At 44.8% G+C, this 70673-nt stretch overlaps 3 protein-coding genes and 1 long non-coding RNA gene across 6 annotated transcripts; 1 reads left to right on the top strand and 3 right to left on the bottom strand.

The window, feature by feature from the left end:
• Positions 1–1612: 1612 nt before the first annotated feature.
• Positions 1613–7085, top strand: LOC140249348 (rho GTPase-activating protein 32-like). Its single transcript, XM_072330711.1, has 13 exons — positions 1613–1678; positions 1807–1929; positions 2074–2151; positions 2336–2417; positions 2899–3042; positions 3477–3579; positions 3740–3872; positions 4133–4215; positions 4581–4688; positions 4952–5097; positions 5581–5782; positions 6081–6226; positions 6550–7085. Exons 1-13 carry the CDS (start codon positions 1625–1627, stop codon positions 6834–6836), a joined length of 1689 nt encoding a protein of 562 aa, XP_072186812.1. The 5' UTR covers positions 1613–1624; the 3' UTR covers positions 6837–7085.
• Positions 7086–12522: 5437 nt separating this feature from the next.
• LOC140250168 (uncharacterized) lies at positions 12523–21396 on the bottom strand. The gene is made up of 4 exons (XR_011903116.1): positions 20987–21396; positions 17134–17321; positions 16750–16885; positions 12523–14947 (listed from the first exon to the last, which is right to left on the bottom strand). It is a non-coding gene; the product is annotated as an uncharacterized lncRNA (long non-coding RNA).
• Positions 21397–24293: 2897 nt separating this feature from the next.
• PPP4R3B (protein phosphatase 4 regulatory subunit 3B) lies at positions 24294–49288 on the bottom strand. Of its 3 annotated transcripts, none has more exons than XM_072332370.1 (16): positions 49014–49288; positions 48065–48120; positions 41297–41395; positions 39182–39802; positions 36231–36308; positions 35053–35169; positions 33967–34083; positions 33421–33552; positions 32038–32140; positions 31013–31054; positions 30594–30752; positions 29815–29984; positions 28158–28297; positions 27550–27734; positions 26915–27117; positions 24294–26085 (listed from the first exon to the last, which is right to left on the bottom strand). In XM_072332370.1, exons 1-16 carry the CDS (start codon positions 49153–49155, stop codon positions 25990–25992), a joined length of 2460 nt encoding a protein of 819 aa, XP_072188471.1. In that variant the 5' UTR covers positions 49156–49288; the 3' UTR covers positions 24294–25989. The 3 variants fall into 3 exon arrangements, with proteins under 3 accessions (XP_072188471.1, XP_072188472.1, XP_072188473.1); XM_072332371.1 differs by having other exon boundaries at positions 27550–27713; XM_072332372.1 differs by having other exon boundaries at positions 24302–26085; positions 26915–27039.
• A 2609-nt stretch (positions 49289–51897) lies between these two features.
• Positions 51898–70122, bottom strand: PNPT1 (polyribonucleotide nucleotidyltransferase 1). The gene is made up of 29 exons (XM_072333231.1): positions 69920–70122; positions 69660–69720; positions 69299–69373; positions 68639–68744; positions 67611–67660; positions 67084–67147; positions 66952–66999; positions 66537–66650; positions 66089–66275; positions 65541–65592; positions 65201–65258; positions 64956–65052; positions 64739–64841; positions 62521–62591; positions 61823–61859; positions 61036–61102; positions 60854–60943; positions 60000–60053; positions 59794–59900; positions 59164–59235; positions 58991–59054; positions 58210–58293; positions 57641–57724; positions 55760–55866; positions 55618–55673; positions 54990–55068; positions 53666–53713; positions 53151–53309; positions 51898–52801 (listed from the first exon to the last, which is right to left on the bottom strand). The coding sequence occupies exons 1-28, from the start codon at positions 70105–70107 to the stop codon at positions 53154–53156; spliced, it is 2379 nt and encodes a 792-aa protein (XP_072189332.1). The 5' UTR covers positions 70108–70122; the 3' UTR covers positions 51898–52801; positions 53151–53153.
• Positions 70123–70673: the final 551 nt, after the last annotated feature.

Raw genomic sequence — 70673 nt, 5'->3', positions numbered from 1 at the left:
TTAACTCGGTTATTTTAATGAATCTCTTTCATTTCTGCTCATCTTTCATACTCCCTCTCCAAAAACTATCTGTGGATTCTCAAGTAGTACTTCTTGCTAAAGAGAATAGGCGTGCAGCCTGCACTTTCGTTTGCACAAAGGATCTTCTAATCACCTCTGTCTGTTTCTTTTAGACACTTAGGTGGAGCAGAGTGGAACACAGACTTGGGTGCATGTTCAGTCAGGAGCAGGGACACGTAATGCTCATCTTAGGTGTCTGGCTGACAACAAGAGCAGAGAGGTAAGTTTCAAAGGGTCGTGTGCCCACTTTATTTTATTTTCATTCATGATGCACAGAGGCGTTACCCAGACAAAGCGAGCATTTGTCAGCTGGACTTTCTAGAAATGACCTGGGCAGTGAAATGGGTTTGAAGCATCCCAAAGAGCTTTGCAAAAGAATGCTGAGAGTGAATCTGGCACCCTCCTTTGGAAACCTGCGGTGTCTGCCAGCTCTTCAGCTGTGCCCAAACACCTCCCATTGCGCTGCCACACCAGGACGTAATTCCAACCCCACAGTGAGTTCTGCAATGTTGTGGTGCTGTGTTGGAATCAGATGTGACCCCGTGGTCTTGCCTCCCCCCCTTGTGGGGGTCATGGTGGACCAGGCTGGTGGCTGTTGGTGATGTCATAAGCGGCTGGCATGAGGGGAGGAGCGGTGCGTTCTGTGTTCCTTTGTGGGAGAGTAGGAGTTTGGAGTGGTTGGTTTTCTTGTTGTTCTTGTGCCTTTAGTGCCTTTGTTTGAGTACCATCGTGCGCAGCATCCTGTAGGTAAGCTGAGCCAGCGTGGGATGGACGGGTGGGCAGCGAGGTGTTGAGAAGTGCTGGCTGTCAGAGCTCCCAGCACCGTATTGCTTACTCTTGAGCATCAGACGTAATTTTTCCCCATTAGACACGTTCCAAAGGGGGTGTCTGTAAAGGTGGCATCCGTCCCATGCTTCTTCCGTCGTCTTCTGTGCTCAATTGTGGAAGCATCGTCAAGTTGCTGGGCGGACAGGCATCCCGTAGCCTGAGACTCAGCATGTCTTGCAGCAAGTGGATGGGACGGTTGTGCTGTGTGCGTTATGCCATGGCTGTCTTAGCCCTGCTCACTGACCTGCTCTTTCTCTCTCCTCTGCCCACCCTCCGCCCACTGCCTTGGTGCAGCTTTTGCTCTCATAAGATCTGAGCAGGGTGACCAGGAACTGCTGCAGGTAGCCTGAGGTGATCTTGTTGCCAGGTATGTGCCATGTTTGTCCTACCACATTGTTTTGCATGCCGTGGGTTTCTTCACTGCCTTCCAGCTCAGCCCTCAGAAGGGTGCTGTCTAATGCCCTTCTGTCGCACTGTCAGAGCGCTCTGGGTGAATGCATCTGCTGCTCTGTGCCAGAGTCCCCATCTTCTGGCAGAGGGATAGCAACTTGGTACAATGCTGCCTTATATGCTGTCACATTGGAACAGACTGCAGCAAGGGGTAGTTTCTCGAACACTTGCCTATGCCGCAGGGTATGCAAGGGTAGTTCTGAAGAAGTCTCTCCATACTGTGCTGTGTGAATAGAGACAACAGAAGTGTGTTTCTGCTCTGTTCCAGCTTGTCACACCTGGTGTGATGGGCCTTGAGTGCAGCAAGATCAGCTGTGAGCCTGAGGTGGTGGGCACGGAGGTACAGTGTGAAGCTCTGGCTTGTCTTTGTTCCCTGTGTTGAGCCAGCAGAGGGAGCCGCAGATGTGCTCTCCTGCAGGAAAGAGTTTGTCCTCAGCTCCTGACCACAGCCTGTACTCTGTTTTGCAGGCTGATGACATGTGGAAGCCGCAGCTGGTGCGTGCGGAGTCATCTCTTAACGTTCCAGCGATTGCGGCAGCCCATGTTATCAAGCACTACGTCGCCCAGGGGCCGGATGAGCTCTCCCTGGAGGTAAGCAGTTCCAGGCGTTCCTTGCCTTGGGGGCTTCATTGGTGCAATGGCTGTCAAGCTTGAGGCTATTCTGCGGCGCAGAAGCAGGCAGTCGTTTGAGCTGTGCTTTCCTGCCACAGGAATTGACATTTCAATCTCTTGCAGGTAGGAGATTTGGTGAGCATTATTGCTATGCCACCAAAGGAGCTGAGCCCCTGGTGGAGAGGCAAGCGTGGCTTTCAGGTAGGCACACGCTTCCAACACGAGAGCCCAACTTCAGTAGAGTCTGGAATCTCAGCTTGGAGCTGCTCTGCCTGCACAGGATGGCTTCCGGACGCAAACGGTTGCCCTGTGTCAGTGACAGAGGACTTTCCCTTTGGCTCTGGGCTCGGGCTAATGCCCAGCTGTCTTTTTGTTCTTGTTACAGGTTGGGTTTTTCCCTGGTGAGTGCGTGGAACTCATCAGCGGAAAACTTCCCGAGTCCGTCGTCGATTCATTGCCAAAGCCAGGTACACATGTTACATTTGACAATGCGGGTTAGTAAAATGGGGTCGGAGCGTGGCTTTCAGGGGGTTCGTTAATGCCCGGGTTGAGCAAGCTTAGCAAGAGGACTGCATTAAGGTCCATGGGAACACGGAGAGATCTGGCCCAATCCCACTGTGTTTATTGTTGGGCTTGAGGAAGTCACAGAATCCTCCTGGAATGGCTTGGGATTGGAAGGTGCCTAAAGGATCATCCTCAGGCTCCAAGGCCCCTGCCTCAGTCTGGGTGCCCAGCCTGCGCATTTAGCAGGAGTCAAGAGCAGGCTGTCCGGGGCCCCTTCCGACCTGGCCTTGGGCACTTGCAGGGACGGGGAAAATCGGTTCTTGCGTGTCCTTGTTGGGAATGTTCTTCCCGTTGTTCCGTGCTCGGTCGAAGGCGTTACGCTCGGCCTCGTCCAACCGAGCCAAGCCTGAAATGAACTGGTTTCTTTGTTTTGTTTCTTTGCAGTGCCGAGGAAACGGGGCAAGCTCAGCACCTTCCTTCGCTCCTTGGTGAAGGCCCGCCCCAGGAGATCGGAGCAGCCGGAGCCAGCGAAGGAAGGGGTGTTTGGGTGTGACCTGGGGGAGCACCTTCTCCGCTCTGGCCGTGATGGTAAGGAACAGCCCATTGCTGAGATCTCCCTCCACTGGGCATCTAAAGATGAAAGGGAGATCATATCCAGCAATTGTGTAAGCCTGAAAACGCAGGAAGCCTTCTGGCCAAAGAGAGCATCCTGCAGCCTTTTCCGAGCTCTTCTGGACTTGAGATTGGATTCCTCCATTCCCGAGGGAGCTGTGATGGGACTTGCAGTGTCTGTGGCTTTGCCAGAGTTACTTTCTCCAGGCTGTTGCTAGGTGGTGGCATTTCTGGAAAGCCAAGAACACGTCTCTGTGCAGTTTCCTCACAGCTGTCTCTGCCAGCTTTCTCCTTTAAGGAGGAAGCAAGCGGTGGCCCGGCTGGGCTTACTGGGTGGGATGTGAGAAGAGCACGGGCTGAAGCAGGACTTGAGTAAGAAGCTGAGCTAACCGCTGGCTCTTGTTCTGTAGTCCCCCAGGTCCTGCAGAGCTGCGCCAAGTTCATCGAGCAGCATGGCGTGGTGCAGGGGATCTACCGCCTGTCCGGCGTTACGTCCAAGATCCAGCAACTACGGTAAGAGTGCTGCGACTGACACAGCTGTCAGCAGGGGCACGTGCCATGCTGCGGGCGTTCAGAGGAACCCCTTCCTTTTCTTGACTGTATTTGTTGTGGCGTTGGACTTGCTTTCCTCTTTCTCAAAGCCCTCTGCCCAATCCTGTGTTCTTCTCTGCAGCCATGAATTCGAGTCGGAGCAGGTTCCCGAGCTCAGCGTCCGAGACATTCACAGCGTGAGCTCCCTGTGCAAGATGTACTTCAGGGAGCTCCCAAACCCTCTGCTGACCGAGCAGCTGTATGGCAAGTTCTCGGTAAGCTCCGGGCAATGTCTTGGAAATGACACGTACCTCTTCCCTGGGCGTCCTGGCTGATGGTTGCAGCAGTGCCCCAGCTCCGAGGTCTTATCTCTGTTAGCCCCATGAGGCATGTCTTTGCCACCTCCTGCCCTTGGCTGATGCCACTTCTGGTGGTGCCAGGAGGTGCTTATTTAAGCTATTTGCGATGCTTGCGAGAATTCCCTTCCCTTTGCTATTCCCGCCTGGTGTCTGAATCCCTTCCTGCCTTTTTCCAGGACGCTGTTTGCGCAGCTACAGAGGAGGAGCGGCTGCTCAGAATGCAGGACACCATCCAGCAGCTGCCCGCTCCTCACTACAGGTCAGTGCTGCGCTCGGTCTGCTGAGCTCAGCCCTGCTGCCTTTCAGAGGGCCATGATGCGATTCCAGGTGTTGCCTCACGCTGGCAGCATCATGCCTGTGCACGCTGAAGCGGCTGAAGGCTGCGTCGGGTCGGTTGACTGGGTCAGTTCCTTGGCACGGGGGGCACGGTTGGTGCAGCCGATGGCTGCGGCTGTGCTGTGCTGGGGCTTGGTGCTGCAGCGTGGTGGCACTTAGTTAAGTTTTACCAACTTCCTATTCGGGGACGGTAGCAATGACAACAACCAGCATGAAGTGAGGTTTGTTTTGTGCACTGCAGCACGGCTTGCTTTTTGGTGCTGAACATCTGCCCCTCTTGTTTTCCAGGACGCTGGAATACCTTATGAGACACTTGGCGTCTCTGGCCGGGAACTGCTCCGTCACCAACATGCACGCTCAGAACTTGGCGATTGTGTGGGCTCCAAACCTCTTAAGGTAAACTTCTTTTTCTGTTTCAGCACAATGCTTACTTCTGCTCTGGCCCAACCCCAGGGGCACAATTTCCAGATGACAGTTTCTAGTCACTTGTTTAGCTGGGACTGCTGTGTCCCTGATCATCCAGGAGAATTTTGTCAGTGGCATCGCTGATTGCCCACTGTGGAAGTCTCCTGAGCCCAACTTGTCAGTTTTTGCTGCAAATTTCAGACTTGGGGAAACGATCTTGGGGAAATGACTTGTAAGATCTGCCTTTACTTCAGATCCCAGCAGAGCCAGTCTGCCTGCGCCTATGGAGAAGCTGCCTGCATGGAGCTGCAGACGCAGTCGGCTGTGGTGGAGTTCCTCATCAGCCACACAGACGTCCTCTTCCCCTCCACATCCACACCAGCCGTGGGAGAGGGAGCAGGTGAGCGTCTTTCTCCATTAGCTTGATGTTGATCTGACACCTTGATCCAAGCCAGGCCTTCTCCAAGACCTTTGAAAATGCTTTTGCTGTCGAGGAGACAGCAGGCTTCTGGGTTTAGATTAGAATATGGTGCCCCGTTCCTGGATCCTGAGAGTGTCCAAACCCATAACTTACATGGAGAAAACCGTCACAGCTGTTAAGATGTTTTGCAAGCAGGTGAAGCTTGATTGAAGTGTGGCAGCAAAGCTTTCTGAGGTCCCTGCCCCTAGTTTTTCTAGGGTTTTTGTTTGCCTGTTTTGATACAGTGAGCGGCTCTTAATTGTGGCTGTGTCCTTTGCCACGAGCATACCTCTGAGCACACGGTTACTTTGAGCTCCTCTTCTTCCAGTGGCTCTGATAAGCAAGTCTGAGAGAAATGCAGAACTGGGATGGCTGTGCTGCTGCTTTCTGATCCTCCCTCTTACCTGTGGTTTCCCCTTGCAGGGCACAGTTCTCTTGCTGGGCCCAAGTCTGTGTGGGAGTCTCCTCCATCCACAAAGCTGCTCACCGTGCAGGAGGCTCTGGCAGAGAGGAGAGGCCAGAGCAGCTCTCCTGCTGCAACACAGAGCAGCGATGTCGAGGTGGAGGAAGGCCCCACAGCTGATCTGAGGAACTTCCACACAGTCCTTGATTTTCCATCTGAAAGGTAAAGAGGACTTCCCTTTCCAGCCCCTATCATCATTGGTCGGGTGGGTTTTATTGGTTCATTTTTTGTCCATTTTATATATATATGAGCCTGCCAGCTCCTGTCCTGTCCGGCTGTGGAGCCTTTGCTCCCATGCTGCGCATCTTGCTTGCCATGGTTGAGAGGAATGTAGCCAGCAGGACTTGAGGGCTGAGCTGTAGGAATGGAAGCGTCCTCTGCAACTGTCGTCAAGGGCTCGGAGCAGCTCTTCCCTCACCCTGCACCACGACTGACAGCATGCTCTGTTTTCTCTCTCCAGACCAAGTGTGCCCAGCAAGAGGAAGCAGTCACCAGCTGGCAGTTGGCGTTCCTGCTTCTGCCTGGGCAAACCATCCCCTGCAGCCGAACGCCAACTGCCGAGCAGTGCCAGCGATCCCTTAGAAGCAGAAGTGTTGGTCCTGGCAGGTAAGGGTGCAAATGCAGCTTTCAAAACACTGCTTGTCAGCAGCACAGGTAGGATTCATGCTTTCAGTGGGCTTGTACCTCCTTCTGGCGTTCGAGCCCGTGCCTGACATCTTTGGTTCACCCCTGTCTTTCCCAAATGAGTCTCTTGTCAACACAAGAGCTGGACCTGCACGAGGATCACTGTCAAGACAGTGACACTGTTGCTAGAAGCCTATTTGCTTCTGCCCACCACCACTACATAGCCAAATGCCAAGGACCTCTTTAAAGCATGATTCATCTTGTGAACGTTTGACACTAACCGCTGTGCATCTACTCCTTCCTAGGTGACCCGAGCCCTTGTGTTCCCCGAAGACGCCGGGCATGGGACGACAGTGCATCCTGTGCTTCCATCAACACAGAGCTGCTAGGAAGCACAGGGTGCTGCATTTCAATCGACAGCCTTCCATATGGCTACATCAATGCAGAGAAGAATGTCATCCAAGTGCAAGCCCTGATTCATCCCATCCCTCCGGAAGCTGCTGACCTGAGCCTGCCAGACACCACCGGCACCAGCCTGGACTGGGACCCAGTGCAGGGGTCCCAGGACAGCCCAGGCCAAGCACAGCCCTAGTGCCCCGACAGCAGCACCACCATGCAGGTTCAGGTCAGCATCAGTGAGGAGAAGCCGAGCATCTTGGAGGGGGACGTAGAATGAGACCACCAGTCCCAGCCTCCAAGCAACAGCACAAGCTCTGAGCCACCCTCTCCTCAACAGTAGAGGATGAGTCCCATCTTTCCCCGGATCTCTCATGTCCTCCTTTCTTCGATTGAATAAAGGCACCCTCGTGAGTGAATGTGAAACGGAAATGTGAACTTGATGAAAAAAAAAAAAAAAAGAAGAAAAAAAGAAAAAAGAATTTAAAAAAGAAAAAGAAAAAATACACCAAAAAGAACTTAATGATATCCTTGGGCTGCATATAAGCAAGGTACTGCCAGCAGATTGAGAGAGATGTTCCTTCCCCTCAGTTCAGCACTATTGAGACCACACATCGATCGATCATCGTGTCCTGATCTGAGTTCTCTGTTACAAGAATCATACCTAAGGGAATCGAACAGAGGGCTCAGAAGATGATAAAGGGACTGCAACATCTCTCCTATAAGGAAAGGCTGAGAGAGCTAGGACTGTTAATCCTGGAGAAGATTCAGGGGAGATCTTATCCATGTGCAAATATGCTGAATGGAGGATGCAGAGAATGGAGGTGATCTGCTCAGTGGTGCCATTGCCAGGACAAGAGACAGTGGCTACAGCCTCGGAGAGAGAAGGTTCCATGTAAACAATCAATAAGTGTTTGACTGCTGAGGAGATAAAAGCATGTGCTCTTGAAATGAGAAAGGCTCAAACAGCAGACTTGAGGGTGCTTTTCCAGTTTTCTGGTTTGTGAAGACCCATTTATTTTCTTCTTGGAGTTGAAACACAGACTGAAGCCAGCAGAGTGCATGAGATCCAGCAAGAGGAAACACAGATGAAGGCAAATAAAGCTGAATTCCTCAGGTGATCAATTCTGCCTGCCAGAAAGCACAGTCACCAGCCTGGACTGTGGCCCGCTGCCTTTGCAGTGCAGCCCAGCCCAAACACAGCCCGAGTGCCCCAACAGCAGCACCTCCAAGCAGGACCAAGTCAGTGTCACCGAGGAGAAGCCGAGCCCTTGGATGGGAACCTGGAGTCAGGCCTGCAGTCCCAGGCACCAGGCAGCAACACGAGCTCTGAGCCACTCTCTCCTCAACAACAGAGAATGAGTCCCATCTTTCCCCGTACCTCTCCCGTCCTCCTTTCTCCGATTGAATAAAGACACTCTGGTGCTCAGTCAACGCCTTGACTGTGTTCCGAGTCTTCATTCACAGGGACCGGGAGGAATGCAAGAAACAGCAAGGCAGCTCAGCTTGCAATGCTCTGACTGTGGGGTGCGTGTGGAAGAGCTCTGGGTGTGTTCCCATTTTGCCTGGTTCTGTGATGCCTGCATCGAGAGCTCTGCTACCATTTTTTAGGGGAGCAAATAGTCTCTAGCATCCTGGATGCTGCTCATGAAAACCCCAGGCTTCCTGGCTGTGGCTTTGTGATGCTTTTCAGGGCCTTTTGATGCTCTTCGCTGCCTTGGCTGCTCCCTAACACCTCTGTCCTCCTGCCGTGTCCATTCCCAGCTCCCACCTACGAGCTGTCCCTGCAGATCATCTCCAGCCCTGCCATCATGGCTCTGCGGCAGGAGGAGCTCACCCTGACCAACATCAGGCAGTGCTGCCTGCCTCACCCACTCTCTAGACCAAGTGTAACTACGCTGTCGTGCAGACAAATGCTTTCTGTCACATCCTCCGTCCCCGCAGCCATTTACCAGTAGGCGGCTCTTGCAGAAGAAAAATCAAGCAGCAGAACCTTTTGCTCAGCTACCGCACACAAATGCTACAAAAGCAGAAACAACCCTCAAGCTCTGGGTCTGCGAGTCTGCACAGGCATGCACCGACTGCGTTTGATGGTACCCCCATCCTTGATTTCCTTCCCTGCTTCTTGTCTGATGGCACTGCTGAGCCAGGAACAAGCTGCCCAGCGTGGCAGAGCGTGGTGCAGAACTGTGCTGGGACCTCCTCCCCTTCCTCTGCTGCAGCTTGGCGTGCAACCTCACCCACTTCTCTGACAGGCCTGCTGATCCCACGCGTGCCATCGGGATGCTCTGGCACGGGATGTGCCTCCAACCCAAAGCTCCTTCCCACCTCCCATGGAGAAGCAAAGCAACCTGAGCATCGCCAACAAACCTGCCCAGCAGACAGCAGGGAATGCAAACAGCTTCTGGCTGCTCCCCTGCACTCCCGTCCTAAGTAAGAGACCCCACGAGGACTGGCTGGAAATCAGTGCATGACACATGAGTGTGCACAGGATTGTGCAAAGCAGTGGGGTTCCACAAGTTGTGTGTGTGTGTGTGTGTGGATTTGTACACAGGTGCTGTTGCATACATTTGTGTTCATGAGTGTACAAACCAGTGGGGTTGCTCAGGTCTGTGCATGTCAGTGGGTATGTGTGCAAGGATGAGCATGCACATGCATGTGTGTGCACAGGGGTGTGCAGAGGGTTGGAGTTGCGCAAGGACATTGTTGTACTGGTGTGTGCGTGCACTTTGGGAGTGAAAGGAAGGGGTTCCACATGTGTCTGTGTGTGTGCGCACAGGGCTGCACTAAGGGATGTGGTTGTGTCAGTGTGTGAGCACATGGATAGTGCGTGGACGTGGTGGCACAAACGTGCGCTTGCACAGGGGTGTGCTGAGGAGTTGGGTTGCACACAGGTGCACACAAAGGGATGTTCTCTGGTAGGTGTTGGCACGTACGTGTTCCCAGGGATGGTTTGCACACGTCTGTGAATGCAAAGGAGGGCACAAGGTGCGGTGCGTGCACATGGGTGTGCAAAGCAGGCAGAGTGGTGCACGTGTGTGTGTGCACCTGGAAAGGCGGAAGGCTGGGGTGCAGGTTGACCTCTGCTGAGGTGCGTGGGGGCTCACGGTGTTGCTCAGTGGTAGATTTGTTCACGTTGAGTGCTATCAGGAAACTCGCTCAACACTGAAGGCCTTGCAAAGTCTGGCTGAGGGATGTCAGTTGCTTTTCCTTTCCCCACTGATGTTGTCAGTCCACTGTAGAAGGCCACCACAGCGACCAGGCTGCATGTCTCCATTTCCGCTGATTCTCCATTTCCTTCTTGTTGCTCCCTGTGACCAGCAGGTTCAGCCGTGCTGCTTTCCTGCCTCCTCTGCTGGGTTTCGTGTGGTCAGGATGGAGCTCAGAGCTCCAGCCCTGAGAAAGTTTTTCTGAGAAAGTTCCCATCTCTTTTCCATTCCTTTGCCCTTCAGAACAGTTTTCCAGTGGCTCTCGTCCAAGAATTCTTTGAACAGCCTGCAGCTGACTCTCCTGAAGCTCAGGGTTCTGATTTTGCTTTTTGCCAGGCTCGCATTCCTTGAGATGAGGAACTCCAGGAGGGCATGGTCACTACAGCCCTGACCACCTCAGTCTTAAGCCCTGCTGTGCACCATGTCCTGTAATGCTTCCCTTCTGCTTGGTGTGCTTAATGCTTGGGCCACACAGTTCTTCTCAGTGCACTCCAGCAGTCTCTCAGACAGCTGGCAGCCAGCCATGCTGATTTCCCAGCCTGACTGGAATCCCCCATCAAGTTGAGTCAGTGAGCGCGGTGCTGCTGGTAGCTGCAGTAAGCAGGGCCCATCAACAGGCTCCCTTCACCGGGCGGCCTGGAGCAGACCCTCAGCTGCAGAAGCCCATGATTGGTTCAGTCCCCAATTTGACCCGCAAGTTCTCCATGTGATCATGGCTGTTCTTAGTCCTTTGCAGTCAGCTTCTTCATATAGAGGGCAAATCCCTCGCCCTCCTGAATTCCACAGTAACAATCACGCTTGCTTTGTGTCAGGCTTTTGTTTTCTTTTTTTAATTATTACTATTCTTTTCCCATTTACTAGGTAGGAAAGCTACTTTCTGAGCCAGGAGAAGAAGAAGTGCAACAGGCAACAATCTTCCTTGCACTGCGCAGTTTGCATGAGTAGCCAAGTGCTCCTCAGGTCATGTGATCTGCAGAGCTGACCTTGGTGGCAGGGGCCGTGTCTTCATTTTCTACCTGCCCCGTGGGAACATAAGAAGACTATTCAGAGCAGGAGCTGCAGAGCAGGATGAACGGCATGAGAAGGTAAGGCTGGGAACCAAGGACACCTCCAGAAACAGGAGAAAAACTAAGTCAAGTAAGATGCGTGATGGCCACATCATACTGACCATGACTGGAGGGAGAGCGCATGGCTGGGAATGACTGATGGCTCTGGTTGGATGAGTGCCTACATGTGCAGCGAGGGAGTGTTTGTGGGATGTTCTGCAGACATGTAAATGCTGTGGGAAAGTTCAGAGAGAAAACGTGCGAATGTATAGAAGGGATGTTAGAACCTGGATTAAACCATTTGGATCATTCCATTTGAGTCCATGCCAGGTTGCCGCACTGTCAGAACTTGAGGCCTGGGATTTTCCTTTAGGAGCGCCAACTGCCTGTTCTAAATGAGAAAAGATATTACTAAACAGAGCTTCCTTCCTTGTATGTTTGATATTTCTGTCTTTGCATTCCTTTAGCACCCAGGCTGTTGATGCAGCTGCTCAAATCCGCTGTATTTGTCCTCCTGTTTTGTGTAGAAGAATGGTAAAATAGCAATCTCTGGGTGAGAATTTGTTGAAATATTTTACTTTCTGTGCCCCTCGGAAGCAATGGCTTGAAAATGGCAGTGCCACCCAGGAGCCCACACAGCAACCCAATATCTCATTGTCTGGGTCTGTGAAAAAACACCACAATGACAAAAACATGCCTGCACTGTTTCTGTGCTGTCAGTGCAGCTCTGAGGAACAGTGTGGGCATGGCATGGCAGGGAGAACGTGATGGACCTCACCGTGTGAAAGCTCACTTGAAATCACTGAGCACGTGCAAGGAGGTGGGACCCTCTGTTAATGATTTTGGGAGGAACAATGAATATGGAGGTACTGACTGGGAAAACTTTTGCATGTGTAATACCAGTTATGTTTATTAGCTCAAGGTATGCAGAGTTAGGTGGAGATATCTGACATAACAAATAAAAAATGCTCAGTCGTTAACATCACTTTGGAGTTAATGAGCTTATTCCCAAATTTCAGATGACACCCACTGCATACGATGGCACGCTGGAGAACTCCGGTCTGTGTGGCCTAGGGCACTCCAGAGGCTTCCCACTATAAGTGAGAGGACTCCCAAGGACCCTTGGTATATTTAAGGCACCCTTAGAGATTCTTGCACATGTCCAATGAGTTTAGGGGCATCCTAGAAGCTCTGAAGTGTAACCTTTGACATCCTAGAAGAGTGCCTTAAACCCCCTGAGTGCTCCCTACAGACCAAGCAGGGATCCCAGGTTCACCAAGTATATACACTGGGGGACCAGAGAGCACTCCCAGAGCTGCTCATTATTTTCTAGGGCACATAGTGGCTTTCCAGTGTGCCCCAGCATATCTGCTTTTGACAACGCTGACCTTCAGCCTGCAAGTTTGGGTGTTTTGCCCCCTTTGACATGGTGATCTTTTGAACGTGGAGGTTGCACGGAGCAAGGAACAGTAAGCCTAAGGGTTACCAAGTAAAAAACGTCAAGGGACAGCAGAACTGGAGGGAAAACAGGCTTGGCAGCAGGAAGTGCATGCAGATGTAATCATAAAACAAACAAAAAAAACAGCAAGCAGAACAGGGAAACAGAAAGAACAGATTAACAGTTCCTTTATTTACAGCTTAATTTAATTTTAATTTAACTTCAACAGAAACCCAAAGGCTCGCTGTCTCTGTCTGCTGCACTTCACCCATCACCAGGGCTGATGGCCCTGTGCGCAGAGCTGGGTCTTTGTGCTTTCTGGTCTTCTGGACAGCAGCTCCTCTGACTGCTGAGCATGGACGTGATGTAAGGAGAGTGGGAGGCAGCTTCTCCTCTTAGGGAGAAATGAAGCCCAATGGATCACGAGACCCCCCCTGTAAACGAGGGAGGGCCATTGCCCCACACCTACTCCCGTAGCCCCAGCACTTTCTTCCTGCTGACACCCTGGTCAGCACAAATGCATCATTGCTGTGTGTCGCAGCCCTTGGCCTTTGCCGTCCACGAAGCTTGTTTGCATGTGAAGGGCTGCAGCCTCTGTGCAGCTCCTTTGGGTGGATCTGAGGCTCTCCTGTCCTGGCAGTGGGGAGAAGCAGGAGTTGTGCCCCACGCACTTGCTTTGCAGAGCTACCTTTTTCTGCTGAAACATCAGCTTTATCCCTGTCACTGCTCCTGTCCTTGGCCAAGCTGGTGTCAGTGAGCCAGTGAGCGCTGCTGCAGCTTACCTTGGTCTTCTCTGGAGAGGAAGAAGGGCTCTGAGCAGCTGCAGGGGGCTTCTCAGCTCGCAAGAGGAGGGAGAGCACAAAACACCGAGCCCTGCCCTATTTTACAGGCATACTATTATCTTCCCAAGTAGCAAAGCAAGGCTACAGATTGGAGTTGAGCTGCTGGCAAGAAAAAGCATAGCTTGTCATATCAAGACTGCTAAGAGAGGTAAAGAGGGAGCGACTGCCTCCTCCAGCTGCTGAAGCCTGAGACCACTCCTCACCAGCCACCAGGTCACAGCCCAGTGTCTGGGGACCCAGGATCTTTGCTCAGGCTGGAGGACACTGCTGCCGTTCTCCCATTTGCAGATTTAACCAGAAATGAAACTAAGCTCGTATCCTTGATACACACACACGGGATGCTGACAGACAATCACAGGCTGCCACAGACAAGGTGCTGCCTTCACCAGCACCTATACACAGGAATCATGCACAACAAACACAGTCACATCCTTTTCCTCCCCTTTGGCTTGTAGAGACAGAAGGTCACCAGTGCAGGCACACACACAGCACTCAAGCTGCAAAAGCACTTAGTCAAGCACTGATGCACCCTCTCTGTCCAGACAGCATTCCTGCTTGGATCCCTTAAGTAGCAGCACTGTGTCTCTAGCCAATATCCCTAGGCAGATTTCAGGCCCTTAGTCACGCAGTTCCCCCTAGCTGTAAGTCTGTGACGGGCACAGGAGCCGGGAAATTAAAAATAAATAATTAAATAAATAAATAGAGACAAAGGAGCAAAGAAAAAAAAAAAAAGGAAAAAAAAAGGAAGGGGTTTGCCATGACTCGGCCAGCACCAGCCACACACTCTGCAGGAAGGGCAGAGAGCAAGCAGATGTATTTAACAAAGAGAAAACACAACGGCAGCAATCTGAGGAGGAACAGGAACTGACCAAATGTAACCTAATCGAACAAACCGAGAGAGAAAAGAATACCCGAGGTAGGAGTCGAACCATGGCAGTGCAGTGCGACGGCAGCACATCATTTGCTCCACAAACGATATCAGGAATAAATATCCTCACACATGTACATCCCCTCATCAATAACTGTGACTGACCTGGCAGCTTCCCATCATTTGCTGGTCAGGTCTGTATCTGTATATTCCTGCTTACGTCTTCCTCCCTTTCCCATTTTCCCTTGTTACAGTGTAAAATAGCCTTTGACCAGATATCCTTAAAGGAGTAGACACTCTTTCATTCACCCCTACAAAGTCCTTTAGAAACACTCAAGTACGACCAATGACACGTTCTGATTCACATTTAATTACACTTGGCTGCATATTTCCAATGGCTTCTTCAGTCAGTGAATTTACCTTACCTCCAAGTCAGCACTGTGCAAACTTACATCACTTTTGAACACAGCAGTGTTCCTTACTTCACCAATAAGGGCTACAAAGCCAGTTCTGGAAAATACTGTTTGCAACAACACAAAAAAGGACTAATTAAAAAAAAAAAAAAAAAAAGAGACCTTCACTTCTTAATCCCTTCTCCTTATCCCACCTTTACAAATGCATTCAGGATACAGAAACTGTTGTAAGTAACATTTTGTTGTTCTTGGACTTGCAGGTAAACAGATGTCACACCATGATGCACAGCATCACAGTTCTGTCCTGTTTGGTCCCAGTTAGTGGCTGGTCAGGATAGAATGCTGCTGAGGTTCAACGAGATAGGATTTGGATTCAAGTGTGTCCCAAAGGAGAAGCAGTTCCCACCACCACCAATAAGCAACAACTCCTTCTCCTCTGGCAGAAAAACACTGCTGTGATTATGTAGCATTAAAGGCCACTCCAGATGTTCCTGAAAAAGAAGAGGAATTTAAAGTCCTTGGGATGAAACAGAAGCTTGCATAGTCCAGAGGACACCAGCCAGTCCATTATGGAGAGGTACACAAAGGCCAAGATGACGAACCAGACACTGAGGAAAAGGATGCCTGGACAAAGTGCTCAAGACACAGAACTTGTGAGTTGTCCAAATGACTCAAAAGCCAAAATCGTAGTGTTAGACTTTTTTTTTTTCCCCCTCCTTTAGGAAGCAAAGGGAAAAGGATTCACTTCACCAGTTAGGCATCTGGTAAATGCAACTTCAAATACTGCTTCCATCAAAATAAATCTGACTTAGGAAGTAATCCTTGAACATACAGGACTTCAACAGTTATCACCCCATGAAGTGCTGTAGAAGTATTTCATACAGCTACTCTCAGTGGAAAATTAAGAACAGCCACAATGCGTCCATTGGGAACCAGATGGTCAATCAACAGCACCCAGAAGGGTGGACAAAAAGAGAAATGTGACAGCAAGGAGACCACGATGCACTCCTCTAGGATACCCCATTCACTGAACAACTCGCAGCTCAGTGACTGAGAGTGAGAAAATGTCTTTCTATTCTTTGGGCCCTTGGAATTCCTGGAAGAGAAAACCACCAGGATAGTCAGCATGGATTCACCAAGTGGAATTCATGCTTGACCAACCTGATGGCTTTCTACAATGAAATGACTGCAGCGGTAGATGAAGGGGAGACCAGGAGATATTGTTTACCTGGACTTCAGTAAGGCCATCAACACTGTACCCACAAGATCTACATACACAAACTGCTGATGCATGGGCTAGATGAGCAGATAGCGAGGTGGGCTAGAAAATGGCCACATGGCCAAGCCCAGGAAGTATCCATAGCATAAAGCCCACCTGGAGGAGTCAGACCTGGGACCGTCCACTCTGACACCTCTATTACTTATCTGGATGATGGACGGCATATCCTGCAGGTGACACAAAGCTGGGAGGAGTGGCAGATACACCACTGTCATGCTGGCATCCAGAGAGACCTCCCAGAGTTAAGGAGAAATGCAAAGTCCTGAGCAGACCCAGGCACCAGTATGTGCTGGGAGCACCCATCTGGAAAGCAGTATCCAGCTGTGCAGAAAAGGAGCTGGGAGTCCTGGTGGGCATCAAAATAACACTAGCAGTAATACTAACTGCACGGGAAGTCACTGACATTTCCAGTCTTTCAAAACTGGAGACCAATCCACACTGGGGTACTATGTACCTAACTAGGACAATTCATCAGCACAGTACTAGCAGGTACTGCAGCCGAGTTCAAGGGAAAAAAAAATCATAAAGGCAGCTACCAATCAATCTGCATCTACTCAATAACTTCTTTAAAGCTGTATTATCTTAGGGAAAACTTCATTACTCTGCTCACTGCTATCAAACGTAAGTAGCTTATTTGATCTGAAGGATACTAATTCCCTTCTGACTTCTGCTGTAGAGAACAAGAAAGCACTAAACTACATTTAAGCATGCTTTATGCTTTATATTTTCAGGAAAATTCTGAGAAGTCAGCCAGGTGTACACAGACTGCTTATATATTTATATTTTTTAATGTATTTATATGTAATAGTCACAAATTCCAGTTTCAACTGTACACGTGGATCCTACCCTTGCTATCTCAATAAATTTGTTACCTAATGCGAACAGGGAAATGTTCGTTCCACTCCTAAATTTGACTCCTCTGCATTCTCTGTTCCATTTGTGGGAATGACCCTGAAGCTACCACCTTCTTTCACACAATACTGCTCACCCTGAAAGAAAAATTCCAGTACTCACCGCATCAATTGTGTAGTCCAAGCACAGCCCAGTCGTTAAGTCAATGACGGTGATGCCTGGCACACACAGTGAGTGAAACCACACTCCACCAACAAGCATAAGTTTTTCATCATGCACATGTGCAGTATGCGAATACCTGCGAGTTTAAAATTAAATTGTATTCCATTAATCACAGAATCACCAAGGCTGGAAAAGACCCACGGGATCCCCCAGCCCAACCATCCACCCATCAACAATAGCTTCCACTAAACCACATCCCTCAGTACAACGTCCAGACATTCCTTGCACACCCCCAGGGTCAGTGGCTGCCCAGGGAGTCCCCATCAGTACGGACAGAGAGCTAGAGGAAGGCCAAGAATTCACTACTAAATGCCTTCTGCTTACCTTGGGATGAGCGGAGGGTGCGTCTCTATAGTCTGCCACTGAAAGCCGTGTTCAGTCTCCCTCAGAAGGAAAACTGAATTTAAGGGCTGCTCAGCTGCTCCCAAACCTCCAGCAATCAGCGCTCCTCCTTTCCAACTGCAGGCACTGTGAGAGTGGCGGCCTTCTGGTACTGGACCCTCAACAGGAATCTATGACAACATAAGTCCATGCCTGAAGTTTGCCTCTATCCTATTGCACTTCTTCTCGTTATAACATCCCTTTCCTTCCCGTCAGAGGACAGGAACAGCTGGGGAGGAGAACAGACTGAATAAGCCTGACAGGGAGCAATAAAAAAGCCTTCAACCCGCACACCTGCGCGATTCCTCTAAGAATGGCTACACAGAAGTGTTTCCACCTACGGTATTTTCAGTATTTCTCTGGCTCTAAGAATATATAATATAATAATCTTGCTCAGTCTTTACAGGGTTTTAGTTCTGCACATTATTATCAGAGGTAACATTTTCCTTCATGCATGCTCCTCTCTGCTCAAGACACACACGTTGAGAACCACAAGTTTACAGAGACGTGGGTCACAAAGCTGGTGATCAGTGATTCAGAGCATAGAGAAAATACTGAGCTGCAGGACAAACGGACAGAAAGAAAACCCTCAGGGCAAGCACTGCTAAAAGAGAATCATAGAAACTGGGGGGAAAAATTCAGGGACCGTATCGTCCATCCTTCTCTCCTAAGGCAAATGTAATAATGTAATTATACCTAAGGCAAATGTAATAATGTAATTATACCTATTAGCATCTGGCAAGAGTCACCAGCAGTCTGTCAGTGCAGACTTCCAGAAGCATTTCTTGCAGCACTTTACTATCTTCACAATTAAAAGCTTCTCTCAGTGTCTAGTTAAAGTTGTCCCTTCTATAGACTATCCAAAATAAATACAGAGAATAATTTGCCCTCTGCTGCTCTACTTTACATATTCGAAAATTATTGCTATCTTGAATCTTCTACCAACTCAGTAGCTCAAAGTTCTTCAGTCTTCCCTGTAAATTCTGTGCCCTGCTCATTCTTGTTGCATACCTCTACAGAGCTGTATTGCATCCCACAGCCATTTATTTTTTTCATGAATCAGCTCTGGGCCATATGCACGGGTCCTGCTGAGGTTAAAAGCACTGAACAGTACAGAAGGGCCTGTTCACATCCTACAGAAAACATTCCTGGTTTTACATCTGAACACACAGTTTAGGTCTTCCACAACAGCATCACATTACTTACACATTTAGCTCGTGATTTCCTGTTATACGTCAATCTCTCACCCGGTAATTGTGCTACTCACTATTTTTAAACCCAGCTCATCTTTAAAGATCTAGATGAAACACATTAGTTTAATACAGCAAGCCAAAAGTCTCCAGTCACTAATCCGTAGACCATTACAAATCTCCAAGCATGGCTTCATAGAGGGCAAGTGTGGACCTCACAAATTATAAGAGGAAAGAAATCAGGAACATTAGGACTCGGGATACTCAGAGTGAGGTGGCCCAAAGAACTACACAAAACTTATTAAGGAATTTTTAAGGCAAAGGGGATTGCTGAAAACCAAAGATGAAGAATAGACAGAAAGAAGATTAAAAGGGGGCTAATATCATATAAACAGTCACTGTTCAGTGCAATTAACCCTAAGCCTAATCATCACAGTGTATCTTACCTTTGATTAAACACTTTCTTAACTATCTTTGCCAAAATACTCGATACACATTAATAGGAATGATACTGGGACAGCGTGCCTGCAACTACAGAGATGCGTGATAGAAACGTGAGGCCAGCAGAGTCACAACTATGGTGGAGGACTGCAGGTTCTCTGGTGCCAGTGACTGGAACAAGCAACAGTTTCTGGATAAGTAGTTGGAAGTATCACAGAACTAGGGAGCAATTCCATGGCTTTCAAAGTCTTTGTATCCAGAGTGCCAGCTATTACTGGTCTATTGCAGAGAGCAGCAGCAGTCTGGTCCCATAGTGTGAGCCTCACCCAGCAAGTGGAATAAGTAAAGTTTCTAGCTTCCATCACTGGGACAAGACCATTGCTAACAGAAGCTGTGCAGGTCCTAGATGCAACTCCTTGGGCAACTTAGGCAACTGAAGCAAACCAGAGTCCCAGCATCAGCTGTTAGAGTAGAACTATGGGTCACAGGGCTCTTGTGCCCAGGTGCCAGTTGCTGAAAAAGGGACCATTGTGTTTCCTTGAACCTCGTGTGCGTGGGATGTGCATCCCTCATTTGCTAGAAAACTCGGAGCTTGTCCAGTCAGCTGGTCTAACCAGCCTCCTACCTCCAGCACTTGGTGCAGGGTCTTAGACAGACATAGGTATTAGACATGCACTGTGTCATGGTTTTGTGCTGTTGCTGTCAATATTCTACATCATGACATCATGTGCAGTATGAATCATTAACTGAGGGTACAAATAGTGGTAAACTGTTTTGGTGGTATAAGAAAGTGTAGTTGTTAATGGCATACAGAAGTGTAACAGAGGGTATGTGGAAGTGTAACAGAGGGTATGCGGAAGTGTAACAGAGGGTATGTGGAAGTGTGGAAGGTTCATGCTCCAGATCTGTGGAATGGCAGCATCCCGAGTACTCAGCTCTTGGAGGAAACTACATATCCCAGGGGACGACGCGGCCAGAGACGAATCACCAGAGGAGGAGGACACATATATAATCTCACTCCCAGGCTGGAACGTCCTTCTTTTTCGCTCTGTCTATCACTTTGGAGCGCTCCATCCCCGCCGTCTCCCTCTATCAGCAACATTCCAGCCTGTCACCTAGAGATCACAGTAGGCCCCCCGGCTCTCGGGGACTCTTTTTTCTCTCTTTCTCTTTCTCTGCCTTGTTTGATTTAGTAGTTGTAGTTATATTGTATCATATTGTGTCACCTTGTATTCCAATATTATTCGTATTTAGTAAAATAAGTTCTTTCCTTAGATTGCTGCCATAGTTTTTGTTCATTCCCCTCCTTCCAGGGGCAGCAGCCTCTATCACAGGTAAATCTAGATAACCCGATTACAGAAACCAAAACCAACCAACCAACCAAACATCAAAAAGCAGCAGCCAATTGGATCTGCCTGGCTGGCAAGGGGAAGTTTATCAACGGATGAGCTACAATGGTGGAAACAAGGTAACGGAGCACACAAACCTCAAAACTGCATCTTTGTGCAGCATCTGCCTGCGTGGAGCTGCAAGGGCTCAAAACTGCCCATTTTGTGGCAATAAAGAGAACAAAAAGCCAAAAGTGAAACTTGGAGTTAATGAAGGACACTTGGAAACAGATACTTTAAACATGAACGAGACAGAGGCTGAGCAAACATCCATACAGCTCTGTGCTTTTCTGCCAAGGTGCTTTAATGCCAGCACTCAGATCTGCTGGGCAGTTACACTTTGGTACGTGAACATTTAAAAACAACGCAACAGATGCTGGCAAAAAGAAAAGCAGAGCTTTGTTTTCTAACAGACCTTCATAAGCGCTGAGCACAGCTCTCCTGGCTTGGAGGACATTCCCTCTCTTCTATTCGTCTCCCCCCCCCCCCCCCCCTTCATCACAACATCAAACCGGCCCCAGGCGCTGAGCCGCGGCTCCGCCTCGATCCCGTCCGAGCTCTTTGCGCGGTCTCTGCTGCCACCTTGTGGTCAAGGCGTGGAACTGCCGCTGGCTTTTGCTTAGTCCTGCATGCTGCAATACGCATGCGCGTAGAAATGCGGAAGTGGCGTTATAACCGCTCTACGCAGCTAATCCGCCGCTCTCTATTGTGATCAGTCCTCCAGGTAATAGCGCACATGCACCCGACAACTGAAAAACAGCAACTGATTCTACTGACCAACACGGGTGCGGGCAAGCAGGCAGTTCCTGCACCGCCGGCTCTGCGATGCTCCTCCTAAACGAGGATGCCCCTCTTCTATTTCGGCCTTTTTACGCCCGAGCCCACCACGGGAACGGGCCGGTTCGGCTCACAGCCGTCCCTGAGCGCCTCGTGACATCCCATTTGCTCACTGCCGCGGCGGATTCGCAAACGTCCCCTTCCAGCCCCGGCCCCGCACCGTCCCCAGCCGACTGAAGGACTAAAGGCTCCCTCAGCAGCAGCGGGGTTGGAGCAGCGCGGAGACTCGCGGTTCTGCCGTGAAGCGGCACCGCAGCGTCCCCAGCTGCGCCAAGTCGGCGCCGCGCGGCCACGTCACGGCATCGTTTCGCGTACGGGTTTTCGGGGTCTCACCTGCATCACCTGCATCACCTGCATCACCTGCATCACCTGCATCACCTACATGTTTTTTCCGCTCCTCCTTTCGCATGCGACGGGCGCAGGGTTCTCAGGGAGCCCAAACTGTCCGTTGACGGGGCGCAAAACCGCCCGAGGAAATAAAGAAGTGCGGGCTGTGGCACCGCGGGTTGGAAGGGAGAAAAGCACCGCCGAGCCGGCGGTCCCAGAACTGTGTGTTCGGCCGCCCCTCACGGCACCGGGGAAATGGATGCTGGCTATGCGGTCCTGGCTCACGCGCACTATTGCCTGGAGGACTCAGCGTAGGAAAGATCGGCGGGTTTGTTGCAGAAAGAGAACGTCCGATACGAGAACGAGGATAAGAGAACGACAGACAGCAGATGAGTAATACAAATCTCGTTACAGCGGTAGCATACAATGCTATATATGAATAACACGAGAACACTTTGCGAGGAGGCAAGGAACTTTATGACCTCCATCTGGGAAATCCAGCACCGTTCGCCCACGGGCACCTCTTCAGCAGCTGCTCCAGATCCAGCCGTGCACTCTGCTTGGGAGTACAACTCCAAACTACAAAGGAAACCAAGGCAGTTCTACGTAGGCAGGAGAAAGAGGACAGTACGTATCGTTCAGTGTTTGCAATAAGCAAGCAATGACAGAAGCCGTTCCTAGAATCCCGCCGTGGGAAACCCAGAAGCAGAGAAGAAAGTAACTCCATTTTCCTGAACTACTGCTCCGAGAAAAATAGAAGCAAAAAGCAGACAGAAAACTATACAAAGTAAAAAGCAGCCGGGAGGGAAAAGACGTTTCTTTTGCACAGTACTGGTTTGCAGGCGCACACCATCCTCTCACTTGAGAAGCGTTTAAAAAGACAAACGCACAGAGGGCTCTCGGACAATCCGTGTACCTGCTCTGGGCGGCAGGTGGCGCAGCTCCGTATGGCAGAGCTGGAGCCGGAAGCACCGAGCTCCTCGGATCCGGACAAACCAACCGAACGTGCCTACGGACCGACAGGACCCTTCAGCGGGGCAGGAAAAACGTCAAGCAAAGCACCTGATTCTCAGCCGCTTCGTTCCGTTCTGCACACACATAGGCCTCCCTGTTAGCTCCACTGCTGGCACGCAAAGACTGAGCGCGCAGTCTGTTGGAAGCGCTTGTTACTGGACAGCAGAGAAATGGCAACACGTCAGCAACAGCTGCAGTCACTGCCACAGCGGCACAGTCACCGACACAGCTGTACAGTCACCGACACAGCGGCACAGTCACCGACACAGCTGTACAGTCACCGACACAGCTGCACAGTCACCGACACAGCTGCACAGTCACTGACACAGCGGCACAGTCACCGACACAGCGGCACAGTCACCGACACAGCGGCACAGTCACTGACACAGCGGCACAGTCACTGACACAGCGGCACAGTCACCGACACAGCTGCACAGTCACCGACACAGCGGCACAGTCACCGACACAGCTGCACAGTCACCGACACAGCGGCACAGTCACCGACACAGCTGTACAGTCACCGACACAGCTGCACAGTCACCGACACAGCTGCACAGTCACTGACACAGCGGCACAGTCACTGACACAGCGGCACAGTCACCGACACAGCTGCACAGTCACCGACACAGCGGCACAGTCACCGACACAGCGGCACAGTCACCGACACAGCTGCACAGTCACCGACACAGCGGCACAGTCACCGACACAGCGGCACAGTCACCGACACAGCTGTACAGTCACCGACACAGCGGCACAGTCACCGACACAGCGGCACAGTCACCGACACAGCTGTACAGTCACCGACACAGCTGCACAGTCACCGACACAGCTGCACAGTCACCGACACAGCTGTACAGTCACCGACACAGCGGCACAGTCACCGACACAGCTGCACAGTCACCGACACAGCTGCACAGTCACCGACACAGCTGTACAGTCACCGACACAGCGGCACAGTCACCGACACAGCGGCACAGTCACCGACACAGCTGTACAGTCACCGACACAGCTGCACAGTCACTGACACAGCTGCACAGTCACCGACACAGCGGCACAGTCACCGACACAGCGGCACAGTCACCGACACAGCTGTACAGTCACCGACACAGCTGCACAGTCACCGACACAGCGGCACAGTCACCGACACAGCGGCACAGTCACTGACACAGCTGCACAGTCACCGACACAGCGGCACAGTCACCGACACAGCGGCACAGTCACCGACACAGCTGTACAGTCACCGACACAGCTGCACAGTCACCGACACAGCGGCACAGTCACCGACACAGCGGCACAGTCACCGACACAGCTGTACAGTCACTGACACAGCTGTACAGTCATCGACACAGCTGTACAGTCATCGACACAGCGGCACAGTCACCGACACAGCTGCACAGTCACCGACACAGCGGCACAGTCACCGACACAGCTGTACAGTCACCGACACAGCTGCACAGTCACCGACACAGCTGCACAGTCACCGACACAGCGGCACAGTCACCGACACAGCTGCACAGTCACCGACACAGCTGCACAGTCACCGACACAGCTGTACAGTCACCGACACAGCGGCACAGTCACCGACACAGCGGCACAGTCACCGACACAGCTGTACAGTCACTGACACAGCGGCACAGTCACTGACACAGCGGCACAGTCACCGACACAGCGGCACAGTCACCGACACAGCTGCACAGTCACCGACACAGCGGCACAGTCACCGACACAGCTGTACAGTCACTGACACAGCTGCACAGTCACTGACACAGCTGCACAGTCACTGACACAGCTGCACAGTCACTGACACAGCGGCACAGCAGCCGTTCTTATAGAACGCTGGGCAGCGAGCACCTTTACATCCTTAGTTCACTGAGCACGTCCAACAAAGCAAACAAAAGCAGCAGTTATGGAATTACAGGGTCACATTTTAATTCCTGAATTGTACAGTTCAGCATTAATATCACCACGTGTATACAAATGGTGTAAAACAAGTACAGTGGTATTTTTAATACAAAATAAACTTCTGTTTTATGGAAAAACTATACTTCATATCTACACAGACAGCCCATCTTTTTTTTTTTTTTTTTCCAAACAAGAGCTAAAATTAAAATTAACTACAAAATCTCCAAAACAGAGAAACTGCTTCAGTTCAAACTATTCCAGGAGAAATGGACCCATAACACATTACAAGAGTGATCTACGTGGTGGACTGCAGCTGGTTCCGTAGCTCATTCTTTAACATTTCTGACATCACGCGGCGGGAAGTTGCCTCTCCCTTCTTCATGATCTCAGAGCACATATGGGCAAACTAACATTAAAATATTTACAGTTCGCTTCCTGTTCTTGAAATAAAACCCTGGACCGTTTGCCTCTCTCAGCTCACCTGGCTTTGCTGCGGCTCATTTACCTACGTGGAATGTACTTTTATCTTCAAAAAGCAGCTTTCATCTCGCACCCAGACTGAGGCGCTGCTGGACGATTCTGCCTCAGAGACCGCTGTTCCGCTCCTAGGATTCCACCTTGGTCCAAAAAGACTTTGCTCTTAAACGCCACTAAACTCATCACTAAGAAAAACCCGTTAGTGTTTCTTAATGTCACCTCAGCTATGCAATTTAAAGTTGCAAGCAGGGAAATCTGCTCTGAGAAGCTGCAGCTCATTTTAACGAAGCAGAAAATGATTCCAATTCCGTGTCTTCCACAGCGTGAAGCCAACAGCTGTGACACAGCAGTCCCTGCAGATGTTGGGGAAGCAGTCAGTCCTTGGCTTAGTTATTACTGGATATCTAATTGGGGTGGGGAGGAGGGGCGGGGGAACAAAAACAACCAACCAAGCAGAACCATCTATTCTGCATCCAACTTGCGTTTTATCCTCATGGAAAATAGAAACTAAAACTGATCTGTAATTGTTTAAAAAATAAACAAACAAACAAACAAAAAAAACCCCAAGCAACTCAGCATGCACTAAAAACGCAGTGTCCCTCCCTCTGACCACCAGAATTTCCTCTGTAATAAATGGTCCCCGAAATCTAGATTGTTCTTATGCAAATACGGTTCATTTTCCCTTAATTGTTTAAAATTTGTTAAAGTTCTAGAGCGGCATTGCTAAAAGAACAAAGCGTGTCAGCACCATTGCAAAATTAACATCACTGGGTTCAACATTTAAGCCTGATCTTTTTTGTTTTTTTTCCTAGTTCTGTTAAACACTGGGGAAACCCTGCAATAGTTTTTTGTAGAAATGGTTCCCTGCCCCCCCACGCCCTCCCGGCACCTGAGACGTTCCTTGCTGAGAAGCCACCATCCAGGTTCTGTGAATACTAACCCACTTTTTTTTCTTTTTTCTTTTTCTTTTTTTTTTTCTTTTTTGACAGCCTGAATGGCAGACTCCTTACTGACTAGAAAGACATTCAGTTCCCTGGAAGCCTTGTGTTTACAGAACTAACCCTTTCTAGCTCACAGACCGAGTTTCTTTTGCTACTCCTTGCGTTATCTCAATATACTCGTGGGAGAAAGCTTTCTCAATCAGATTCTTTTTAGCTCTTAAAACAGTTGCAGCATTTGAAACCCCGTAATAAAAAGTTTTTATTCCAAAGTTTTGGTTTCATTTATGAACCCAGACGAGATCTTTTCCTTGGAGATGTCTCTTCCTCTTCATCGTCATCTTCATCATCAGGATAATCCACCAGGCCAACCAGACTGCCCTGCCAATTCAGAGAAGAAGAACAAACCTCACATTGAAAAAATACCCAGGGAAGTGCCATTCTTAGCACATGTCCCCCCAAAGCTCATCCAGGACACACGAGCCTGCAGAACACCAGGCCTTCCTTAGGACGGTACTCCAATCTACTGTTGCTTTTCCATAAAGTTCAAGCAATTTTCCTCTAAGGAGTTACAAATACCAAGCACTATTTGCAAGCTGGGGACTGCGTATCTCCTTGGCAATGCCTTTTCCATTCAGAGACTCATCTGACTTCAGAACGGTTTTCAGTCTCATGGGCAAAAGAAAATACTGAAGCATCCCTGCTCCTCTGCATCCGGCCTCAGAATTATTTCAAATCACTGTAAGCTCAAATTGTTGCTACAAAATTTAATGTGTACCTTTCCTGGTAAGGCTCAGGAGTGTGCAATGAACATTTTAGCACACCCTCCTCCAACCTCTGCAGAGCTTTGAGGCTAACAGTGCAGGTACAAGACACACCAGGCACATCTGCTTAAAAACACTGAAGTGCTTGACAATGCAGTCCAGTGATGTAATTCAGGGGGAAAAAAAATAAGCATATCACACACACAATGAAAACAGCTGAGGACTGGGAGCAGCGGGGTTATGTAAAAGATGAGAGATTCCCACTCGATACTTCAAACCTTTCCCAAACTAGCAGGCATTCAGCTAGGCAGGGCACAGACAAACATATGCTGCAGTAAAGTACTACCTAGAGACCAATGCCAACATGCTGCACTACAACCTGAAGAGTTTGTTACACAGCTCTGCTGCCCTACATGAGGACAGCTGCTTTCACACAAATCTCCCACCTTCGTGGATGTCACTGCTGTGGTCAGGGTGGCGTTCTTGGAAGAAGAGCCGTTGGAGCTTGCTGGTGATGTTTGAGCTGCCACAGACTTGCTGTTTGCACCGTTTGCACCATTGGCTGCGCTGGCTGAGTGGGAAAAAGTGAACTTGAATCCCCCAGCTGAAGTTCTTTTGGGAAGATTCTCTTTATCTTCACTCTCTTTAGCTGAGGGACAAAATTTTCATGCTTAAGTATCAGCCGTACACTACGAAGTACAATCCACATCACTTCATAATGGGGCAGAAGCAGCCTCTTTCTAAAATTCTGCTTTAAATGAGCAGCTTGCTCACTGACCTCGTGCAAAGCGTGCCAGCATTCCAAGTAAGAATGGTACAGCTTTGGCACAGACAGTGCTTACCCAGCATGCACACACACACAGATGTGTTTTTGAATGACAGTTAAACCAGGTGAACGTCTGGAGCAATTGTGCTTGTTTTAATCCTCACCTGGCTTGCAAAGACACACTGGCAGTTCATCCCTTACTGCGGAGCACCTTTCCTCCTGCTTATGACTCAAATCCCAGGTATGTGCACACAACACTCTACATGTCCCGCACAGAGTAAATATGGCGGCAATGAGATGAGATGAAGGAAATACCTTTTTTAGTTTCCATAAACTTTTCATAGCTGTCTGGAAAATCATCCTCTGGTTTAGACTTCTCAACTGGAGGTACAACAGCTTCACCTTCCTCCTCTTCATCTTCATTGAACCACATTTCTTCATCCTCCTCTAAGGCTCTGGCATCTCTGCGAAATCTATTGCTACGCAATATAGATGGAACACTGTAAGAGACACATGACATGTGGTTCAAGCTTTGCATGCCGTCTCAGGATCCAACAGGATGAGCAGTGGCCTCTGATGCATTAAGGTGAACCACTCCATTCTGCCACCAACAGGACCTTGGACCAACACCGCAAATGGCAAGAAGGCAGACTGAGGCCTAACTTGGAAGGAAATGGTTTCTTCTCTTTTAAGCTGAATGCTTTCTGTCTTACATTGAACAGACTGACAAAATGAACTGTACTACAGAGCAGGCCAACGATGAAAGCCAGGCGTGGGCTTACTCTCAATACAAAGAAGTTCACACCTCAACTACAGCTTCCTGCTTTTTCTGACATTTATGAAAGAATTAAAAAAAACAACCAGCAGTAAGACAATATTACATGACATTATTTTGGAGTACTGCTTCTATTTATAGTTATTACCTGTTCAGTTTCTGGTTTTGCCGGTCTTTCTCTTGCTCATATTTTGTCTTCAATCCCTTGAATGTCTGAACATATTCGATAGATTCAAGTGCATTATAAAAGTTTTCAACTATATGTGCAATAAGCGACTTAATATCTTCCTGCATAAGAACAAAACAACATTTAAGTCTGCAGAAGTTCAGAAAGCTTTAGAATTGATTCGTTTTAGAAGTAACTGATTAATTGTCCTGAGTGAGTTAAGAAGTATGTGGCCAGCAGGTTCCAGGGGCAGGTTGGAGGGTCCACCTCTACTCTGCCTTTGTGAAACTCCATCTGCAGCACTGCATCCAGACCCCCGGCACAGGAGGGATGTGGAGCTGCTGGAGAGGGTCCACAGGAGGGCCACGAAGATGCTCAGAGGATGGAGCACCTCTCCTATGAAGAAAGGCTGAGCGAGCTGGGGTGACCTTAGAAAAGCCTTCCAGTACCTAAAGGGGGCCTTACAGGAAAGCTGGAGAGGGACTTTTTACAAGTGCAGGTAGTAGTAGGTCAAGAGGGAATAGCTTTAAACTAAAAGAGGTGCCCAAGGCCAGGTTGGATGGGACCTGGGCAGCCTGAGCTGGGGGAGGGGGCAGCCAGCCCATGGCAGGAGTAGCACTGGGGGGGGCAGGGGGGAACACGACACTTTAAGGTTACTTTCAACCTAAGCCGTTCTGTGACCAAACATTATTGTAAAAGGTATAAAAATCAATTGCTGTTTTTCATATTATTTCTCAGATTAATGGACAACACTCTGTATTTTACCAATCCTATTTGTTATATTTTGATTGAACTGTGATATTCACTATCCCAGACCAGGCTTAATTGAGGAAAAAAAAAAGTTTCATTAGGCCCTGCTCTCCCCCTAAGCTTTACTTCTCTTTATAGTTCTAAACAGCTGTATCAGCACACACTGAACATGGCACCTTTTGTTCAGTTGCCCAACCATAAGTCTAACTGTGTTGTGTAAGCTGTGGTCTGACTGTTACAAGGGTAAAAGACAACTGAAAAAATAACACATTTTCCCTTTTTCTGTGAATGAGAGCAACTACACTACCCTACGTCTCAGAAGTACCTTCATTTTCACAGACCTCAAAGGCTCCTGAGAAGGCTCCCACATCAGTGTGCTTGCAGCACATAACTCAGGACCTGTTGTAAGTCCTTGTTTCCTACCTCACAGTACAACAACCAGGTGCTCCTGTTCATCCTGTCTGTCCTGTCCGTGCACTGCCAGTGGAAGAGCCACTGTTACAGAGCTGACACCATCTCAGAAAGCATAATTGTAAAGGACAATGATCTTTCCAATTTACAGTCAGATCAGTCTCATTATCCTCACTTCCAAGTCTGGTCTCAAACAACTCAGACACTTAAAAGAATTTTGTCTCCAGGGTGCTATCTTCTGCACAGACATGGGTATAAATACTAAAAATACATATATCTACATATACCTTCAGAGAATGATCAAGTAAAACAAGCATGAAGCAGCTTATATTTCTCTTTGGCTTTTAACTTGTAACTTTAATTACTAATACACTATTTCCTGTGGAAATATATGCATTTTATTCTTCTACCTGGGGTGACCTGTGTGCATACATTTATATACATATACAAGAGCTGGAGAAGCTGCTTAACTACGTACCACTCTGATGAATTCAAACAGTTCTATCACAGCAGAGTTGAGCAGATTGTATCTAGTTCCATTATCCAACAGAGCATTTATGACTGGTTCAAAGAGATTTCCCTTGGTGATATAACGGTTATAAAATTCATCTTTTAGGCCAATTATCCTTCTCATAAAGCGAAGAGCACCTATATGAAGAAAGAAATAAAAGAATAACTACACATCCAACCTCCAATCTGCCCCTCTCGGCAAGAACTGAAAGGACAAATTCGGAAGAAACACCTGCAGACAGCTAACTTGGTTTCCTCCTCCATTCTGACTTTCCTCTGTATCTGAATGCAATCAAGATCCATCATGGTCTTTTTGAAGTAGTGCAGTAACAAACTTTAGCACGTGTGAAATTAAATTATTAGTTCATTCCCATGCTTCCTTGTGCACCTTCCAGAACCATGTTTCATCCAGTACATTTGTGCCCCACACGCAGCACCAGATTTAGGAAGTTTCTTAGAGAAGACACGACTTCCACTTAGCACAGATGATCACAACAGATCCCTACTACCACATCACCAGCTGCAATCATTCTCCTTGCACCACAAGCTGCATTTACCCATTTACCCCCAGTAACAGGTATCTGCCACTTTTTTTTTTTCTTTTTTGTCAATCTTACTAAACAGTGAGCCCGTAAAAACAGAGATTTACCCCAGTTTTGAGTTTAGGCGTATCCTTTTATTTACAACACATTCCATGCAGTACGAAAAACATCCTGAGGAAGGAAACTGTGGCAGCTCCATACTCACACAAGGCCAGAAAAGTGTGTTTTGAATTCATCAAGACCAGCACTCTTCTCAGCAAGTCTTTGTTCATTATGTAGTTCTTGATGTGATACGTATGGTGCTCCACACAGAAAGTAAGCAGCTCCAGGATTAAGGCAAGCAGTTGTGCCGTTTGGTAATTATCTACAACAAAATGTAGACACAAACAGACACTAAAGAGAAGGGTCGTTCAGAAGCACGAGAAACTGGGGAGGGGAAATGAAACAAAACACAGCTACTCAGAAGTAGATGAAAATGTTCTTCCAGCCTCTTGCAATCTCAAATGAAACCCAGCACCTACACCTCCTTTAGTAAGCGTCTAAGCAACAACATGAACTTTCTTCTTTAAATAAAGATACAAGATACAGAACAAGGTTCAAAACTCAAGGTCAATTAAAACTTACCAGGACAAATTGTATTACTCTTAGTGGACCCAACTACTGCATCTGATAAATAGAAAATAAAAGCAAATGTAAGAAAAAGTTTTCAAAGCACTGCAAATTTGCAAATGATAGGGGTAAGCAGTTCTACCAGCTGTTCAAGCTTCTAATTTAACCAAAACTCTGAGCTACAGGGAAGCAAACATACAGCCAGAACTCATGCCAGCTGACATCTCAGCCCATTTATGTTATAAAATTTCAAATGCAACTAGGAGAAAATACATAATGTAACACCGAGGGTTACTATTCTGACACAGATGATTACATTTTCTTCAAATAATATCTCAAAATATTCCATTTCTTTACTTATTTAACACATATTTGGCTTTATTCGCTTAACCATGAGAAGATGGGTATGACCAAATCAAACACTTCAATACATATTTGCAAAACCATTCCTTTCATCCCTTGAAAAAGTTCTTTAAAAAAAAAAAACAAAAAAAACAAAAAAAAAAAAAAAACAAAAAAAAACTGACTCAGAGGCTTTCATGACATTAAATGTCTTCATAAAGCATTCAACTAGCGTGACACCTAGTTATGTAATTAAGTGCCAATTCATTCACCATTACCAAGTTAGAGAAAAGGAAAAGGAGCTCTGAGTATCTCTTGACAGAGCTTTCTTTCAGCATTTCTCCACTGTTGCCTAATCCAGCCTTCAGTCAACAGCCTGAGCTGACAGTAAGTTCCCATCAACATCACAGCATTTCTGCATCTGCTTTTCTAAAAGCCTCCCATGAACTACAGACACAGCTTTACGGCAAACACCCGCTTTCCCTGCCTGGGTTAAAATGACACATGACTTGTGAACAGCTGTCTGAGAGCACAGAACTGCACGTTCCCATGAAGCACTGCAACACAGGCTATGAATGCTCTGCGCTCACAGGAGTCCAACAGTTTCCAGGACATATATTCCCACCTTGCATCATGGGCTTATTGCTGGTATTTACCAAGCTCTAAATACTAGATTTTACAACCAAAAGTAATATTACCTTTTTCACGTTTATCTTCTGATGTATTAGCCAGAAGTGGAGCAGTCAGAACGTGCATACAATGGTTGTAGAAGAAGTTGAGAAATTCACTTTTTTCTGTTTTCTAAAGCAAACAAAACTTTATTAAACATTGGCAACTGCATATATACTCTTAACTAAAAAGTAATAGCAATGGAGATATGCTACAGAGAACTGTACCCAACCCTCTCTGTTCTGCCTGCATCTTTTTGTTGGACCTGCAATGTTACCCTCTCTAAAGATGTATTTCTTTATTTTGGGAAAGTGATCTGAGACACCAAACCAACAAATACCGATAGCAGAAAAACATGGTGGAAGCAAACACAGTGGAAAGACAGACTGTATTCTAACTGCTTCACAGAGTTCACTTCAACCACTTTTAAAGGCATTAATTTTATCCATAATCACCTGCAACACATCACACTAAAACAAGCATCACCTTGTCTATTTCCTTATTTTCTATATAGTGCATGCCCACCAACACACAATGTGCCTTAAGGACAACACACATTAAATATGCATTAAATTTAAGTGGAAGTTTTTCACCCAGAGGGTGGTGATGCACTGGAACAGTTTGCCCAAGGAGACTGTGGATGCCCCACCCCTGGAGGCATTCAAGGCCAGGCTGGACGTGGCTCTGGGGAGCCTGGTCTGCTGGTTGGCCACTCTGCACATAGCAGGGGGGTTGAATCGAGATGATCATTGTGGTACTTTTCAACCCAGGACATTCTATGACTTGATGAAATCACAAATATATTTGACCTTGACAGAGACATTTTAAGAAAATCAGGAATAGCTATGCTTTAAAACACAGTTAGACTGCACATGGTCCACACAGCAAATGGCTATGTCACGTATAACAACCTGCCCTTGACAAAGTTTACATTCAGAATGGCAACAGCCAAAGGAAGAAACAATCAAAGTCTTAAAGCAAATGTCTACAAATCTCCTGTTCTTACTTCAGCCTCTGGAAACATGTACAGTTTGGCACTGCAGAAGATAATAGTGTAAATACAGTAAATAGTCTGGCATGGTGCTAGTAGCAGCTGCATTGTGCCATAGGTTTTAAAATATCAGCTTGGTACAACACAGACCTTACTGGACTAGTTGCGCTACAAGAGATTATAATCAAACTAGTGTTATTTCACTGAAGCCTTCAACTGTTCGTGTTAAGAAACACTTGGCAATGCCACATCCACAAGTTATCAAGGGTCAAAGAAAGCTACAGATTATTGCTTAGCTTTTAAAAATTGACAATGTAACAAATATTCTTTTTTTCAGTCCTCTGATGAGAGCAACACGAAAAACAGTCTTTTAATTCTGCTGAGATGGTAAAGAGTCTTTATCCCCTTTATATTTTCTTACATTAGCTGTGGCCAACATATTCTCTGGATCTATCAATGTGCGCAGGAGTCCCATCAGCTGAACAGCACCGCCGAGTTCAGGATCAGTGTCACAGATCATCTGCTCAATGACCACATTGATGAGAAGGATGTCCTGAGAAAACAAAAGCTAAAAATGAGGCACAGTTTCAGTAGCCCAATGACTTCCATGGCTTCCGCATCAGGGTGTTCTTTTTTGCTTCATTATTGGAGGAGAAAAAATGTGAAAATGGAAAGAGCTGCACTTAAACAGTGGAGTATCTGTCATGCAAAACCCGCCTCAACTAAAAATCACTGCTAGGAAGAGTTATGAACTTATAGCTATGAACATATGGGATACCACCAAGTTGAGAAATGTTTGTAACTGACATCTGATTTTCTGCCATCTACATTTCTGGACTAACTGCATCCCACGTGCCAGGGAGGCTTTTGGTTTGTGGGTTTTTTTTTTTGTTGTTGTTTTGTTTTGTTTTATTTTAAAACCAGCATATTAAACACATTCAACAAACTTTACAACATTTTTACTTACATCATCACTCTGCTGGGCCTCTTGCATAACAAATTCTCGGACCATGGATGGACTAAATTCTACCAGATAAGAAAATATATCTGTAGCAGCAGATCTAACTTGCAGATCATCCATTCCCTAGTAAAAATGAGATCAATTTAGCAGGGAGTTACAAGCTTTGAGAACATGTTATTATAAAGACTTATACAGCAGCAGGACAGTGACAGGAGAAAGAACAGTGACTTTTTTCTCCATCATTCCATCCCTTTAGAAGATCACAGAGATTTCTGTCGATTTGATACCTCTAATTTAGGCAAGAAATGTTTTGTGGCATTATTCCCTATGGCACTGAAGATTCTAGTACTCTATTATGCTGAGTTCTGCAGAAAAGAACCACCTACAGATTTTAGTACAAATAAATTTGCATCTCACTCAGACAACAAGAAAACGTACAGTTTTTAAGCTTAAAAAATTAACAGGATGGGAAACACTTGGAGCAGTCTACACATGGGAAAGAACCGTGAGATTAGAATTTGTCTAATCACTTAACATTTATATTGCTTTCACATTTACATAAGTCACTGTCCTCTGATGACATCATAGGCTGTTTCTCGAATATTAAAAAAAACAAACAGTATACATGGTTTCCAACAACAGCAGTGACACACAAGTTGTAACATCAAGCAGCAGCAGATGTTTCAACCAAAGGAGTGAAAAAGCATGTTTTCACATTGCTGATTAAGATGGATTAATCTGCTTTATACTGCTGAAAAGGCAGGATTAGGATAGGATAGGACCAGATAAGAGGTCAAGATTATCTAAAAATACTTCTTTGGTACTATTCCAACAACAAATACAACATCAAGCTGCAACATGAAAGAATACTTTCTGAATTTTACACTTGCTGTCAAGAGGACTGCATCATCGCACAAAGCCAAAACAGTCACTGCAATGAAGTTGGGCCACTTGGACATCCTCTGGATTCTGAATGCTACTTTGAGAAAAAGCCATCCAGTGAAGCTTCAATAAAGGAATCGGGCACATCTGCTTAAATGGTCGCATTTAAGTTCCCCCCCTTATTAGAAACAGTCCTGAATTTTCACTTACCATCACAATTTCTAGAGCTGGAAGGATTCCCAACTTTGCCAATGTTTTGAAAAATGCATCTCTGTTCTGAGGTTGCAGTGTCTGAGAAAATGCACAGAACTCCTTGAAAAAGTTAACCTGTAACACAGGGGGAAAAAATGAGCATTTGATTCAGGAAACTCTCCAAGTATGAAGTGATTACAATTTGTATCAGTTTGTGTACTGGCCGGTGTATGCCTGCCTGGCAAAGGGACTGCTCTGATCCTCTCTTCCAACATTCAACATCAGCTAGGCAACAATAAGGATAAAAGGAAAGCAAAAGCAATTAACAGCAAAATCCATTAAGAGGCTGAAATTACCTCGAAGTAGTACAGTCATCTTGTAGCTATTTTATCACATTCAGCATAGGAAGGATTTATACTTGTGCGGTTTGCCTTCTATTAAGAGAACAAACATGTTCTCCCTTGCTGAAACATTTATTCTAGATTTTAGTATGGCAGTTTAAGCTGATAAAGAGTCAGAAACAGGTTGCCCAAGGAGGCTGTGGATGCCCTATTCCTGGAGGCACTCAAGGCCAGGCTGGAGGTGGCTCTGGGCAGCCTGGTCTGGTGGTTGGCATCCCTGCAACTAGCAGGGGTGTTGAAACTAGATGATCACTGTGGTCCTTTTCAACCCAGGCCACTCTGATTCTATGTTCGTAATGCACATACTAAGAGACTATTGTTAACCCTCAGCCCCAGGGCTGCAACATCTTACCGAATGAGCAAAATACAATGAAAGAAGCAGTAGCTGTACAGTAAGCCTAAGGGAGAGAGCATGTTGAAGAGCACTTTGGATGATTCACAGGATATGTAAAGATGGAAGGGACCCACAAAGATCTCTAGTCCCATTCCTGGATCCAGACAGCACCACATGCAGCTTCTAACCAACCAGTGAAGGAGGTGAACCTTCAAGCTCAGTACTTTAGCTTAGCACTGGCACTTTCTCAATAGTAGAACAGTTACTGAGAACAAATAAATCAGATTTTTACCTCAAAAGAACTATTCTTCTGGTGACAAAGACAATGCTACATTAGAAATGGCTCTCTCTGGAGTTACAGAAATACCTGACTGGGGCAGAACTAGCAAAACAGCTCCAATGCTCCTGCTTTGTGCCTGAAAATTGAAGTACTCCAAGAAGCCCCAAGCGCACAGACTTACCAATTCACATCGTTTGTCATCATCTGTAGCTTCATCTGTTAGTTGTGCAAAAACTTCGGACAAAAATTTTTCATCTTCCTATGTAACATAAAAGGAAAGCAACACAGCTTACACGTAGAACTGACCCTTACAGGCTGGCACTATACAGTCCAACTTAACTACTTGCTCACTTCTTAGAAAGGAAAAAACAAGCACTAGTGGATTTGGCAATAAATATATACATTTTATCACTAAAAAAGGAAATGCAAGAGTGTAAATTTACAAGTATTACTTCCAGTGCACTCTTTTGGTCCTCATGCTGTGTAGCAGCACCACACATGAAGCTGAGGATGGGTGACTGTTGGGAGCTGCCTCCCAGCAACAGGCCTCAGCAGACCTCGCCTCTCCCTGCTCTCCTCCACATGCCACTCGCTGTGCTTCACAACACCACAGGACTGCTGTGTGACGTCCTGCAGCCAACAGGCAGCACAGTGCGAGAATCAGTCACTTTATGCTCCAGGCTCCCTCCCTGTGCTGCATGGGTAGCCCACCAGGGAGGATATCCACACAGCTCTGAAGCAGAAGCTGCAGGGACAGCTGGTCATGCTACACTCAAGCTGTGAGTGCCGCGTTACTAACATCAGATCCCACAGCAACTACTATTTCAAACATTTTCTCAGCCCACTAGTGCTGTGGTGACCACACCACGGCCATGATCCCATCAACCTCCTTTTCAGCAAGCCAAGCTCCCTTACTTGAACCAACTTTAGTTTTCACCCATCTGAAAACTTTTCTGATTATTTGCTTTTCACATCAAGATCATCTACCACCATGGGATACCTCTCAAGTACACACAGGACAACACCTCATTTCTTGCCAGATGTTCTGGTCACAACACTACCTAATGGCCGAGGCACAAGACACCAGGACGAGCCCCCACCTCTCAGCAGTTCCCCACCCCCCGCTCTCTGTATAAGGAATTTCCCCGCGGTCCTTCACATGGAAGAGTGCTGGTGTTTTTTCAAACCAAACTGTATGTTGCTCTCCAAACACAACATAAATCTTAAAGCCAACAGTAACATTGCTTTACTACAAGTGATACCTGAATCAGCATCAGATGGAAGATGACCTGCACAGACTTAATGGTTTATTTTTAAGTGTTGCTGGCTTTAACAGCTAAATTAAGCCTGTTAAAAAAAAAAAATCGCATCACAAAAAGAAGATTGTGTAAAGCTGCTGCAGCTGCAGTCCTCATGTCCCAGAGAACAGCACAGCTCCAGGCTTGCTGTCTATGCTCCCTGTGTGCCTGCCCTGCCCCTGCAGCAGCACTGCATTACAGAGCCCTGCTGCAGCACAACCTGTTACTTCTATGGGCCACATTCCCCAGGGAAACACTGGTGTGCCTAAGGCAGTAAGATTTCTAATTTCTACACCAAACGCAGAGCAGCTTTAGGATTCTTGTACCACACCAAGAAGCTGATTTCACAGAATCACAGAACTGTAGGGGTTGGAAGGGACCTCTAGAGATCATCGAGCCCAACCCCCCTGCCAAAGCAGGTTCCCTACACCAGGTCGCACAGGTAGGCGTCCAGGCGGGTCTTGAATATCTCCCCTGGGCAGCCTGTTCCAGTGCTCCATACACCAGGAAAGTGGGAAAAGCCCTGAACCTCCTGTCAGTAGCACTCCACAACTTCCCTGAGCCATGACAGCCAGAAACATCTCAGTTTGTGTTTTCTGTGTAACCCTCAAGGCAGATTAACTGATGTAGTTGTCAGTACCACTTGCAGATCAAGGTGCGTGCCTCAGTTACAGCCCTTACACTAGAGAAACCTGTGTGCCATCTACTTGTCTCAACCACAGCCAAGATGTCAGTGATAATGCAGCACAGAACTGCCACAATCCCAGCGCTTCCTTGGAAGAGCACCAGAGAGAACAGCCAGGAAGTGAGAGTTTTCTGCTAGGGTGCAATTAAATGTTCAGTACAGTAAAACTTAAATGGAATGTGAGAACCTTTTCTTTTTTTCAGTATCTCTCTGAACGAAAGTAGGACTGTACCCCTAGGAAAATGATACTGAATGTATTTTTACATTTAGGAAAGCTACAAATGCAAAGTAATAAAGTGGGAAAGATTTACTTAATGAAGTTATTCTTTCTGCAAGAGACCTACTCTGCTTCTTTCTGCTATTCAACCCAAGTAAAAAGAAGCCCCAAAGCTTATCCATGTAACTGCCTTTTCTTCTTCCATTGTGTTTGAGTAGTTCTAGGCTTCTGTTTTTTTTCTCTGCAGTCCTCTACTGCAGTCTTTAGAAACACTCCTCACCTCAATGTTATTTCTCCAGTGCTTACTTCTTTCCACAACTTTTATACTCTCTTCTTCAAAAGAAAATGGACATGTCTGTGAAGTTCTGCTCCACATAAATGTGCCATTTTCTACGGACACGGACCACAAACAGCACCAAACCACACCGGTAGCCATTAGTTTACATAACAAAAAATGAACTGAAAATAGCCAAAACACCCCTACATGCATACAGAGCACTTCACACCTAAGGCTCTTTCCACAGTCCAATTTGTCTGTGACAATCAGCTGCTTTTAAGTCTGTTTCTGACCCTGAAGTCTTCAAGATACTTTTCAGGGTCTTGGAATTGTAGCATTTTGGTTACGTATTATTACTGCAGGATATCAGCAGGAAGAGAAAACCAGTGAATTAACTACTTCATATTGCAACACGAGCATCAGAAATCAGTACAATAAATTATTTACAACATATTGAAAGCCTGTAAATCTGAAGTCTAATGTTTTTAAAAATCAAAAATAAAATTAAGGTATCAGAAATCAGGGGAAAGCGTTCAAAATACTATGCAAATGAAAGCATGCACAATTATTTCACACACTGTTAAAGAGCCACAATCAGTTTCCAAACTGCAACCGGATACCCCACACAAGAATCTATACATTAAAAATCACTTACCTGCAACATACTGACAATCTCAACTTTGTTGAAGAAAATAAAGGAAGTAAGGGTAGAAAGAAAATTCTCTTCAAAAACCGATGGTGTTGGCAAGATGATGTCCTGAATGTACTGTACCCTGTAAGTCTGATGGATTTTTTGCCTGAGTTCAGAGTCTGTTATAGGAATAACCTCCTTAAATTTTGCTGTTTTGGTCAAGAACTCCCTGTGCCGTTTTGGCTGAGCCAAAGAAGGGTCATACTCAAGGCATCCAACAACATCCATAATACACTCATCAGAAAACATCACCTCAAACAGAGTTGCTTTATTGAGGAACAAAATTCCTCTAATAATTTCATACAAATGATGCAAGCCTTCTGTGTTCTCTAAATTCTCGCAGACTTGGAAAAGCTGCAGTAGTTTTTTAATATAGCCTTCGTTCTCCAAGGCCAGTGCTAGCTTTTCTCTACGGATGGGTGAGGAGAGAACAGAGGTAACTAGGTCAGCAATCTCTTCAAGTTTGTTGAGTTCACAAGAAGGAAGGTCAATCAAAGGACTAGTTTCAGGCATTTCTTCTATGTGCTCCTCTTCAGACTCGATAAGGTCCTGTGTGACTTCCACTGAAGGATCCTTACCCTGAACCTAAAAAGAGTGCACACAGTTAACCATCACATCCCAATACATACGTAAGAGTAATCAAGTAGATAAAATGTACATAAATCCTTTCATATATTCAGTTGCCTGGAAATATTCTAGCTGTGAAGAGAAATAGTTAAGTTTGCTGCCTATGAATTCTACAGAAGTCACTACCACTATCTCCAGTAGATATTGCCAAAAATCAAACAAACAAACCCACCAAAACCTAACCACATCTCTGCAATAAAAAAATATGAAGCACCTTGTAGATAAAAACAAAATGGAGAAAATAAAAAAGGGCATAATAAAGCCTTCTTTCAGTATCTCAAACAGAAGGGAAAACGAGGGTATAAAGTCATGTTAAGAGCCCACATCTACGCTAACACAATGTGAAACATAACAAAAAGACCAAGAACAAAGGCATAAAGGTATAATGGATGCCCAAACTGAACAGGGAAAGAGGGATGCAACTGACTCCCACTCCATACTGTTGAGTATGCTCCTCTCCTCTCCTGAGCCTACTAATAAACCCTATACTTTTGATTTCCTTTACTGATCCTAAGATTCATAAACTCCTATCAGATCCCTCCCACAAAAGATCACCTCCCAAAGAGGAGTCTCAAAGTCCTAAGAGTTTTGAAATCCAGTGAAAGAACTAAGGCTAATGGCACCATCTGACCACACAAAGACCTTCCTCTCAGACTGATTATCAGATCAGTCCCACACAGGCCTAACTGAAAATGTGGACTACGTATTAAGACATACCTGCAGCTACTAGCAGCAGTTCCTTTCAGTATTTTACAACTGACTGAGAAGATTCAAACTCAGCATGTTTTGGAGTATAAGGAAGCATCTTAATCAGCTATTTTGTTCAAAGGAAATTGCTCAGAAATCTGAGTTCTAAGTTTCGTTAGTTACTTCATGATTCCAGAATCTGAGACGATTAGGATCAATTCTGACACAAAAGCCTGGGTTTCTACTGTGAAGTACACATAGGTGTAACTCCACTGAACTGTTATCAATAGAATTGAAGTGTGAGATCCAAACTCTGTTACCTAATAGCAGAATGCAGACTGAAATACCCCTAGGATGTGATAAGACTTAGGCCTAGATGGAAAAAATGGCTGACATTTTGAGCAATGCCAGCAGTGCCTCTCACTGAGGGAGAACTAGCCCCACATGTATTACAACTGATTACAACTACCTAGCTCTCTACAGGACAGTTAAAATCTGGCACTTTAGGTTTTCTAGTTTTTAACCTAAAAACAAGTCAAAAACTGTGTTACTCTTGTTGATTTTAAGAGCAGGAAGGTCAACTGTGGAAAACACATATTTTGTTCTAAATAGTGGCAACTTCAGATTTTATACAGAAAGGCCACAGAAAGCAATAACAAAGACATGCTTATTTTAAAAATAGGTTTGAAAAGTACAACACAAATACACGAAAACACAGAAGACACTAAAACATCTGCAAGAAACAACAGGAAAATTTAAGCGTACCTGGCAGATTTTTTCCCAGATTTCATCACAGCCAGCTTTTTCTTGAAAACTCAGTGCTAAGTCATAGTTCTCTGCTTCCGACCAAACAATCAAGGTGTCCTGTTTAAGACAAAAAAATAGATATAACCAAATACATTCATTTCTCAGGCAGTTCAGATCTTCACCAGGGATTTAGCGGTATTCTGTTGAATCACATCGAAGGAATAAGTAATAATTAATGCTACATTTGTCAAAAGAATAGCATAAGTCACTGAAATCTTAAGTTATCTGTTCCGCTCTAAGGGATATCACCCTTCTTTCTGACTTTCTGAAGGTTATCCTGTATATGCATCTTTCCATATTGCAAACATTCATAATGGCATTTCTCTGCAACATACCTCCCAAGCCAGCAGTTCTGACTGTGCATATGAATGCACACAAAAAGTTCAGTAAATTTGTGATGTAAACATGAAAAACCTTAAATTCTTCTGAAGCTGTAGAAGAAAGTAAAAGATTATCATTTCCTTCTCAGAAGGAGTTTAATACAGCTGTAACAATATGAGAAATAAAGCCTTGAGTATTACAAACCTGAACACACGCAACATCTTTTCTAAGCTAAAAGACATGCAAGCTTTATGTAATCCAAGCAGTAAGTTACTACCAAGTCCACAAACACCTTGACAACAGGTATTTTCAACTGAGCAAGTTTTCTTTTCCTCCATAATTACTGCCTCTATTAATTGAATTTGTATATTTGCACATTAGATTTTGCATTTGAATTTTTGCATAGACTATCAAAGATCTTTCTAGGTTTTGTTAGGTGACTTGCTGTTCTAAGTCGTGCATTCCTCTTAGCAGGCATCCAAAACATCTTCTGACTTATCTCACTGTATGATGCTACCAATACAGAGTCTCTTGTTTTGAAACAAGCCCAACTTTCTTGTTTAGGGTAGAATATTTCCAAAACACGGCCAAAACACATACTGAGCAATGGTACTTGCAGAGCAAAGCTGCGTGAACATAACTTAATTCAGAGTGGCTGAGAATTTCAGTGCATTAAGCCTAAAACATGCGAGTTGCCAGGTCTGTAGCAGAGCTGCCAGGTCAAGAATGAAGCCTGTGCCTGGACACCCAAATATGCAGCTCCACCTCCTACAATAAACCCATCTGCACATCAAAGTGCTTCAAACCATCTGCTCTCTGCTGACTTTCTGAAGCAGTTCAATGTTGTTAGTCTGTTGACTTCCTGAACTGCTACCACAACTTGTTTTAAACCCCAGTAAGCCCCTGCTATGTGTCAATAAGGCAATTCACTTCCTACTTTTGCGGAGGACATTATTAAGCACACAACTTGCTGAGGCCTATATCACTTTTGTCACAAACAAAATACCTTAGTGATGTGTTTAAGCTTAGCAATCAAACCCAAGCAAACAACTGGGCGGCTTACAGACACCCAACATATTAGAGGAAAGCAATGGGCAACAAGGAAAAGAGGTCCCCGTGCCCTCTCCCTCACATCGTTACCCCGAAGGGCTCTCAACCGTCTTCCCAGGTGATCCCACTGCTCCTGCACCTCCTGCCAGAGTCAGTGTTCCTTAATTCTCCTTGACCCAAGCTGGGTTAGCTCAGATGCTGCAAGCAGACCCGGCAGCAGCTAGGGGACTAGGGGACAGTGTAGGGAGCAAGGAGCTGACCTGCAGCTGTGTGGCTCACACGGGGACTCTCCCACACACCATGCCAAACAACTGCTGCTGCAGCATCGCATACCAGCAGTTCTCCACAGAGGTTCTGCAGTGTTCTTGCAATAGGCAAACACAGCGGTATGCCTTCATATTTGCTTCTCACGCATACTGTTTCTTTTCTTACGGCAACCTTGTTGATGAAGACCTACTACTAAATGGGCTTCTGTATTCCACAGGAAAACCACAAGCCACGCTAAACAACAGCAATTGTACAAGCTCAATTATTTTCCCCCCACTTGTCCACTTTTCCTTAAAGAGACAGGTCTTCCCTAGCAAAGCACTGAGGTTGCCACGCTGCTCACAAGAGCTGTTTTTTACTACACTGCCTCATAGGACACTTGCACTTTTTTCCTACATTTTCCCTGCTTTGGGGTTGACCCATGTGTGCAAACAGCACAGCTTCCTCTGGCTGGCACCACTCTGCTCACAGCTGTTGAGTCTCATCTCTGGCTCATGGACAGCCCAATCCATGTTTACAGTGAGACTGACATTTGAGAGAGCAGGGAACTGGCCTTCAAGGAATAGTAACAGCTGGAAACCACAGAAACTGAAAATCCGGTCAGCCAACTCCCAGACCAACTGAGCTGCCACAGAACCCAAAGACAGCAGAAAGAGGTCCCTAAGTGGTCACTTGGTGTTGCCAAAGGAGGTTGTTATTTGCAGGAAGTGAAAACAGAATATGTAGGTTTTTATACCAAATACATTAGCAATGATTTTGATCAATATATTTGATATAGGCTATCTGAAAAGAGCTCGGAATCACTTTCATTCAAGTACACGTGTGCTGAGTGATGCCTGTTAACGCCTGAAGAGGCTTCACAACATAAAATCAGTCAATAGTCTAAAACAGAATGATTCAAATGATGCTGCAAGTTAGTAGCATCGACCTGCCTTTCCTATAACATCCTCCTTAAAAACAGACTTTTACAGACTAAATTAAAGCACAATTTCATGGGAATTGCAGAAATCAAAACAGGGAAAAGTATACCTGAAAGTGTTCTGTGAAACCACTGATGCCCTAAAGCTCACAAATCAATGCTGCTGCATGTAAGCTGAACCCCAGAGGAAGCTTAATGAACACAGGGACACAGCAGTGAAGAAGTCCTGCTCGCAGCCCAGGATCACACAAGTACCAGCAGCACAGCAGTCACTTCATGCACCCACAGAGACTATGCTTAAACATTTGGTGAGAATTCTGAGTTACTGACTGGTGCCTGCTACACTCTGCAACGCTAGCACAAATTATGTAAGTTTCTCCAAAAATATTTCCAGAGGACTTTGAAACAAGCTGTCTTAAATGTTTCCAACAAATAAGCACAGATAAGAACATCAAGGAGTAACCAGGATCCTTCCTGCTCTCTTTAAACACTCCCACTCACAGCTTATAGGCAAGATGCTGCCTGTTGTCTTCATCAGTTCCATCAGAAAATAACTGTCCCACACCAATACTGAATTTACCCATTATCCCTATGCTTCCTGCATGACCTAAGAGCACTCAGCATCACAGACTGACACATCCCAGGCCCAGCTCCTTCACACCAGTACCGCTCTAGAACAGTCAGATCAGCAACAGCAATCTTCCTGAATTCACTCAAATGACACAATGCGAGACAACACAAAGCAAGAAAAAGAGTAATTCAAATCAACAACCTGAGCTCTAAGAGAGCAGCTCACTCCCTCCTCACTGTCCCTGCAGGATCACACAATGCCTGCTGCTCCCTCTCAGTGTCTCCATGCCAGCCCTTCGCTCTCCTCCGACGCTAGCATAGAGGGGAGAAGGGAGAAGCGGCAGGTATCTCAGCCAGCAGAAAGAGATGTTTGGTGGGATCAGTTCCTACAGCTGATCTGCCAAGCAGATGCATGGATGCTCATGCTAAACGCTTGGGCTGCTTTCAGTCTTTTGTGGTTTAAACCAGCAGCAGCTCAGCACCATGTGGCCATCCAGTGGACTGGGGGAGAAGAAAAAAAAAAAACAACAAAATACACCAAAGCAGAACTCAAAAGTTGTGATAAAACCCATTTAGTAAGACAGAAAAGGAAGAAATAGAAGTAATGATCATTATATTTACAGAAGAACTGACAAACAACACAATTTGCTCATCACCCACAGTATGATGCCCAACCACGGCCACTGGCTGCAAAGCCCCCCCCAGCCAACTCCCTCATCTTTATAGCTTTCCAAGTAATGCAGTATGGTATGGACTATCTGTCAGCACTGCTGGTTGTGTCCCTCTTGGCTCCTTGGGCCAGCCCAGCCCCTTGCTGGTGGGACAGCACAAGAAGCTGAAATGCCCTTGGCTGGCTTTGCACAGCACCACTCACCAACAACTCAAACACTGGCATGTTATCAACACTATCTCCTAAAGACACAATGCAGCATCATAGCAGATGCCATGAAGAAAACCAAACCCATCCCAATTGAAACAAGCACAGCATTGCGCCACTGGAAGCATGTTAAATCCCAGCCTCAAGCAACTCTGCTGCCTTTGCCTGAAGCAAATCGCTCTTTTGTCACTTGAATGACAGCAACTGTGCTTCAAAAGCATTCCTCATCCCAGATCTGGAACAGGTAATGCTCCATTTGGAGTGCTCTACTATCAGAAGGTGCTGTGCACAGTGAGCATTTCTATAGCAGCTTCAAGACTTAAAGCTACAAATGACTGCAAAGCCTTCTGATTTCACTGCAGCATCCACTCTGCTGCCAGCTTTGCCAGGGAACATTAACCTCAAGCAGAGGGTGGAACAACAGATGGGTGCGGCAACAACTTCTGAAACTGCTCCTGCCAGAGCCTCCAAAGCACATCTGACTCTGCCCTTTGGCAACCACCCTGTGCTCAGCAGAGGTGCATTGCTCTCAAAGCCTAAGCCCTAAATGCAGGGCGTCCTAAAATTCTGAGGGTGCCTCCTGCTGCTTACAGACATGAGGAGAGGTCATGACTATTGCATGCTAAGGCTGTGACAGAACAGAATGCTGCATAAAGCCAGGCACCACAAACAGGATTCAAGAAGACAGTTTTGTTTACAACTAATAGTTCGATACTACTTAGCACAAACTGGGAATCACACACTGATGTGCAGTGACTAAATATCAGGGTTGTTTTTTTTTCCCACCCACAGAATGATGTTATGCAAATCACAACTGAAGCAACAGCTACTCTGTAAGCAGATTCAAGTCATTCACAATGCGTAGTCAGCACAGGCTTCCTTTCTGTCAAGCTGCACCATCTTGCAGCTTCCCCCAGACACGAGGTGAAAGGCACCGTAGGGAAATCTGCAGCTGAACTCTAACACCACCTGAAGTGCCTGGCCTGAACAGACAGGCGCAGCTTCCAAGTCCTCAGGCTGGCTGCACAGCAAACCTCAGCCTGGGGTGCTAAAGAAAGACAATCCATGTTCTTATCTGGTCAGCCAAAATATCTTCCCTGATTCTTCCTACCATTTTAATAACATCTGCTGAGAAACGGATCTGTGAGAACCACAATCTGAGCTGAGACTGAAGCACAGGCCAAGCAAAGGTTTGGCTCTTTGCAATAGGCACATAAAAATTGAAAACAAAGCACCAGTCAAAAAAAGGACTTCCCCAAAAGAGTGAGAACTGAAGCAAACACTCAGCCACAAGGGCATAGAAGCATTAAACCTGACAGTAAGAGCCAATCCAAACAAACTTCAGCCTAAGATAAGGTTTTTGGAACTACAGCCTAGAAAGACTTTTTTACAACAAGAACCCAACCACCTAATTAAGTCACTTGAGACTTCTCTCAGTTAGTTTTCAAACAAGTAGCTGTCTGAGGACTTCAGAGGGCAGGCAGCAAAAGGAAGCACCTCAAGCTTCGCAGCACGGCAGCCTGCACTGGTGTTGTTGTTAGGCGTTAGCTTCCTGCACCAAACAGGAAGCAGCTCAAGGCCTCTGACTCGCAGAGCCCTGCAGAACTCCCATGAAGATCTCTTGCCACACACCCAAGAGAAGCCAGCAAGTATCACCTGACTGAATACACCAACATCTCACCGGAGAAAAATGGAAACCACAGACAAAAGCTTTCTTAAAAGTCAACCTAAGTCCATCTGCAGCCAATTTGTGTTCCAGAGCTGCATGAAAGCCCTTCTCCTCCAATCCTCATAACGTAACTCGCCACCTTTCTTTTGAAAAAATCCAAAGCGAAACACTTCAGCAGGCTCTTCAATGATTTAGGAAGAAAATCACATTGTTTTCTAGAGCTGAAGTGCTTCTGGAGAACCTAACTAGAGCAGTATAAAACACTGAACAAAAGAAACAGAATCCACTGCAGAACAAAGAAATAGGCAGGAAAGAAAAAGCCAACACAGTACAAAACCATGAGAACAATGTAGGAAGAGACATCAAAATAGAAGGCAGAAAAACAAAAAATGTGATTCTATGAAAATGCAATAAAAGCAACAGATTTGGTAGATTGAATGTTTTAGTGCATTAAACAGAGATGACCTACTAACATAGCTCCCAACTGTCCTGCTGCTTTGTTCTGCAGAAGCCTTATCCCCAGGAAAGGCAACTGTGCATCTAAGTCCCCCAGCTGCAGGCACCTCACTGAGGAGAGCAGGGGGTTTTAAGGCTTAAAACAAGAACTCAACGGCAACAGTAACAATGCCCAAAACTCCTTCGAGTGACTTTCAAAGAAAGAATGTGGAAATAAACACAGCAGAAATCACAAGGTGGCTGAAACGTTGTCTTCCTCATGTGTCAGTTATTTCACATGTACCACCCCTGTCTCCCACTGTGGGCAGTATAAGTTTATAACTAATTTTCCTGTAACAAGGGCAGTATTTACCCAAATACTATGCACAGATCCTCTTTCAAAGCCTTCATTCCAAAAGGTTTTTTTTTTGAGAACAATATCTACATTTCCAGAATACAAAGCCAGGCAGCACCTACAGGCTTAAGTTCTTCACCTCTATGAAAAAGCACCACCAACTGCACATCACACCTCTCTTTTTTCCTGCAGGACAGTCAGTCTGAGCACAAAACAACTGAGCATCAGTATCCAGAGAAGAGGAAGCCTGTAACAGTACTTACCTGCTGCTTTTGATATGCAGTGTTTGGATTTATCTTCGACTCTAGCAGTAGCGAACCTGAAAAAGTTATGAAGACACTTATTGAGTTTAACAAACATTTCCATGGCTCAGACGACAACACTTTCTGAGCCTAAACCACACCTTCCAGGAAACCCTACAGAACAATATTCTTTAAACACAATTCTCAACAAGCCAGATAAAACAAGATTTAACACCTACGGTATAACTCAAAATCAAAACTCTCTGTACCCCGTTTTCCCCAGGAACCCAGTGTGACACTGAACTGCTTTAAGGGCCCTGTAATAAATGCACACAAATTCGCAGCAGGTATCACACCGTACAGAGTGAAAACATGTTTGCCCACACAGGCCACGTGGGGCCGTTTGCTTTTATTTCCTTCAACTGCCCTTCACAAGTGAATCATCCAGATAAACCCAATGCTTGACACTGTGTATGTGAGTAGTGTATGTATCCTGGCAACAGCTCCGGTGCAATCCGTATGGCTCTGAGGTGCTTTATTCAGCACGCTGGCACCTGTTGGCTGCTGAGCGGGCAGAGCATGCCCTCTGCCAGGCACAGAGCTGTGCGGCGGCTCCAGAATGCAGTGCAACAACACGCAACGCAACCTGAGCGCTTTGAGACAGCATCAGTGAACTCCTGGGGTGAAAAAACGCCTTTCTAGAGCACCGAGCAGGGAAAGAAAAGGGCACTCCAGAATGGAAAAGCCTATGCTGGAGCCGAACAAGATGTCGTTACACGTAGCAGCTCCATCTCCCCTCGGCCGAGGGCAGGGCAGGAAGGAGCAGGAGGCAGGCACGAGCAACGCAGGGCAGGCAGGGAGAGGCCTCGAGGCCTCCGGACCGCCGAAAGGGAAAGGGAAGCGGCGGCGCCCGGCGGGGGAGGCCCGGAGGAGGCCTAGGCCTCCGCGGCAGCCCCGGCCACGCTCTCACCGTCCGACTCGGCGCGCACCAGCAGCGACATCCCCTTGAGGCGCTCCACGTAGGTGGAGGAGACGTGCCCGGTGCCCCTGTCGTCCCATTGCCGATCCTCGTTGAGGGTGTAGACCTTCACCCGCCGGCGGGTGTCCGACATGGTGCAGCCCCGGCCTCGGGCCTGCGCGCCGGCCCCGGGCCCGCTCCGCCTCTGGGGGCGATGGAGCGAGAGCGGGGTCGGAAGCGGAGCCGCGGCCGCTCAGGGGCAACGCGGGGCCTTTAACGCGCCGCTTTTCATGGCTCCCCGCCGGCGAGAGGGCGACGCCGCACCCCGGCTCGGGCCTCCCTGGCACCGCTCCGCCGCCTCAGCAGCTACCGCAGCGCCGCCGCCATCTTGTAACCCGACTCTCGCCGCCTTTCTCTTCCTCCCAGCCCGGCCACGGGCTCCCCTCGCAGGGGCTACGGCGGCCGGCAGCTGCCTCAGCGCCGCAGCCGGGACGGCGGCAGCGGGCGGGGCGGGGCGGGGCGGGGCGGGGCGGGGCCCGCCCGGCTCCTCGCGCTGCTGGTTCTCAGCCCGTCGGACGAGGCTTCATGCCTTTGTAGCACGGATAATGTGCATCGTGCTGCGGGTTAATGCGGCGGCAGCCCAGCACCACGTGGCCGTCCGCTCACTTCACGTTCCTAAAGCCCAGCCCGAGAGCTGGTACCTGCACAAAGTCCACCGCCAACTTCTGGAAGCAAAGACTGACGTTTCTCCAACCAAACAGCACCAGGATTGGTCCACAGTATCCCACAGTATCCCCTTTGTCCACTCATCCTCTGCCACAGCAGAGCAGCACCAAAAGCCAACGCTACGATGAGCTTTTTATTGTAGTCCCACTGAAAACAAAATCATTGCCTTGTTTTGCAATGGTGTCACGGGGTTCTCTCTAGAGCTCCCTCGTGACAAAGGAACAAACCCAGGGGAGCAGGAACAAAAGTACCTCTCTTCCCTAACAGCGCAGTGCGGCGCGGCGCGGCCCGGCCACGTGCGCTCCGGGAGAGGGGACGGGAAGAGAGACCGCGAATGGGTCTGGGAGGGAAAAGAAAAAAAATGAAAAGGATGATCTGAGAACGAACGGGAGTTTAATAAACACAGTAACACTAAACAACAACGAGAGGGTTTCAACAATGAGAAAACCAAATCCCAATCTCACCGACGGGCTGCGGGAGGCGGGAAACTCCGACCCCGCTGTCTCCTCGCCGGGCGCCGGCAGAGAGAGAAAGCCCGTCCCCTTCCCGACCTCCCCTCCGGTGCCGCTCCCCACGTGCCCATTTAAGGCAGCCCACAGAAAAAAAACTTGTCCCCTAAACTCCCATTATCCTACATGATGTTTTGATGTGGAATACCAACACCAACCACATTATAAAACCATAACAAATGGACAAAAGAGATGCACTCTGAGAACAATCTGATGTGCTTATCCGGAACATTCTTTCTGTGCACATCTTATAGCTATGGGAAAGCAGGCTGGTAACTACACAGAAGTCTGTTACCTCAGTAGTTTTGCTGGTCATGTTTTGAAGAACGCACAAGGCAGCTGGGCTCCCAGCTACTACCTGGTGGATATTTCTACACTGTATGACCCGATCCCCTCAAAGTCTTAAAGATCAGGATTATTTCTGCTCTGTGAGAGCCCAGTAGAAACAAACACACAAAGATTAGCTCAAAGTTCATAGGTCACAGCATGCTGCTGTCTCGGGACACCTGCCACTCCCCTCCTACCTTTGCAAGGCCTCTCTCTACATGCACTCATCCTTCAACGAATGTGTAAAATGAAGGATGGCCTCTCCTCCACTGGGGAGATGTAGATGGGGTGTTAACAACTGTAACATAACCTCATCCAAACCACTAAAAACCAAATCCATCTTTAAACCTCTAAAAGTTCTCACCCGTTACACAGTATAGCCAAGTACTATACTTTCACTGAAGCTGTATAGCTTTTGCTCACCTTCTCTTTTCATAGCGATGCTTCTCAATGGCCCCATTTCAGATGATGGATTATTAAAAAAAAGCAGATTATCTACAGCAGTAGTGGCGAAAAATATCTGAAAGATCACTATTTCAAACATGAAGAAATAGACACCTGCTCTCTGATCACAGCTGATAACCTGAAGGGAAAAGGCAAGCATCTCCAGCCACAGCCCAACCTGCTGCCATGGACAGCTTCCAGACCAACGTGGCCAACCTGCCATCCCTCCAGGAGGGTTCTCACACTCATTTGCTCAGTTCCTGGCTCCATCCGAGCTCCTCTCCTCCAAGAAGAGCAGCTGCTCTCTACTCCTCCCTGACACTTACCAAGCAAAAATCTCCTTCTACCCGTTTCCATAGGGCCTAGAACTTGTAACAAGCGCAGAAAGTCAGGTTGACTCTAGAGGTTTCACCCATGGAAACATAAGCATCTTTCCCCCCTCCACTGAACAAATTCCCCACCACCCCCGTAGTTTAGTTACTGAGACCACCACAGGGACAAACACAAACCATCAATACCATTCTTGCGGGTGCGAAAGTACACTTAGAGGGAACAATGGCATTCTTCAGCTTCTCATTTTCAGACTCAAATGCATGCACCTTACTGGCAATGTACTAGCTAAAGAACTCCTACGTATTCTGTGTGGTATTTTTTTAACTGTCCCACTACAAAAAGGAACTTTACAGAAAGTTTACTATCAAGAGAAACTACACCTTGAAAAAGCACACAGTTTCATTAACACTATCAAGAACATTATCTAACAGCTAGGATACCAGTCAAGCTAGCTTGCTCGTGGTAAGCAAAGACATTAGAATTCTTACGAAGAAATAAAATAATACAGTCCTTACAGATGAGCAAGATGACGTAATGAAAGACAGACAACTACAAAAAAACGTGGTCATTTCTTTTTCTTTAATATTTTAGGTCAGAGTAAAAAAGGCAAAACGATTCTTTTACAATAAATTCACATTTCTCTTCTCCCCAGTGTTTTGTTGTGTTTTTTGTTTGTTTTTTGTCCTTCAAAGGTCCAGAGCCCACTTGCTGTTAGAAACCTGATTTTCCTATGAGAAGTATCTACAAATGAGAGTACATCAGAGGCGATCTCTCCTGCATTTTTAAGGTCTGCATCTCACAGTAAAAGAACAAGAAGTTCTCGGGAGACCCTGGGATATACTTTGAAATTCCAAAGATCAGTAAGCCTGACAATATAACACAATCAGTTTTAGTAATTCTGAATCCTATGGCAGTCATTGATGTATTTATCTGAAAGAGTATCAGTCATGATAAAGGTGATAATCTTTCAGTTTACACATTTTGCTCAACGTTTCAATCTTGTAGTCTGACAAGCCAGTAGAACTTGGTCTGGCCAAGTATGCCTCAACTGCTAACAAGCCTCACTGACCAAATGCACAGGATAATTCCTTCTCCCAGAAGTACTTTTTCAGCACTCCTCATCTTTGCACTTTTTTATCTTGAGATGACAGCAAGAAGAAAATCTTGAGAAATGAAGCAATTGTAGAAAAAAAAAATAATAAAGCAGCAATATGCTCTTTGATCTAGACAATTCCACGCTCCTGGATTCTCACTCATGGTACACAAGGTAAGAGCATTGCTTGTTTCTGTTTTCCTTTTCAACAGTGTTTCAATCAGTTTGAAGATTTCGAAGTTTCACATCACCTTTAAGCATGAACAGCATCTGTTTTAAAAATATGGTTTACTCCTATCCATACACAGATTCTTATGAAGACATCTGCAGACACAGGTGATGATGGCTCATATTTTCAGGAAGAAGTCCTGGTAGATAATGGAAGAAATAGAAAATACTCTGTAACCTAATAACAGGGCACCAAGTTCAGAAGCACTTCAGGTGGCACGTTAGATAAGATTGAATACTTAAATAGATGTTTAAGAGATAAGTCGGTTGTGGAGAAAGTACACTGTGTCTATGAAGCTGGAAACTGTCAAGATATTTGAACACACTGTACAACATCAAGCCCCTTATGAAAAGCTGTAACACAGCTGGCAAGCAGTATTCCCACATCGCTAAAGATTAACTGTACAGTATAAGACAAATGGGATTCCATACAGTACTTATAAGGAAGGTACAGTACAGAGCTGTCTCTCATATTTCTGGAAGCCTTACTTATCACTGTGATGAAGTGGATGACTCTGGAGCAGTACCTCCCAGGACAATACTATTTTTGTCTGTAAGGGTTTTAAGCACAGTCGTGGCTGGTGACTGCAGAACTTTGCGTGAAAGCCTCATTCTACCATCAGTTGGGTCCCGTCCAAAGTATTTAACCTGTAAAGAAAACTTGTCGCTTTAAGATCACCACAATGCTTCAGACATTATAGTTATATTAAATAACAGCATGAGAGTGAACAACTTAGAGAGCTACAACTGGCATTTTCCTTAATTTACTTTTTTAGTACAAAGAAAATCACATACAACAGACACTGTTCAAGTCTATTCTGCTCAGTCAAATTAACATGCTGCTTAGGATAGCAAGAATAGGACAGTAAAAATTCGGATTTTTTTAAATCATCAGGTATTTAAGCAGCATAGCAAAATAATCTGGCACAGTATTTCCTTCATAAGCACAAAAACACTAACACATGAATGGCAATTTGTTATCAGTTTAAAGTCCATAAAGTTACCTGGATTTCTTGTCCAACTTCTAGTCCGAGGGCACTAGGATGTTTGATCTAGAACACAGTATTTTTTAAGAAAAAAACAAAAACAAACAAAAAAAAAACACTTTAATTTTTTGTTGTTTTTTTTTTTAATGTTTAGTTTTTAAAATACCTTCTCTTAGGGATTCAGCACAGCATGAATCCTTTTAACTACAGTAGATTTTTTTCTGTAAAAATATACCAAAGAAACAATGTATGGTTTTGTATTGCATTATGGTAAAAGATGAACATAAACGCCAAGTAACAGTAGCTGGAAAGGAAATATTCTTTCAGTAACAGTTGATACAAATTATCATCTCAGCAACAGCAAGGCAGGAATTTAGACCTGTGCTGTCTCACCAGTTGAGAATTAAGAATAATTATATGCACATATATATTATATAATCATATACAGTGCTGATGTTGTTCTAAAGTATGGTGAAATGCAAACCACTATGAGGTGCCTGAAACAAATACTGTCACTTGGAAGAGGCAATCATCTTACGGAAGGACAAGGAAGAAATCACAGGTGCATTTTCCTCACAAACAAGGCAGGAAAGCTTCTTAGCAATGTACCTTACAAAGGACTGTTGGCTAATGTACAGAATGCATAACAGCAAGAAACAAAAGAATATTAGTATATCTATTTATTGTTTGCTGCCAAGCCAGAGACCGCAAGAACCTAATTAACGGATCATTTATATAGATTAGATATAGATTACACTATTACAAAAAAAAAAAAACATAGCTGACAGTTACATTTAAATAATTATTATATCTTCATCTGTTAAAACCACACTTCTACTTATTTAAGCCACTCCCTGCTCTTCTGTCAGCAATAAATGCAGGTATTTTTCCTGCACCGACCAAATCCTTTCTTCTGTGCTTTCCTCTGTCACTAACATGAATTTCTGCTACCAGTTTACACCAACATAGTTTTCAGGAGGAAAAAAAAGCAAAACAAGAGCAATACATTTTCCTTCATGTTACATATCAGGCAACTTTTTGTGGACCTAAGTGGCTCAATACAAGCTAATGAGCAACTGCTGTGTTACACAGAAAAGGGTATTAGACCTAAAGATGGTGATGTGCTTAATAGCAACAAGAGCAGGACCACGGCACTCAGAAGTCAGACTGCCTGTATCTCTAATACAGGACAAAGGTTAAACAGGACGATGCTGCTAGACTAAGACTCCAGAACTCCACTATGTGTGGAGACTAAGGTAATGCACGCTAGGCGTAGTGAGAAATGACGTGAACTAGAAACTCAACTGTTGGTTTGTTTTCCACTGATTTAAGCATGTATTACCTTCCTTTGATCAAGTTGTGAATTATGAAGTAACACTGGTGTCATGTTTGGATACAATTTTACCATCACTCCAGAATCTCTGAAAGAGAGAACAGCACTGTTATCTCAAAATACTGTGAGAGAAATTTGTATGCAACTTATTTTGCAAACTGTCTCCAAAACGAGCTCTGGTAAACTCTTCACAAACAAGATTTTACTTACCATTAAAAAAAAGTCTTATACCAACCAATGTCTTTGTATTTCTCCTTAATTGAAAATGGATGGATGTTATTAAAATGTATTGCTCTGCAGCAAGTAGAACATCCATAAAAGCAAGTGTAATTTCAATACAAGATTTGTTTGTCCTCACAGAATAGTAAAGAGCAAGTTCCTACCACCCCTCTCATGCAGAAGTAAAAGAAGACTGTAAGGTTTATAATTTAAAGAGACATTACAAAAACCAAGTAGCAAAAATAAACAGCCATATTGAGAAGAGAATGTTTTCAACAAAGCAAAAAGATCAGGAATAATGCAAGTGCCAAAGTCACCAACATGAGCTTGATGTCCTTTAGAAAATCAATTTTACCCCATGCATCAGAAACATACCCAAGTATGTAAACTAAATTCAACTTCAGAGCACTTTTCGTACCTTATTTCAGTTATTGTGGCTGTATAAATCGCACCAAATTCCAAATTAACTTCCTGCTACAGGAAAAAAAAAAGAGATAACAGTAAGACATATACTCAAAGAATACAATCTGAAAACACTAACAACTAAAGTTTTTCCTTACATCATCTTTGCAGAGTTCACCGATAAATTCTCTTGCTTCATGCATAGCACCAGGCGTGGGAGCAAACATAGAATACGTCTCTTCATCCAGCTGACTTAATGTTACACCTTAGAAACAAAATTCGTTACAGAAGAGATGTCGGTGAACATCCCTACAATTTCAGCAAGCAGAAAATTCACGGCTAGTAAAGACTGCCAGAGCAAAATCATCTTGCGTATTTTGACAGACATCTGTTATAATCATTTCAAATCTTCTTTGCAGCAGACAGCTTTTCTCCAGTAACCATATTGCAGGTATGCTTGTCAAATATTTGGACAAAGTTGTGCCCCACACAAAACCATCCACGTTTTCAAAACTATTCTTTATTATAATCTTTTTGTAGGAGGAAAGAACATTAAGCTAAACCCTCTCAAGATAAGTGTAAGAAATTAAAAATTAATTGAATATCCATCTTAATGAAACTAAAGCTTTCACTAATGGTTAATAGAAATTGAAGAGCTTCAGTCAGAACACAGTAAGATTGCACAGCAAAATTCTTCACACCTCCAGACTAGTTTTCCCACCCAAAGGAGAGCTTGTGTCCCTAATAAGCACTAAAGAAGTCAGCTTGATTAAGCATTTAAAGTCCACAGCAGCTGAAGCAGAACATCTTCTAAGTACATGTTTAAATTATCAGGCATCTTAAAGATTTCTAGAAGTAGCTTTCTAGAATTAGACATTTACTATATGAAAGAAGAAAAGAATCTCTGCTTACAGAAAAGTACTCAGAAGAAGACTGATGTGTCTAATAGTATCACAGCACAGGCACCTCTGTCATGGCTGAATGTTGGTTACAGTTATCTTGTTAGTAAAGTGGACTAGATATAGTTTCACCGATGTCAATCATATAGACAGAAGTTGTGCTTTTTTGGGTGTGAACAAACAAAAACTCCACAATAACTCTATTCTTCCTACACTTGCAGTAGCACTTTCTGAAGTTGTCCTTCAGCATCCATGAATGCAATTATTCATTTGTTCCAAGCAACACAACAAGCTCAGGGAACTTGTGGCGAGAGTCTCACACCACTTGTTATCAGTTTGAGCCCTGGTTCAGGTTGCTCCTGCCCTGTGATGCTGCACTGTATTTCTAACATAGCACATTAACAATATATACAAACTCTTCACAGCATGCTAGCAAAACAGTGTGCGAACAATGTAGGAAGGACTCAATATCCCTTCTTAATCACAAAGCTTTAGACTGTAGACAAAGTAGCTGCATATATTTTATCTATCCTGAAACACATTTGTAACACATCAGATTTGCCTGAGTCCACTACTCATTCAACATCATCTAGGAAATGGTCCTGAGAAAGATCTTTAACTACCTCTCATGTAAGCCCCATGAAACACCACCACAAGTGCTTCATACTTCTGCAAATTCCCACTGCAAGATGAACTGCAAACAACTCTAAGGAGAATCTACACACTTGAGCTCGCTCAAGTGCATCTTAACAACTCAAAACACAAGCATGTCTAGCAAAGAAAGAGGAAATGCTTGATTTGTACTGAGCACTGGAACAGTCAAACGTGCAAGTCTGAAAACATAAACCATTACATAGTCTGCATCACAAAGTATATTTTTTGCTCAACAGTACTTCTTGAGTATTTCCTAAGGTGTTGTTATTGGAGCACAAATGTCACTTGCACTAAACCCCTTGGGAAGTCTAAGCTTCTAAGTTCTGAAAGGACAAGGACAGCATTAATGCTTAACAGTAGCCGTGATAATACTATCTGTGCTACCAATATCCATTAATCAGAACTCTACACTAATAATTTTTATATAGTGAAAAGACACTAAGAACACATTAGGACAAATTATCACAGCAAACAAAGATGCCTTACCAGTCTTTGCTTGCAGCTTCTTCAAATTATAGGCCCCAGGACCAAGGAATCTTAGCCTTTTTGATAATGGAACATGTATGGTTTCTGAAAGACCATGTAAAGATATTCTGAAGCGCTAAATACGATAACCCTGAATACCAACACAAAAATCAAGTCTAATTCATTTATGTTTAATTTTTAACAGCTATTGGTATTATATGCTGAACAGTGATTAAATTACATTTAAGAATTAAAATAAATGAAAATATAGAATGTAAGCACTTAGAGCATAAATTACTGTTACAGTAAACATAAAAGCCGTTACAGTATTGACATTCATGTCTATTTTGATTTGTTGAGTTTCACACAGCTTCAGCTCAATTCTGCTTTCTGGTGTTGAGTAAAATAGTACAATACTGCCCCAAGGCAATAAAAAGCAAAAATTCACCTCAAAGCACAAATCAAGAAGTATCCCCAGTGGAGCAGCGACAGAAAAATGAGAGATTTTGTTAATAAGAGCTGTTTTCTATAACAGCTGCTTAAAAGCTATTAGAAGGCATAAATTCGTATCAACATACAACTAATATTACCTACAACTGGTCCACTTTCTTTTCTGTTAGGCCTGGGTTTTGCCAGTGTTTCATTCATGATTTGTAAGATCTCCCTCTTTGCAGCTGCAGGGGTTGGGGAAAAAGGAAACAGTAGTTTAGCAAAAGACTGTAACAAAACCAACAAACTTAAGAGTAAGTTAAAAGCAGATAAGCATCCACTTATAAATCTACCTTCTGCCTAATTTAAAGTATCATAGTAAGTTAACACAACTTGGGTAACCCCCCGCTCCACCTCACCAACATATGGTTTGAGCATATGACTATTTATTTATTTATTTTAACTGACACAGCTCAGTAAAACTGCATTTCTTTGCATCAAGCAACTCCAAAATACTGGAAGCAAATACTTCATAACACATAACACCACCTCGATGCTGTTCTGTATGAGTGATTTTTCTCCCCAGTCTGCTGCTACAAGTTTTAATGCATTTTTTTTCCCCCAAAATGCAAACACTGCTCCTACAATGGTGACAACAGTTGCATTTTTTTATTTCTTTTACCTTCTCTTAGTAGAAATGTAACCTCTAGAAGTAGCACATCTTTTCATTGATACTACCTACAATGGTATGATACACTGCACTGGGCAGGGTCAAGCTCTTTGGAGGCTGATCTCTCCTCTAATAAAAACATATAACCATAATATATGGGATGGGAGAGGAGGGGGGAAGGACTCTTCCTCATTTTCTCCAGTCTCAAGTGAAAATAAAGCACAGCTTAAAATTTAATACATTTTACAATGGATGCAAATGTGTGCACGTACCTGTAGCTTGCTGAATAGCTTCCATGATAATTTTTATTGGTATTCCTGGTAGTTTTAGATCAACCTAATGTGAGAACAGTTCAGAGACATCAATATGTAGGGAAAGCTTTTTTTTTTTTTAAAGAGAGAATCTTCTTGAAAATTAATTATAGCAGTATTTCCTGTTAGTATACCTGCAAGGCAGTTACTCCTTTACTAGTACCTGCCATCTTGAAATCCATATCACCATAGTAGTCTTCAATTCCCTGTTGGTATAAGCAGAAAAAAACAAAATTGGCATAAATACATCTCACTGCTAAAGCTCATTATATCAAAAGCACATTCTAGGTGTCAATAAGCCACAAAGTGGAGTCAAACCTGAAGTCACTTGTAGAGCTGTTATCACTTTTCAGATTTTTCCCTTTCCCCCATTCCTAATCTTATCTCACTGTTCCAAATGAATATGGTTTCCTTCTCTTTTTATAAATTAAGAACCTTTGTGGATTCATTTTTGAAACTAATCTACAGTTGACTTGGTTCTACCAGTGACTGCCAAAGGAGGAAGGATAATAACATGCATTTTTTTCTCCTCAACAACCTTGCCAACAGCTCATTTTCCTCCTAGCATATTATGCTTCTCAGTACACTAAAGCCTCCAACAGTTATGAATTTCTTTCTTCCAAAATTCAGTGAAAACAGAAAGCTTCTAAGAGCTTAAAAGAAATAACACCTAGAATTACATGGATAAATCATTACAGAAGAATAAAACATTACAGAAGAAACCTGGAAGCAAAAACAGAAACAACTGTGCCAGAAACACTCACCAGGATGTCTGTCAGCAAACGGTAATCCTCAAGATTTCTTCCTTCCGGATCATATTTGGTAACAAGACCTACTGCTACACCTGCCACTGCACTTGATACAGGAACTCCTAATAATGGTAGTTAAAAATACATTTTTATAAGCTTGGATCATTTCAAAATACTTTAATGTATTACAATGTGCAATTTATAAGTACCGCATTTTGTACCTGCATCCATTAATGCCAGACTTCCACCACATGCAGAAGCCATTGACGAAGACCCTAAGGAGTTAGAATACAAGGGAAAAGTAGGGAAAAATAGCATTAAACATTGGTCAAAAGCACCTGAAATAAAATCTGCCATTTATGTTCTTCAATGACCACCTGGGAATGAACTCTCTGCTAACCATAAGATACAGTACAGCAACACACATACCATAATAAATAACAACACTTAGCCAGAAGGTTTCTACAGAAGAAGCCCTTCATAAAAAAATGGGTAAGATCCTGAATATTTCACGATACTGGTACCAAAAGGAGACCAACAAGCATCATAACTGATATTAAATATTCTAGATAAGTAAGCTAGGGACTAGTCAACTGCAGATGGGTCTTACTCCCTTTCTTCACTAATTCTTCCTTCCCAGCACCAGATCTCACTATACTGCTAAGAAATTGCTGGCAGACCTCACAGAACTCCTGGCCACAGAAGGGAACCTGCAGAAAGGTGAAATCAATAGCTTTCTCCCAAACTGGGGAAATGAGAATAAACAGACAGATGTTATCTGTAAGTCAGCTGTGCAGATAAACACTGAGTAACTGGCCTCAGTACAAGCTTTTTTACTAAAAAGAAAATCAAATTTAAACTTACATCTCATAGTGACAGTGTGCTGTTATACAAATTGAAGGGTTTATTATTTACGACTAGATGAATTCTCCCCAATTTAAAGTACTTCGGATAATAGAGCTACCAAATTTTAGAACAATTAAATTTGTGCCCTACAAAAATGTCTATGTCTAGATGCTTCTTTAAGAACCAATCTTCATCTTTCGTTTCTCAAAGGATAAGAAAACCAAAGTACCATTTGACTCTAAGACTTCAGAAGTAACTCGTATTGTGAATGGAAAATCCTGGGGAATAATTGGTTTCAATGCTCTCTCTGCCAGTGCACCTGGTAAAAACAAATGCAAACACTGAACCATAAACAAAGCCAACCAGACAAAGATATTAAAGCATCACACAACTTCTGGAGTCTTATCTTACCATGTCCAAGTTCTCTTCTATTCACACCAGTAACCTTGCCAATCTCATTAGTTGCATAAGGAGGAAACTGTTGAAAAGAAAGAAATTCCAATACACACATACAGGAAACTACTACTTTTTCCCACTTAAAAACACACACTTTAAAGTTCTGGAGCATCCCAGGTGAAAAGAAAACAGAAACAAAACAAAAAGATCTAACGACCAAACAATATCTATCAGTCACTCAGTCAGCAAGTACTAATATAGTGTTTATTTTACACATGCTTTAATTCCACAGAATAAGAGAGAATAAAGCAGGTGCAAGATAGCAAAAGAATAATGCAACAAGCTTATTCTAAGGAAGTTTGCCAAACAACACATTAGAAATCTGGTTTCTTGTCTTCCAGAAAATGCAACACGTGCCCATACAAAATACCATGGGTAAGTTTCAAAGGGTGTAAAAAAGACTGTTTACTTTTGCTGCAGAATGGCAGCTGAATAAATTAACAGTTTACTAGAAATAACTGAGCAGGTTAATCCTGTCTGCAGTAATAACTTGTCCTTAAGGAGCTAACAAGTGTTAAACTTCTAGAAAGGTTGCATAAAATGGCAACTTGCAATTTATTAATTTAACAGCACTTTTGTTCATAAACTGCTGGACAAATTCACATATAAATTGTGATTTATAAAGTTCCATTCAAATCTAGAAATAATTAACATCCCTGGAAGGGACCAATTTCACCTTTAAAAGCAAGACCAGAAGCTCTCACAGAAATCATGCACAGCTGTGACACAATACAACACTCACCTCATAATGAAGCATGAAATTCTTATCTTTTATTCCACTATTAATTAAAACACACAACAAGAATACATCAGAACACATCTTACATCCTATAAGTCACATAATAAGGAAAATTACATTCAGCTATGCTTACAAATTGACCAAACCAGCAATTGTACTGACTCACTATTTGTCTTTCTTTTCTTTTCTAAAGATTAGTTGTTTTTTTGGTTACCCCCCTCCCCAGTAATTGTATTAAAACTATGGTCTACAAAGAAATGAGTACCATATGTCAACTGTCATCATTTAAACAGCTTTCCTAGTTTTATGCTCATTTTGATCCATCAAATGATAGGCAAACTTCAAGAACCAGTATTTTACGCTGAAGAAACACTTCAAAACCTATGAGAAAGCAATGAAATGACTGGAAGACGTATATCAGGTTCCAAGTATGATGGAACAAAGAGAATCAGCTTTGATATACATATATATACACACACACTTTTTTTTCCCTGAGAGACCTGACATACCAATGCAGTTTTACAAATGCAAAATTCATTTGCTATTTTCTTTCTCTCAAGACCAGACTGGACACGACTTGCAGTACCCTTGAACTTCATATGTGTGTCTGTGGAATTAATATATTTTTATAAGACAAGTACTTTTCTGAATGTGTTTACATTCTCACCACTGACAAAAAAAACACCCAAAGATGCACATACCTCACAGCTGTTGAGATAAGATCTGATTTTACACTTGATTCTATGGAGTCAAATGTAACAGTGCAGAGAACCTAGAATAAAATAAATATAAACCTTCTTTCCATACTAGTAAAAAAAACAACCAAAAAACAATGATTACAACAACAGGTACGATGGCACCACCTCCCACTTTTTCTTCACATCTCATCCATTCACGACTTGTAAAGACTGAATGATCTTACAAGTGATCACATTGAAAACTACCAATTTAATATTTCCTAGTTAGTTAAAAGCCAACAGCACGTGCTGTAGAACAGAAGTAGCTACTTTAAGAATCAAGGTTCTTAGTTGTGCAGACAATTGTGTGTCAAATAGCAAGGCACGGACTTCCAGCAGGAGTTATTTTTAGCAGGATATCCAGGACCCAACAATATGGAGCAAATAAGTCTTTGTAGCTACCCATATACCCAACAGTGAGTCACAATAATGGCTGAATCTTTCAAGAAAAACAGATGTTTAATACATAAATAAATAACAGACCTGATCATAGAATCATCAAGGTTGGAAAAGACCTCTGAGATCATTCAGTCCAACTGTCCACCTACCACCAAGACAACCACGCTAAACCATGTCCCTTGATATCACATCTACACATTTCTTGAACACATTCAGGGAAAGCAACTCAATCACCTCCCTGGGCAGCCTGTGTCAATCCCTCACTGCTTTTTTAGAGGAGACATTTTTCCTAATATCCAAACTGAACTTCCACCTGGTGCAACTTGAGGCCATTCCCTGTAGTCCTGTTGCTAGATACACAGGAGCAGAGGCTGACCCCCACCTCAGCCTCCTTTCAGCTCATTGCAGAGAGCCATGAGGTCTCCCTTAACCCTCCTATTCTCCAGACTGAACAGCCCTGGTTCCCTCAGCTGCTCCCCATCACACTTGTGCTGCAGAGCCCTCACAGCTCCACTGCCCTTCTCTGGACACACTCCAGATCCTCAGTATTTTTCTTGTAATGAGGAGCCCAACACCAAACACTGCACTAAAGGTGCAGCCTCACCAGAGCTGAGTACACAGGGATGATCACTTCCCTGTTCCTGCTGGCAGCACTATTTCTGATACAAGCCATGATGCCATTGGCCTTCTTGACTACCTTGGCACACTGCTTGCTCATGGTTTAGCTCAGTATCAGCCAACACCCCTAGCTGCATTTCTTCCACAGTCTTTCCAGCCTCGCTGTTCCAAGCTTGTAGCAGTGCCTGGGGCTGTTGTGGCCAAAGCATAGCACCCAGCACTTGGTCTTGTTAAATTCCATCCCACTGGCCTCAGCCCAGTGACCCAGCCATACAGATCGCTCTGTAGGGCCTTCCTTCCCCCAGACAGATGGACACTTCTCCCAAGTTTGGTGTCATCTGCAAATTTACTGAAGGTGCACTCAATCTCTTCATCCAGATAATCAATAAAGATATGGAACAGGACAGATCCAAGTATCGACCCCTAGGGAACACCAAGGATCAGACACCAGCTGGATTTAACTTCATTCTCCAATGCTCTCTGGGCTTGGCCATCCAGCCAGTTCTTTACTCAGTTAAGAGTGTACCTGTCCAAGCTACAGGCTCCCAGCTTGTATAAAATACAGTAGCAGACAGTGACAAAAGCTTTGCTGATGTCTAGGCAGGCTACATCAACAGCCTTTTCTTCAACTTCCAGGAGGGTCAATCAATCATAGAAGGAGATTATGCTGGTCAAGCAGGATCTGCTTTTCATGAACCCACGCTGGCTGGGCTCAATCTCCCAGTTATCCCACTAATATCATGTTATCTCACTCAAGACAATCTATTCCATAACCCTTCTAGGCACTGAGGTCAGACTGACAGGTCTGTAGCTCCCCAAATCCTCCTTACGATCCTTCATGTAGATCCTGAGTATAGTCTTAAAATCTACCTATGTCCTACTTTTGGGAAGGAGTTAAAAAACCCAAACAGCTCATATCATCATATTATTGTAATCTTTTGTACTATTTCCCTTTTAGTCCAGTGATATATTTTTGAATACATGAAGTTTCAATTAGAGGATCTCATTATACGTACAACTTAACATTGCCCTGCGTATCAAAAGCCCCAATTAGGCAAATGCCAGAAAAGTTAATGTCGCCCAAATGCTTTCCTAAATATGAACAGCACTGTATTTCACACAAAAGCCTTTCGTTCCAACATCTTTTTAACATAAAAAATACTACCTGTGTTTGACCTCTCTGAAATAAGGCAGATCCATGAAGCATTTTAAACATGTTCACTTCACATTTAATATCTCTGAGGGAAGTCAAATCTCTCCCATCACACCTAAGGTGAGAAGCAGGAATTATGAGATCAAAAAAACTACGGTCTTAGATTAAAAAAAATAAATTTAAAAAAAATTCAAAAGTTACTATTTAGCATGGAGTCTGACATACTTACCTTCTGTATTCATTCAGAATAAGATTTCTAAAGACATCCTTTGAGACTGCATTGAAAGATTCCATGATTTCATAAGGCTCAGCCTCTGGAAATTTTTCTAGGCATTCAAAAGAAAAAAAAGAAAAAGCAATTACAACTGGAACTATAAAATGAATTATAGACAACTCTGCCAAAAAAAACAGCATACTAAAATTAAGCAGTTTCAGTTAAGCTTTTCTTAACACCAGGAAAGCAGAAAATAATACCTTTCAGCTGCTCTTCTGTTTCAAGCCTTATTTTGTTAATTGCTTCATCTCTAGAAATCTAGAACACAGGATTTGATATTAGTTAACTCTACAAAGAAGAACAGAGGAAATCTGGGCTGTTGTTGGGTTTGTTTTGAAGTTCTGTAAAACTTAAAGTAAAAGTAATAGAACCTTCGTGTGATTTCAGAGATTGATACGTATTGCTACAAATTAGATGTGGTAGATAAGGGCTTACAAGACAATTTATTATTACTACTCCACATACATCCAAAGGAGAACAAAAACTATATCTTACTAGCTTTATTATATGAAAAATAGGTCACGTTTGAATTGTACTTACTTTATCATGGCTAAAATCTGTGAACACCGCATAGATCTTGTTAAAAGCAAGTCTGCAGGAAGAAACAAAGCATTTTTGAAAACATGGCTTAAAGTACAACTGTTTTCATGTTTATTTTTTAAATTCTTGGAGATGGAACATTTTTATGAGAAGCATGAAAACATCAGACTTCCATTCCTAAACATTACTAGCCCCAGCTGTCCATCTCATATGCTCTCCCTACTTCCTATCTCCTCCATGATAAAGCTCACAAAAGCCGCACAACATGGGCTTTTTGTGTCAGCACTTCACAAGAACGGCATACAGTTTTCACTGAGTTTTCATGCCACTTGTTCTGCCCTGCTCTGCTCACTAAGCATTAAAGTAGCGCTGAAGACAGGGTCCCTAGTTTTCACTGTAAAATGCTGCAAGAAATTCTAAAAGTTTAGAATATGACTTTGTTGAACGATACTCCAAGCTTTTTATCACAGATGACTAAATAAGCTTTAAATATATATTTTTGAGCCAATGAATAGACATCAGTCCAAAACTATTTGTTCCCAACTTACTTCTTCGCACTTTCCACAATCTCTTCAGGAGCAACAAATAATTTCTGAACAGTTCTCTTGACGACACCACGCTCTTTCACTAGCTGTTGAATTCCTTGAATTATGTGCTGGGTTTGCTTCACCCCTACTTTGATAGCGTGACAGAAATCTTGCTGCAGTATGTTCTCAGCAGTTGCTTCCAACATAACTATCAACGGAAAATTAAAAATTAAGTGAATTACTGTTTTTTTGTTGTTTTGTTTTTTTTTAATAATAATCTATAACTTAACCAAGAAAATACACATTACCTTTAAATGGTATAAATATAATGGAAATTATTTTACCTAAAAGTTTCTTATCAATATTGTCTAAACACAGAATTTTCAAAGATCAGAACAACATCTACAATGAGGCATTTACTTGATTTTCAAACTGAACATTCAACAGATATTAATTATTGTCTACTTACCAACTTGGCTTTGTGGGGCTGCAGCAACAACTAAATTCAAAGTGCTAGAAGACATTTGCTTTCGAGTTGGATTGATTACAGTTTCTCCATCAACCAGTCCTACCCTTACTGCACCTAGAAGAAAAACTCCAGAGAATTATTATTAAAATAACATTTAAAAAAAGTTATTTTAGGGCATCAATTTACTTTGAAAATTATACATTTAAAAACAATAATATTTCAAAATAAACTTTGTCCAGAAAAAAAAAAAAAAGTAAAAAAGATTGGAAGTAAAAAGTTCTATTCACCATAAGGCGAATTTCACTACATTAGACAAAAGATAGCAGCCTTTACAAATTTTTGTCAAAAGAAGCCAAATGTTGCCTAAATCTTCCATTATGTTCAGGTCTCCCACGCTTTCAAAATATGTACTTACCAACAGGACCATTCCATGGGATATCAGATAAAGCAAGAGCTGCTGAAGCTAGAATAAAAAGATGAAAATCCCTATTAGCTCAGAGATTACATTAAAATCACACAAGCTGTATGTTATTAACAACGCTCTTACCTCCATTAATTGCCAGAACATCAGGATCATTGACACCATCTACTGCTAAAAGATTACAAAGGATCTGGCATAAGATAAAAGACAATAAATAGTTTTTATCTATACATCTGTGTTAGCTGTCATTACAAAGCTCAAGACAATAAAATAAAGCATTTCACAAACTTATACAAGATTACCTACAAAGAAAAGCCAGTTCAGGTGCTTAAAACAGGAGGGTAATGCTAAGGAACCACAACACTAATGTTAAAGCAACATCATGTAACATTTACTATCTCTTCTTTCCCTTGCTGTACGTAACATTTTTGAACTTGTCTCTGCACCTCTATAACAAAATTTGAGAACTAGTATATAATAAAAAAGTTTGAAGACAAAAAAATATGATAAAGTAAAAGAAAGAAACCTGGCTTTTTTTGAAGCATAAACCCATCCTTCATGCTAATAATAATTGCTTTTCTAAAAGTAGTTTCTATATCACATGTGATTTTCTTCCATTCTAAAGGCAGCAACAGTGAATGACTGTGACTTACCTGCGTATCATAAAAATAGCCTACTGGAAAAAGCGGTCTGATTGACCTATCTGCAAAAGAAACATTCATATGTTCAATTTTTAGTAGCCAGTATCCAGCTTATCTTCTAATAAACTCCACAAGAAGCTGAAAAGATCATTTAAATGAACAACTCAAGCAAACAAGAAGAGTGGAGAACCCAGAAAGAAATTTAGTACGATATATAATCAACACTAAAATTTCATCAGCACTCAAAGGAAAATAAGACATGTGGGTGATAAGATATCCTGTGTTTCATGACAACAGACAAAAACTTTTCAAGAAGTCTTTGCAGTTTGTAATGGTCATATGGTTGTAATCTTATTACCAGAAATGCCTCTAATGAAGAGACGTGAAAAAGATACAGTTCTCAAGGTAGAACAACAAAAGCACATGTGTTACTTCCAAGATGCCTAGATGCTCTTAGTTTTATCTGTAAACCTTACCAACCCAGGCCTCAGAGTTCTTCTTAACTCAAAAGTGCACTCTTAAAACGCTGACGCATTTGACATCAGTTTTATGTCAATGTTGAATTTCCAAGGCATTATTTTATCCATGAAATAATCTTTATCTGTGCTGGAAATGACTTTTCAAGCAGAACGGAGAGGCTCAGACTGAACGAACGTGTACCATTCAGTAAGTTGGTGTCTAAGTTGTTTTGAGTTTACCTCATCTGTTTTTTCAGTCTCTCCACATAGATGTGCAACTGGAGAGGTGACCTCTCATTAGGATGAGAATTTAAGAACAATAATCTCAGAGGTGCCAACGTGGAAGCTTGAGATCCAGACACATATATAAAGAAATATGCACAAAAAGCCCTAGCTGACATAATTTTTTAATTAGCCCTGTTAAACTTCAAAATGAGCAATTTTGTTGTGTTTTTTTTTCCTGATATTACTGCAGAAACAATCAACTTCGCAAGATGCAGTTATAAATTACTGCCTCTTTTCAAACACACACGACGTGACGCAATATTTTAAAGTTCTGCAAATAAAACGACTGCAGCTTACCTATTACTCTGCTTGTAAGAATTTCTTTATCAGTAGCACCAAGTTCTCGTCTTAGATAGTTTGTTGGAATTCTTCCTGCTGCTGCAGCTTTCTGACGATAGTCAACCTTTTAAAAAAACAGAAGCAGGATTCTTACAGACAACGGACCACTAATTTCAGAGCTAAAGGATCACTCAAGCTAGAAGGAATGCCTCAGAAGGTCTGTGTCCCAATATCCTGCTCAGAGCAAGGTCACTGCAGAATCAACTGCACCCAAAGTGACGAGCATTAATTCCAGGTCATGGATACAAGTACCAAACAGGCAATGTCCCAAGACAGACCCCCTGAAAGTTTACTACTAATCATATGAATATGAGTAACATAATGAATCTTTAACTCTTAATTACCCTTCAAGAGTCAGAATCCAAACAGCTTTTCCACACATCTAAAACATAACTTCTGAAGTCTACTGTTGCAGCAGACATCCAAATTCACAAAGCAGGTAGGTAGACAGAGTCTATGGCTCATCCTTCATCCACAGATGTAATAATTTTATCATAGACTTCTACTCTGAAACCCAACTCTGAACTCTGCTTTTGCTCTCGAGCACTCTGTTCAGTGACTTGTGCAACTAAGGCTGCCACTGACCACCAGAAAACAAGTTTTGTCAGTAGAACTTACCACTAACGGCATGAACTGAGACGGAGAAGGTTTGGTTTTACTGACCGCTGTGACCATGACTGCCGTGTCACCTAGCTGGACCAAGGAAAGCCACACTGAGATTATCTGCCAGTTAGCATTAAAGTCCCCAAACCAGACAGATCTTCAACTTCTAGCTCAAAACATTCTCTGCAGAAAAAACCCTCCCACCACTCCACGCTTTGCAGCAGTAGCAACCCTTCAGAAAGAAGAGCCTGCCCCCCGCTTCCCACGACAGCCAAACACCATTAAGGAACGCAGCGCTCCTTGAGCCCGTCGCTCCTTTGCACACCCCGCCGTGCCACTAAGACGTGACGGTTCCCACGCCTGAGGCAGTTTTTACCTGAACGACGGCGGCTCCATCAGCAAACCTGGCGAGTTTCCCGGAGGACAGCTCCATCCTCCTGTGGAAACAAACAACCCGCTGCCGGCAGCGGCCGCAAACCCCGCACACAACGCACCCACCTGCGGCACCCGCACGGAAGGAGCTGCGTTCCGAGGCACAGAACGTCCCACCCGCCGCGCTCCGACGCGCCTTTGCCTCGCAGCTCTCCCAGCCGACAGACGCGGCCTCGCGCGGCCGCCGCCACGCCGGCCCCTCACCTGCCCCCGACGTCCACCGTCACGGCACAGCGGGGCCCGGGCTCCGCCGCCGCGCTGCGGGCGGACGCCAGCCGCGGCCCTCCGCCAGGCAGCAGGAAGCGCCGCCATCGCGTCACGGCCCGACCGCCGGCGGCCCCGACCGACAGGCCGCCCAGCGCCGCGCACCGACAACTCGCGGCCGCGGCCATCGCGCCGGGGCTGGGCGGGCACCTCGGCGGCAGGCGGCACCCCATTGGCTGCCGGAGAGGCCGGGGGCGGGCCGTCGCGCAGTAAGCTCGAAGCGGGTTGGCCCTCGCCCCGGCGGTTTCGTTTCGATTCCGCCGTGTGAGCGCGTGGCCCCGCCTCCTGCCGGAGTCCCGCCGGGTACGGTGGCCGGGCGGGGCCGCGTCCGGCAGCGGCGGCAGCAGGCGGGGAACGCGCGGCTTCATCCGCAGCAGAGCGCAGTGCTGCCGTTCTGCTTAGTAGGAAAGCGCGTCCGGCGGAGGAGCGTGCGCCAGGATTCCCTGCGTCCGCATCTGCTCTCCCGCCGACTTCTTTGAGAGACTTTTATCACTGTTACTCCTTAAAGTTGCTGCTCTCGTGACAAGTCCGTGTGCAAAGCTCCGTCGATCCAGTAACGTCATTCATTTATGAGGGGTTGGAAGCACTCGTGTGCATCCGTCACATCACGGAGCTGAAACTCGTTTCCGTAAGAAAGACCTCAGCACGATGTGAGGATGCGGCGCAGCTTCTAAGCCAAGATGCAGGCGTGCAA

The sequence above is a fragment of the Excalfactoria chinensis genome, chromosome 3 (assembly GCF_039878825.1).
Source record: "Excalfactoria chinensis isolate bCotChi1 chromosome 3, bCotChi1.hap2, whole genome shotgun sequence".
In the NCBI taxonomy this organism is placed as follows: Eukaryota; Metazoa; Chordata; class Aves; order Galliformes; family Phasianidae; genus Excalfactoria; species Excalfactoria chinensis.
This window is presented reverse-complemented; position numbering and strand designations above follow the sequence as displayed.

Bases quoted from the DNA above. Each gene is read 5' to 3' on its own strand.
- PPP4R3B (XM_072332370.1), bottom strand. From the start codon at position 49,155: ATGTCGGACACCCGCCGGCGGGTGAAGGTCTACACCCTCAACGAGGAT. The intron at 41,396-48,064 runs GTAAGTACTGTT...TGTCTTAAACAG, and splicing joins CTGCATATCAAAAGCAGCAG to GACACCTTGATTGTTTGGTC. The intron at 32,141-33,420 runs GTAAGAAAATAT...TGTTTGCTTTAG, and splicing joins ATATGTTGGCCACAGCTAAT to AAAACAGAAAAAAGTGAATT.
- LOC140249348 (XM_072330711.1), top strand. From the start codon at position 1,625: ATGGGCCTTGAGTGCAGCAAGATCAGCTGTGAGCCTGAGGTGGTGGGC. The intron at 1,930-2,073 runs GTAAGCAGTTCC...AATCTCTTGCAG, and splicing joins CGGATGAGCTCTCCCTGGAG to GTAGGAGATTTGGTGAGCAT. The intron at 2,418-2,898 runs GTACACATGTTA...GTTTCTTTGCAG, and splicing joins CGATTCATTGCCAAAGCCAG to TGCCGAGGAAACGGGGCAAG.
- PNPT1 (XM_072333231.1), bottom strand. From the start codon at position 70,107: ATGGCCGCGGCCGCGAGTTGTCGGTGCGCGGCGCTGGGCGGCCTGTCG. The intron at 53,714-54,989 runs GTAATACATGCT...ACTGTGTTCTAG, and splicing joins CACAACTTGATCAAAGGAAG to ATCAAACATCCTAGTGCCCT. The intron at 53,310-53,665 runs GTAACTTTATGG...TTTTCTTTACAG, and splicing joins AAGTTGGACAAGAAATCCAG to GTTAAATACTTTGGACGGGA.